At 45.6% G+C, this 72,089-nt stretch overlaps 2 protein-coding genes across 2 annotated transcripts; both read left to right on the forward strand.

The window, feature by feature from the left end:
* Positions 1-34,602: 34,602 nt before the first annotated feature.
* On the forward strand, positions 34,603-35,526 carry LOC309560640 (olfactory receptor 6F1-like; the record flags this gene model as incomplete). The annotated part of the gene is made up of 1 exon (XM_082264261.1): positions 34,603-35,526. The coding sequence occupies one exon, from the start codon at positions 34,603-34,605 to the stop codon at positions 35,524-35,526; it is 924 nt and encodes a 307-aa protein (XP_082120387.1).
* Positions 35,527-44,228: 8,702 nt separating this feature from the next.
* Positions 44,229-52,898, forward strand: LOC309560262 (glutamine amidotransferase-like class 1 domain-containing protein 3, mitochondrial). Its single transcript, XM_082263843.1, has 5 exons — positions 44,229-44,399; positions 48,147-48,318; positions 48,705-48,906; positions 49,528-49,749; positions 52,884-52,898. Exons 1-4 carry the CDS (start codon positions 44,292-44,294, stop codon positions 49,718-49,720), a joined length of 675 nt encoding a protein of 224 aa, XP_082119969.1. The 5' UTR covers positions 44,229-44,291; the 3' UTR covers positions 49,721-49,749; positions 52,884-52,898.
* Positions 52,899-72,089: the final 19,191 nt, after the last annotated feature.

Here is a 72,089-nt window from a genome sequence, read left to right on the forward strand (position 1 = left end):
ACACTTTTCTTTGGGGGCCACAGAAAACTTCCTTCTCGTGATCATGGCTTTTGACCGTTACGTGGCCATTTGCCGGCCGTTACATTACGTCTTTATTATGAGGCCTGGGACTTGTGTACGATGTGCCTTGGGGGTGTGGATTGGGGGCTTCGCAAGCATTATAGTCCTTTGTGTCCAACTTTCTAAGGTGACATTTTGTGGCCCAAACGTGGTTGACCATTATTATTGTGACTTAGCACCTTTAATACATCTCGGATGTTCTGATACCTCCAGTCTGGAGACTCTTTTTATGGTCACTTGTGGCCTTGTGATACTAATATGTTTCCTGATAATTCTCATATCTTACATCTACATTCTGAGAACCATTCTGGTGCTGCCGACATCTTCAGACCGATCCAAAGCCTTCTACACCTGTGCCTCCCACCTGACCGTAGTCCTCATATTTTATGGAACAACCACCTTCATGTTTGTACGACCAACGAGAAAAAGTGACCTTCACACCAACAAGATTGTCTCTGTATTCCCATCAGTGGTGACCCCGGTACTAAACCCTATTATCTACACACTGCGCAACCATGAGGTGAAGTCTGCAATATGGAGGACCATCCGTTGTGCTTGATTCTTCTCTATAAGCGTCACACCAATGCTTTAAGGTCCACATACAACTTTATTCCAATAAAAGTCAGAGTGACGATTCAAAGAGTAACCAATGTGTTTTGGGGGTCCAAAAACACGCCCTCCATCAGGGATTGATTGACAACAATGTGAATGGACTGGAAGTGAACTGGACCTTTAACCACTTGCCGACCAGCGGCCGTATAACTGAAGATTCCCGTGAATCGCTGTACCTGTACGGCTGTCCGTGGGAGCAATCCAGGGGACGTGCATGTGCGCCCATTCACCAGCGGGGAAGCTAATCCATGGGGCTACCATTACTAGTAAAATAAAAGTTTGTAGACGCGATAACTTTTGCGCAAAGCAATCAAAATACGCTTATTGTGATTTTCTTTACCAAATAGGTAGCAGAAAACAAATTGGCCTAAAAGGATTTCCCAAACACAACCTCTGGATATGACGCTGAGCACGGCACTCAACTTCTTTGGTGGACCATGGTGAGGCCTGTTCTGAGTGGAACCTGTCCGGTTATACCACTGTATGGTCTTGGCCACCGTGCTGCAGCTCAGTTTCAGGGTCTTGGCAATCTTCTTATATCCTAGGCCATCTTTATGTAGAGCAACAATTATTTTTTTCAGATCCTCAGAGAGTTCTTTGCCATGAGGTGCCATGTTGAACTTCCAGTGACCAGTATGAGAGAGTGAGAGCGATAACACCAAATTTAACACACCTGCTCCCCATTCACACCTGAGACCTTGTAACACTAACGAGTCACATGACACCGGGGAGGGAAAATGGCTAATTGGGCCCAATTTGGAGATTGTCACTTAGGGGTGTACTGACTTTTGTTGCCAGCGGTTTAGACATTAATGGCTGTGTGTTGAGTTATTTTGAGGGGACAGTAAATTTACACTGTTATACAAGCTGTACACTCACTACTTTACATTGTAGCAAAGTCTCATTTCTTCAGTGTTGTCACATGGGAGGGGTGTACTTACTTTTGTCAGATACTGTAAATCCTGTATAAAAATAATATTTAAATCCTGTATAACAAGTATATATCAATTCTGTAAATTAATAATAATAATAATAAAAATAATGACTCACAATTAAAGGGTCTGCACACCAAAGTAACAAAATGTTAATAAATTTGTAAGAGAAATTTTACATTCTTATTCTTTGCTGTGAAAACATTTTCCAAACTTTGTACCATCAGTGTACTGAATATTGTACCAATACAGACCCCCCATGGATTGCACAATATGTCCCTGGACCCCCTTCCCTAGACTGTCCTCATCATCCTCATCTCCAGTCCTATTGGGTCCCAGTATGACTTCACCAGACATCCAAGACTTGGCTTTAGGTTCTATATGGATCATAGCCAGCAACCACCTGAGATCTCTTCATATTTCTTTATATTCACCCTCCAGATATAACCAGGGAATTTTATTCTGCTGTTTTTGTACAAGGAGACCCGGAATGGAGGTCCGGATACAGGCAAAGTGACTTCATGCCATCTGACACATCACATTAAAACTGTGACCCCCCACCTTCAATAATAGAGGGAATCCATTCAATTGTCTCTAAATTATTCAGAGATCCCCCATACCATCCCCAATCATTTGGATCCACCCCCCAAGACATATGGATCAATGCGTGTGTCCAGACCAAATTTCATTTTTAGTTTTGGATGTAGTTGGGGAGGATTAGAACCCCTACCAGATTGTTACTACTACGAGGTGCTGGATATTCATATCTAATATTGGGAATGACTCACTTCGATGACTCGGCGACTCACATACAGATAATTGCCCCAACAAGAGGCGGGTAATCAGAGAAGTCCCGATTTGTAGAAAGTACCAATGGCACCACACAATGTTCATAGAGTCCAGTAAAGTTTTTACCAATAAACATAGAGCTGAGGCGTTTCTTTTTCCTTGTAGCCCTGATGAAGGGAGGTGTCTGAACTGCGAAATGTGTTGGCTTTCCTTGTCTACCAATCATTTAATTAAAAGCCTTCCTGGACACCATGAACACTGATGTCAAGATCGGGGGTCAGGCTCGGAGGCCAGGAGCTATAGCAGTGGACGCTCACACAGGAACCTGCAGGATAGGAACACAGGCAGGTCACCAAGGCAGATGACGCAGGCTCACCTGAGGTGCGGAATCTAAGTACTAACCGGTGTTCACCAGAGCTCCTGATGGTGGATATGGATTTTGCTGCGTGTTAGCACCAGGTCGGGGTCCTCAGGATTGCCCCCACCAGAAGGTGAGCAAGCCAGGGTCCAATAGCGGATATAGCAGGTAGGGATCAATCAGAAGTGTAGTCAAGGAATAGCCAAGGTCAGTAAAGAGTAGTTACAGGGTGGGATTAAGCAGAAGCGAAGTCAAGGAACAAGCCAAGTGTCAATAACGAATGGCAGTGAAGATACGGACGGCAGCAGGAGAGACAAGCGAGATATTGGCTGGGGAAGGCACAATATTCTGGCAACCAGGAAGTGTAGAGACATGGCTTAAATCAGGAAGTTCATGGGAGGAGCAAAGGGTTCAAGGTTCAAGGTAATTAGGCTTCACGGCAGGATCATTCAAGTATTTGTCCAGGGAACTGTCCAGCAAACTGTCCAGCAAACTGTCCAGCATTCCAGATGGCTCAGTAAGCAGAGTCATTGTCAGACACAGCAGAGGGCCCAGGTTCAAGTCCAGGTCCTGACAATTGATGTGACACCATTACTGCCTTCTAAAATTAAAGAAGCTGACAGTCTATTTGAGCAAAAAAAAAAAAACACATTTTGGGTGGACATTGGAAGAAGTCCTGGTTGAAGCTTTCTCACTCTTGAATCATTATGTGGGCAAATATAAAATGAATTGGTCCTCGGATTCCCACACCTGCCCCGGCCTCTCTGACCTATGTACCCCAATGAGAAGACTAGGAGGTGTGTCAGGGATCTGAGAAGAAGCCAGGTTGGTTGGAACCAGCAGGAGGCTTGTGATTAGGAGAAAGAAGGACAGAAGGTACTCCAAGGAGACAACTCCACCATAGTGGATATCTAGCCTAATAAAGTTTACTATGCTTCAGTTATGAATGAACACAGTGAGGAGTGTGTTCTGTGTTCATTTAGAAAAGGAACAGCCGGTAAATTATATATTTACTAGCCCCTTCCCCCGCTCTCCATCCTGAAACAGAAAGAGGAGAGGAGGGAAGCGGGGCATGGGGGCCAATAAGGGAGGGGGAGCCTGGGCACCAGGGGGAATCGACACCACACATAGGGATTAGGGTGTGGCCAGGCACACCCCCCGCACACCTAAAGACCGAATGCTGTTATAATTCTATGGAATGAGATAAGTCAGATTCATACATTAATCCTGCAATCTTCCCTCCCTCCCGGATGACCGGTCCCACAAAGCCGCTCTTCTTGCTGGTTTGCAACCAGTCCGGCCGGTGCTCCTCTGATAGACATCATCATGTACAATGCAGGACCAGCTTCCGTGTCCCCTCCTGATGACATTGGTCCTGCACTGTATGTGATGACATAAGAGGACCGCTCACATTCTAGCAATAGAGAGGAACGGAGTCCTGACTGATGGGGGACTGCAGGGATGTATTACTCCCATAGACAAAACCAGCAATAGATCCTGTATTCAGGATGTGACGGGGTTAAGTCAGCGTTGTGTAATTGTAAAGCGGACAAATCCCCAATGGCGGCTCCTCCGGGATCCGGGAACCTGGGATCTGATTACACATTATATTGTGCTGTCATCCCGTGTGAGGACACAGAACAATGATAGAGACTCCTCCAATCACAGGGAGCCCCAAAAATGGCTGAGGGCACCCTGCAGTGAGTGCATCCGTCTGACATGTTGTATCTTCTTATCTGTAACATTGTATCTTCTTCTCTGTAACATTCTATCTTCTTCTCTGTAACATTGTATCTTCTTCTCTGTAACATTGTAGCTTCTTATCTGTAACATTTTTTTACAGTATCTGACAATAGTAAGTACACCCCTCACATTCTATCTTTTCATGTGAAAACACTGAAGAAATGAGACTTTGCTACAATGTAAAGTAGTGAGTGTACAGCTTGTATAACAGTGTAAATTTACTGTCCCCTCAAAATAACTCAACACACAGCCATTAATGTCTAAACCGCTGGTTCCCTCAATGATCTGTAGCTCCCCAGTGCCGGCAGCACTCATGCAGCCCCAGACCATGACACTCCCACCACCATGCCTGACTGTAGGAAGACACACTTGTCTTTGTACTCCTCACCTGGTTGCCCCCACACACGCCTGACACCATCTGACACCAAATAAGTTTATCTTGGTCTCATCAGAGCACAGGAGATGGTTCCAGTAATCCATGTCCTTAGTCTGCTTGTCTTCAGCAAACTGTTTGTGGGCTTTCTTGTGCATCATCTTTAGAAGAGGCTTCCTTCTGGGATGACAGCCATGCAGATCAATTTGATGCAGTGTGCAGCGTATGGTCTGAGCACTGACAGGCTGACCCCTCCCCCACCCCTTCAACCTCTGCAGTAATGCTGGCAGCACTCATACGTCTATTTCCCAAAGACAACCTCTGGATATGACGCTGAGCACGGCACTCAACTTCTTTGGTGGACCATGGTGAGGCCTGTTCTGAGTGGAACCTGTCCTGTTACACCACTGTATGGTCTTGGCCACCGTGCTGCAGCTCAGTTTCAGGGTCTTGGCAATCATCTTATAGCCTAGGCCATCTTTATGTAGTGTAACAATTCTTTTTTTCAGCTCCTCAGAGAGTTCTCTGCCATGAGGTGCCATGTTGAACTTCCAGTGACCAGTATGAGAGAGTGAGAGCGATAACACCAAATTTAACACACCTCCCCCCATTCACACCTGAGACCTTGTAACACTAACGAGTCACATGACACCGGGGGAGGGAAAATGGCTAATTGGGCCCAATTTGGAGATTGTCACTTAGGGGTGTACTGACTTTTGTTGCCAGCGGTTTAGACGTTAATGGCTGTGTGTTGAGTTATTTTGAGGGGACAGTAAATTTACACTGTTATACAAGCTGTACACTCACTACTTTACATTGTAGCAAAGTCTCATTTCTTCACTGTTGTCACATGGGAGGGGTGTACTTACTTGTGAGATACTGTATATTCCTTCATCACAAAAACTATTTCTGTCCAGGATATTTTTTTTAATTTGCACTAACATCCAAATTTGGGGGAGAAGTTTTTTGGGTGTTCCCCGTTCTTCAAGGTGCAAGCAGTAGAAATACACAAAGTTATAGCAGAATGTTAATAAGACACAAACACACCCAGCAATCAATAGTAATAAATCTTGGATAGTTAGTGATAGAAGTCAGGGAGAGAGCGATGAAATGGGGGGGCCACAGAGGTCAGAATATTGTTGGATAATGATACAGAAAACGGAGGTTCACATTGAGTTGATTATCTTTTGTGTGAAATAGAATTATCATTCTTAATTCAAAAGTTTTCCTTTCCTGTGTAGCTTTGAAGTTCCCTTAGGGTTAGGAAATCATCTTCCTTGTGTTCTTTGACAGCAGTGCCAGGACAAGATCATCCAGTGCCCAGGGCAAAGATGTCAGATTGCACCCCCCCCCCTTCATTAGGTGTGAGCTTATGAGGAGACGGGGGAGAAAGAGCACAGCCTGCACCTCCTCCCGGCTGTCCCCTCTTGATGCTGCTGTCACTACTCCTGTCAGCTTTATAGTAGAAGGAACTTGTGGCACCCCCCCCACCCCCCAATCCCTAGAATATTCGCTGGACCCTTCTTAGTGTTGATGTCTGTGTAGCACCCTCCTAGGTAGGTGCTAGGAAAAGCATATTTGTGGCCCTGTCTGCTTATCAGGAGGGCCGGATCTATTAGTTTAGCCTGTCACATGTTTCCAGGTGTGATTCACTGGGTCTGAGGCAGTGGTGTATTTTAGTTTTGTGCTGCCCTAGGCAAGACTAAAATTGGGCGCCCCCCTCCCCCTCCTATGTAAATGTGCCCCATGACTTTCTTTTTAATGGATGTGACTCCATCCAAAATTGAAGGACTACAAGTCCCAGCACGAACCCCTGAGATCTCATGAGAGGGGGGGTGAGAGGGGGTGGGGGAGAGAGAGGGGGGTGGGTGAGGGAGTGAGAGAGAGGGGGGGGGGGTGAGAGAAAGAGGGAGTGAAAGAGAGGGGGATGAGAAAGAGAGGGGGGTGAGAGAGGGGATTAGAGACAGAGAGAGGGTGGGGGATGAGAGAGAGGGGGGTGAGAGAGAGAGCAGGGGGATTAGAGAGAGCGGGGGGATGAGAGAGAGGGGGATGAGAGAGCAAGAGAGAGGGGGATGTGAGGGAGAGAGGGGGGAGAGAAGGGGGATGAGAGGGGGAGTGAGAGAGAGAGGGGGGATGAGAGAGAGCGAGGGAGGATGAGAGAGGGGGAGATAGAGAGAAAGGGGGGCTGAGAGAAAAAGAGAAAGGTTAGGTGAGAGAGAGGGGGGTGAGAGAGGCAGCTCTAGCAACCAGTGGCCAATAGAGTCTAAGGTGGAGGGGGGCTTTTTTGACGCCCCCCAGCAAAGTGCCGCCCTAGGCCCGGGCCTTGTCGGCCTACGCCAAAATACAGCACTGGTCTGAGGGAGTGTCCCCACTGCAGCCAATGAGGGAGCTCATTGGACAGTGGAGGAAACCCAGCCAGTAGCACACTCTGTTTTATGTCAGTTCCAGTTGGAAGGCATTCCTGCAATGCATCCTGGGATTGCACATAAATAGGAAGGGAGCATGTGACAAGGTGTCTTTTGGCGGGAGCATCAGTCCCAGGAGGAGGTGACGGCGGTCTCTCTTCCTGCTGAAGTGTGAAGGGGGTCCGGGCAGTCGTCCTAGGGGCCAGCAGAGCTGGGCTACAGAGAATTCAGAGTGTGCAGACCGAGTGGAGCTGCTGGGCAGAGATCTTCTGGAAAAACAGTGGTTGTGAGTACTCAAGATCTGCCCAGGGATCTGCCTAAGAGAGGGGAGCACTCCAGTGAGGTCAAGGGGGATCCAGGAGCCAGCTAACCAGGAGAGTACAGTAAAGGGGATGCCAAGTACTAAAGCCCTGAAGTTTGGGGAGTAAAGGGGGTGCCAGGAGGGCCCTGAAGTGTTCAGTGATACAGATTGCACTACAAGTCAGTTACCCTAGGAAGGAGTATCTCAGGGGGCTCAAGGGACTTTTCCACAGTCAGAGGTGAAGTCATAGTAAGCGGCCTAGCCGTGACCAGCGTCAGTCAGCGCTAATCAGCGTCAGTAAGCGTTAACCAGCGTTAAGCAGCATATTTGTAGAGTCCCTGCCTATTGGGCATAGTTTAGTTGTTGGAGTATCCCACTCATCCCTTCTCCTATCCAAATTCTCAAATAAACCTCAAAACCCAAAGAAACTGGACTGGTTCTTGTCTGAGGTATTCACACTTGGGAAACATGCTTAACCACTTCAGCCCCGGAAGATTTTACCCCCTTCCTGACCAGGCCCTATTTTGCAATTCGGCACTGCGTGACTTTAACGGACAATTGCGCGGTCGTGCGACGCTGTACCCAAATGAAATTGATGTCCTTTTTTTCCCACAAACAGAGCTTTCTTTTGGTGGTATTTGATCACCTCTGCGATTTTTACTTTTTGCGCTATAAACAAAAAAAGAGCGACAATTCTGAAAAAATAACAATATTTTTCACATATTTTTATATGAAATTCCCCAAAAAAAATGTAAAAATCAAAGTTTTTTTAACATTTTAGGCCAATTTGTTTTATGCTACCTATGTTTGGTAAAAAAATCACAATAAGCGTATTTTGATTGGTTTGTGCAAAAGTTATCGCGTTTACTACGGGAAAGATTTTTGTCATTTTTATGTTTTTTATTTTAACTAGTAATGGCGGCAATCTGCGATTTTCTTTTGGGACTGCGACATTGCGGCGGACAGATCGGACCCTTGACTGACATTTTTGACACTTTTGGGGGTACCAGTGACATTTCTACAGTAATCAGTGCTATACATATGCACTGTCACTGTACTAATGACACTGGCAGGGAAGGGGTTAACTTTATTAGTGATCAAGGGGTTAAGTGTATCCCTAGGGGCGTGATTCTAACTGTAAAGGGGCGTGGCTAGTGATGTAACCACAGAGACATGCGATCCTACATAGCAGGACTGTATGATCTCTGCAGTTACACCAGGGAGAATGACAGATTGCTTTGTTTACATCATCCGCCTGCCTTTCTCCCCCTGTAACGGACGATCGCGAGTGACCGGCGGACATTGGAGCCACTGGTCACACGCGCGGACATGTCAGGGAAGGAGCGGGAGCGTGCCTCCGGCGGCACACGCTCGCTCCCTAGAGGCTCGTAGGTGAGCGATGTAGTTCTACGTCACTTTGCCTGTACGGGGCTGACGCCGCAGTAAGTAGTCGTGCGGCGGTTGGCAAGTGGTAAAACCAATAAAAGAATTTAAAAAAAGAAAAGAATCCAAGAATGGATCTTTAAGATGTAAGATTTGGCATTAAATATTTCATTACCCTCCATCATGACATTTCTTCTCTTCTCTGCAGATTTCGACATCTCACAACCACAAGAATAATTATTGGTGAAATGCGTCTTCGACACACTCTGCATTCCCGGTGTTATGTGTTTAATGACTTCTCATCGATTGGACACCGAGATTGACACATCTAGAGGAGAATATTTGTGGAATCATGGACTACAATGTCACCATTGTCAGAGAATTTGTTCTTCTGGGCTTCACAGTCCCACCATCCCCGGGAATTCTCCTCTTCATACTGATATTAATAGTCTACTCATTAAGCATTGTAATTAATAGTGTTATCATTGTCCTTGTGGGAAGTGACCGCCATCTCCATAAACCCATGTACTTCTTTATCGGGGTCTTCTCTTTCTTGGAGCTTTGGTATCCCACTGTGACAGTCTCGGGGTTATTACATGGGTTACTCTCAGGGGGGAAGACCATTTGTTTTGGGTGTTGTGTTGCTCAGTTTTATCTGCATTTCAGTTTAGGGGCCACAGAAAACCTCCTTCTTGTGGTGATGGGCTTTGACCGCTATGTAGCAATTTGTAGACCTTTACATTATACGGTCACCATGAGCCCCAGGGTCTGTGTACAGCTTGCAGTAGGATCGTGGATCGGTGGATTTTCAGTCCTAATTGTCCAAACTTTAGAACTGTCCAAGGTGAGGTTCTGTGGTCCAAATCGGGTGGATCATTATTACTGCGATTTAGCTCCTTTAATCAGACTTGCGTGTTCCGACACCACAAATGTGCAGACGCTCTTCTTTGTGATATCCTGTTTTGGTATTTTAATTTGTTTTTTGCTTATTTTAGTGTCGTATACATTTATAATAAACACAATTCTGAGACTTCCAACCTCCACCGGCCGCCATAAAACCTTCTATACTTGTGCCTCCCATCTGACGGTTGTCCTCATCTTCTATGGAACAACCCTCTTCATGTTTGCAAGGCCCGTGGATGGAAGTGACCTTCATACTAATAAGATAGTCTCAGTTTTTCCATCGGTGGTGACTCCACTTCTCAATCCTATTATTTACAGTCTGAGGAACCAAGAAGTGAAGATTGCACTGTTGAGGGCTATCCATGGAACATAATGGAGTGGCCCTTAGATATCAGACTTGATGATGACCCAGTTTAAATCATATAAATGGTGGACTCCACGCTTATGGTAATATACTTGGACAGGGCAGGTGCTTCCACTAGGCAAACTAGGCAGCTGCCTCAGGCGCATTGCAACCTAGGGGCGCAGCCATAAGTTGGCACTCTCTGTCCATCATGAATGATCCTTGTGAGCTGAGGGGAGGGGGCGGCAGTGGGGGAGGAAGAATGGACAGAGGAAGATGCCAGGTGTCTGGGGCAATGGCTGAACTACCAGGCCCTGGCTTTCCACCACTGTTGGGGGGGGGGGCCCTAGAAGGCAGGAAGGGAGCCCACAGGAGTGCTGCCTGCATGATGATGCTCTTTGGCTGGAGCTGAAGGGTGTAAACCCTGGGCAGAAAGTGACTCTCTGCACTGAGCTAGTGGGCAGCCGTTCATTTCCCTGGGTCGGTATTAAGCAGGGAGCGGAGGAGAGCTGAGCCGGAGCTCGGCACTGGAGGGTGGCACCTTTACTGGAGCAGAAGCGACGAGGCACCAGAATGATCTGAGGAGGTTTGGGATTAGGGACGTGCGGAGTTCTCGGACTGCTGCTTCTCCCTTCACCAGGAGCCGGTTGGGGCTGTGGTGAGCACTGTGGTCCAGGAGAGGAGCGTCCTGGGAGAAGGAATCAGCAGGATCACAGTGAAGGAGGGCAGAGTGCAGGCCACTCTCTTCATACCGCCCAGTGAGTGTCCCCAGAACAGGGGATCAGGGTCCCTGGGTGTGACATGGAGGTTCCCTGGTGTGAAAGGGATTCAGGGTCACCACGTGTGCCATGGGGGATAGGGGTCAACGGGTGTAACAGGGTTTCGGGGTCACCAGGTGTGCAATGAAAAATTGGGGTCCCTGGGTGTGCCATGGAGGACTGAGGTCCCCATGTGTGACATGGAGGAACATCAGGGTCTCCGGGTATGACATGGAGGAACATCAGGTGCCCCTTGTGTGACATGGAGGATCATCGGGGTCCCTTGGTGTGGCATAGAGGGACATCAGGGTCCCCAGGTGTGACATGGAGGAATATGGGGGTCACTGGGTATGACAGCATAACATAGAGGAGCCATCAGATCAGGGTCACTGGGTATGACATAGAGGAGTTTTTAACCCCTTCCCTTTTTATTTCTTTTTGGGGGGGGGGGGCGCAAGTAGCTGGTCTTGCCTAGGGCGTAAAATAGTCTAGCACCGGCCCTGTACTTGGATAGGAATACAATTTGATAAATGATAGGCTGCTGCCTCCCTGGACTATAGTCAAGGACTATATAACAATGGAGGGAAATAAGGGCGGCGCCATTCCCTTATTTCCCTCCAGTTTAAATCATGTCTCAATGGTTCTGATCAACACAGGGATGTTCTGGTCCTAGGCCATAAAGAGTCGGCTGTAAGAGAAACAAAATATCCACCAGTATTATTACAACACTTTGCTGTTTTCTTTTTATTTCTCTCTTTATGATGTAGGTCGCTCCTCAATGAAAGTTGAAGTAATGAGCTGAGCCAAATGCCATTGTTCCCATATACATGGTTGGGGGCAGTTAAATTTCATAGTTACATAGTTGGTAAGGTTTAATCAGGGCTTTTTTTCTCCGAGAATAGGTACAAGATCTCTCCCCTGCGGAGTCACCACTTGTCTCCACCCCCTACCCACCTCTGAGCACTGTCCCTGGGTTCCACCCCCCTATCCACCTCCCAGTACTGCCCCTTTTAGAGAATACAGAACCAAGTATCATTTTGTGGCGCTAAATAATTTGTATGGAATTTGTTAATAACGAGAAAAGCAGAAAATACTAATATAAATTATATAAAAAAATATATTATGAAAATATAAAATAGATCCCCTGCAGCCAGCAAAAATAGACCCCCCAGCAACAATAGATCCCCAACAGCTACAATGCTCTCTACCCCCAGCAACAATGGACCCCACACAACAATAGACCCAACCCCAGCAACAATAGACTCCCCCCCCACACAACAATAGACCCCCCACACAGCAACAATGGACCTCCCGCAACAAATTACCACACCCATCAACAAAAGATCCACCCCAGCAACATTAGACACCCCAACAGCTCTCCCAGCAGCCAGCAACAATAGACCTCTAGCTCAATAGTAGATCCCTTACCAGAAGCATAAGACTGTTCAGCAACAATAGATCCCCACAAGCAACAATAGACCCTCATACAAAACAGATCCCCACCAGTGACAATAGATCCACCAGCAGCCAGAATCAATAGACCGTCTGGCACACCCCACACTCTTTGCTATTAAATACATTCAGTGCTGGAGGTGCCGGAACTGCGTTCCCCCGCGTTCCCACTGAAAAAAAGCCATGGGTTTAATAATATAAACACTATACGGCTGTCTTGAGATTCTGGTCAAAATTTGGACCAACTATGTGTAACATGGCTTCCTCAAATGACCCCAATCCCCCCTTGCGAAAACTCTGACACCAGGAGAACATTGTGAAAGCTAGTAAAACCTTGCTCCAATAAGGTGGGCCAAGGATGATCTTCTGCTTCTAGTGCTCATGTGAATCCAACCCTATGCTGACCACACACAGCAATTTCCAGGCAATATCAAACAGCTCTTGGTTGCATGGAAATGATGTGTAGGTGCTGGGTTCCCTTGATCACATTGGCTGCTTCTGAAATTGAATGAAACTGAATGTAACAATCCTACAGGCTCACCTGAGTCAGAGGACAGCTGGCTGGAGGTAGGAGTGGAGCCCAGTGGCAGGGACCGCAGGCAGGTAGTAGGTGCAGGAAGTCTGGCAGAGGCGTGGTCAGACAATCCGGATCGGCTATGGTGGAGGCAGTGCTGGATACCGGATGGACACTAGGTAGTACTCTGACGAGGACACGGGTTCACCTGAGGTGTGGAAACTAAGTGCTAGCTGGTTTTCATTAGAGCCCCTGATGGTGGGGATAGACTGCGCTGCAAGCTAACACCAGGTCGCAGTCCTCAGGATCACCCAGCGCGGCAGAGTGCAGGTTCAGTCCGGAGGCAGAGGAGCAGACAAGGAATAACCAGAGAGAAGTCAGATGAGCCAAAGGTCAGGGCGGGCAGCAGTAAGCATGGTCAGACAATCTGGATTGGATACGGTGGTAGCAATTCAGTAGATAGGGACAAAGCAGAAGAGTAGTCGGTAGTCAATTCCTGGTCAGCGTTGGATTTGTGGTAGTAGATAAGAGCAGCAGGTGAGGAGACGCTTGATCAAGGCTCAGGAGCTCAATAATCAGCAAGCTGGAGTGCAAGTGCTGGACTTATATAGGGAAGTACCAGGTGTGGGGAATCAAGGGTGATGAGCAAGGCTTGAAAAGACTAAGGTTGAATAATAGGCTTCAGAGAGGAATGCTTCAGAGAGGAATGCTTCAGAGAGGAATGCTTCAGAGAGGAATGCTTCAGAGAGGACGGTAGCCTAGTAAGCAGGGCTACCACCTGGGGTGTGGCTGGTCACGGGTTCGAATCCCGACACTGAAATGCTAGACGCTTGCCCTTAGAGACATGGCCTGTTTTGGGGAGCTTTTTAAAATATATATAGGTCCATCATATGTGCTGATTTACTGCCTCTGGGTCTTGCCTGTCATGGGTACCAATATGGGACTTGGCACATGTTTTCAACACCTTCCAAGCACTCTATGGCCTGCTTTGTCTGAAAAAGTTCACCAAGCCAAAAATCTCATTAGATCCCTCAACCTTTTACCTTGCCTTGCTACCCCTGGTACCTCACTGCTGGAAGAATATATTCAGCAAGACCAAACGGGTCTTTCCAAAAACAAGATAAGTCCCCATTATTACCATCCTCTTATCTCGTCACATGCCTGAAAGCCCTTGGAGAAATAGTAAGTGAACCTGACTTAAACTAGTCAGCTCCTCTGAGAGTTATCCTATACTATCTCCAAGTGAGACCCTACATGTGTGGGAGTTTGTAGAGAAATGAGAATTTACTGTCTAGGTAGAATGTTTAGGAATAATAGAATCTATGGAACACATTCTGATGGGATCTCCCTTCAATGTAGAAGTCCGTTAGGAAGTGACTTGTGTTGGGTTTTAGTCTCTCCCTCTTTGGAATGAATTCCTAGAGGTGGCTGTATGGAGCATTCACATGGTTAGTGTGAGCACTTTATCTTAGTTCAGTAGTTAGATATCATGTTTGGTTGGCACAGAGTCATAGAATAGAACGTTCCCTCCATTAGATGGTATCTCCCGGTATTCCGGTGGAAGTGGGAAATTCTGAGTTCTAGGAAGTCACAAGATGGAGGAGCGGACTTGGAAGGATCTTCAGGGATGCTTTAGGGATGAGTTGGACTTGGGTGGTTTTTAGTTCAATAAAACCGGATGTTTTTGAATTGATCCTTTCTGTAGTTTTTGTATCAAGATGTTAAATTTGATTTATGCAATGTAAAAGATGTATAAATATGTATTTTGAAGAAATTATGAGTGCCTGGCTGATTTTCTTAATCCAAATTATTTAGCAGCTTCCAGCTAGAGATGTGCAAACCATATAATATCCTCCATGATTTGTGTGGCTACTATTATTATTAACAACAATGGTAATAAAATCACAGCAACAATGAGACAGACAAAATAATATTCATTATTAATAAAATAATAATCATAATAATAGTAGTGATAACAATAATAATAATAATAAATTGCAAATTTAATGATTAGAGAGAATAATCACCTTCCCAGAGAAATTCACAAAGTTATGGTGAGGATTACATTGAATTTCTGAATGAAGTTTCTCTGTTCGGAAGCTCCATTTTACCCAACAGTACATGGAGCCACCAATGTATTACAGAGAAAACTCTGATGTTCAGGGGAGGGGCAGGGTGGGCAAAATATTTGTTTTATATTGACCTAAAGAGGTGATAACCAGGGTGTCCCCTGCATATACCACTGATATAGTTTGCTTTTTTTTGTAGCTAATACTTTTCAAGTTGTATAAAGCTGGTAACATTTTCTGTACATTTATTGAGGATTCTTCCAATATTTTTTTCTATCAAATCTATGATTTTGCTGATACTAATATTTAATCTATTATGTATTATGTTTCTCCTTTTCCTGTTATTGAAGTTTATAAAATTGGAGAAATCATCTGTACATTCTTTGAGAATAGAGAATTAATATTCTTTCAATATTTTGGTATTTATGATTTTTCTGATACTAGTATTAAATCTATGATATTTATTTTTCTACTCCTTGACCTCTTCTTTTTTCTCCTTCGCCATAACCTTCTTCTCCATCACCTCCTTCTTTTCCTTCTCTGTCTGCTTCTTATTATTCTTCTTCTTCTTCTCCATCACCTTCTTCTCCATCACCTCCTTCTTTTCCTTCTCTGTCTGCTTCTTATTATTCTTCTTCTTCTTCTTCTTCTCCATCACCTTCTTCTCCATTACCTCCTTCTTCTCCTTCTCTGTCTTCTTCTTCTTCTCCATCTCTTCCTTCTTCTTCTCCATCACCTTCTTCTCCTTCTCCATTACGTCCTTCTTCTTCTCCTTCTCCATCACCTCCTTCTTTTCCTTCTCCGTCTGCTTCTTCTTCTGCTTCTCCTCCATCAACTCCTTCTTTTTCTCCATCACCTTCTTCTCCTTCTCCTTCTCTGTCTTCTTCTTCTTCTCCATCACTTCCTTCTTCTCCATCACCTTCTTCTCCTTCTCCATTATGTCCTTCTTCTTCTTCTCCTTCTCCATCACCTTCTTCTTCTTCTCCATCACCTTCTTCTCTATCTCCTCCTTCTCCATCACCTTCTTGTTCTGTTCCATCACCTCCTTCTTCTCCATCACCCCCTTCTTCTTCTCCCTCTTCATCACCTTCTTCTCCATCACCTCCTTCTTCTCCTTCTCCATCAACTTCTTCTCCTTCTCCATTACCTCCTTCCTCTTCTCCTTCTCCATCACCTTCTTCTCCTTCTCCATCACCCCCTTCTTCTTCTCCTTCTCCATCACCTTCTTCTCCTTCTCCATCTCCCCCTTCTTCTTCTCCCTCTTCATCACCTTCTTCTCCATCACCTCCTTCTTCTCCTTCTCCATCACCTTCTTCTCCTTCTCCATCTCCCCCTTCTTCTTCTCCCTCTTCATCACCTTCTTCTCCATCACCTCCTTCTTCTCCTTCTCCATCACCTTCTTCTCCTTCTCCATTACCTCCTTCCTTCTTCTCCTTCTCCATCACCTTCTTCTCATTCTCCATCACCTTTTTCTTCTGTTCCATCACCTTCTTCTCCTTTTCCATCACCTTCTTCCCCTTCTCCTTGACCTCCTTCTTCTTCACCTTCTCCATCACCTTCTTCTCTTTCTCCTGTTTTTCATGTTATTTTTAAATTGGAAACATTTTCTGTACATTATTTGAGGATGTAGATTTAATATTCCTCCAATGTTCTGATATCTATGATTTTCCTGATACTAATATTAAATCTATGATATTTTTTGTCCTTCTCATTCTCCTTCTTCATTATTATCATCATCGTTATTATTATTCATATTTTACTTTTTTTTTTTTTCTATTTTAATTTTAAACAGCAAATCCTGGTTCAGTAAAGCAAAAAATCTCTCTCACTTTTCTTTATTTATTTTTTTACATTTTATATATATTTTTTGACAATTCTTGCTTACTTGCTGTTGTCAATATGTAATAAGTTTTAGTTATATAAACCAAATATATCTTCCTATTCAGAAACAACCTTCTAATTTGTGGGAAATATATGGATAATATTTGGATAATATATGGATAATATATGGATAATATTTGGATAATATTTGGATAATATATATGATATGTGTGATCTTATCACTGCTGCTGTTAAAAATTGAGAAAAAATCATTCCACTCACATTTAAAAGTCTCACAATTGACACAAAAAAAAACAGGCATATAGTTATAACCGGGTGGGCTCTGGGATCCATAACTGCAAGCAACAGTCCAGCTTAGCGTGATGACGACATCTGCAGTCCCTTTCCTACCAGTGCAAACCAGTATCACCTATCAGTGCCCATAAGTTCTGCTAAGCAGTGCCCAGTGCTACCTATCAATACCCACCAGTGCCACCTATCAGTGCCCATGAGTGCTGTCAATCAGTGCCCATCAGTGCCTCATCACCTGTGCCACCTATCAGAGCTGCCTATCAGTGTCACTTACAAGCGCCCATCAGTGCCTCCTATCAGTGCCCTTCAGTGCTGCCTATCAGTGCCCTTCAGTTCCACCTATCAGTGTCCATCAGTGCTACCTATCAGTTCAGCCTCATCAGTGCCGCCTCATCAGTGCCACCTATCAGAGCACATCAGTGCCCATCATTCCTACCTTATGAGGTCCTATCAGTGCCTATCAGTGCTAATCAGTGCCATCTATCAGTACCCATCAGTACCAGCTATCAGTGCTGCCTATTAGTGCCCATCAGTGCCACTTATCAGTGCACATCAGTGCCACCTAGCAGTGCAGCCTCATCAGTGCCTCCTGATCAGTGCACACCAGTTCCGCCTCTTCAGTGCCCATAAGTTCTGTTAATCAGTGCCCAGCAGTACCACCTAACATTACCCACCAGTGCCACCTATCAGTGCCCATGAGTGCTGTCAATCAGTGACCATCAGTGCCTCATCACCTGTGCCACCTATCAGAGCTGCCTATCAGTGTCACCTACAAGCGCCCATCAGTGCCACCTATCAACCTATCAGTGCCTTTCAGTGCTGGCTATCAGTGCCTATCAATCCCATCTATCAGAACCCATCAGTGCCAGGTTTCAGTGCTGCCTATTAGTGCCCATCAGTGCCACTTATCAGTGCCCATCAGTGCCACCTATCAGTGCAGCCTCATCAGTGCCTCCTGATCAGTGCCCAGCAGTACCACCTCTTCAGTGCCACTTATCAGTGCCCATCAGTGCCATCTATCAGTGCCCACCAGTCCTGCCTTATCAGGTCCTTTTAGTGCCTATCAGTGCAGCCTATCAGTACCCATCAGTGCCATCTATCAGTGCAGCCTCATCAACACACATCAGTTAAGGAGAAAAATTATTTGTTTGCAAAATTTTATAACAAACTATAAAAAATGAAAGAGAAATTATTTTTTTTAAATGATATTTGAAACAAAGGGAAAATTTAGGCTAAAGTCACATCTGAAATAAAAAGTACAAAAAGATCGGGGACCAGTGAAGCCAGAACCCATGTAAATAGCGGGACTTTCAGGGCTCAGCATGGGATACATAACAAATGTATGAAAAATACATTGAAATCTTTATTATTCATGTTTAAAAGACAAGTTGATAAAATAAATGGCATAAAAGCCGATAAATAATCCATAAGATAATGTTCCAATAAAACTTTACTAAGGTCCCTGAAAACTAGAATCGAGTCTAGAAGTATAGATAATATGTGACAGCAAAATGGAGACCGTATGTTTCCGGAATCCAATCTGCCAGGTCAACGTTTCGCCAATAAAACGGCTTCCTCAGGACCCACTATGGCAACATAGAGCAACGCTACATATATGTAAAAAGAGGAAGATAACAGCGCTAAACTGTACTAAAAGACGGTTCTGGAGCAGCAAATATAAAGTGAGATCACACCAAATCAAACCAATAAATCAATAATAGTTGCGCTAATTTGTGAAAAATATAAAACTGACATTCACGAAATATACAAATGAATAGTGCAATGTGATAAAAAGTCAGGAATCAAATGCCAGCGACTGTCCAACATATAATAGGAATGCGGATCTTCAAATGTAAAAATGAAACACAAAAAATGATATCCGTGAGTTGATGAAGAATCCACCACCGAAAAGAATATCCACCACACCTAGGTTACTCTTCTTACCAGAACAACCTGACCAATGGCGCCTGTAACAATCAAAACCAAGGCATGCGGCTCCAAAAAGGGATCACAGGGCGCTCATCCTTGGACCTCCATCCAGAGCTCACTTGGCAACAGGACATCGATACCCCATACAATGCAATAGAAGAGGCGCCATAGTGTAAAACCGTAATAATATTGTGAAATACCATAAAATATTCCACTTACATGAGCAGTAGATATAAAGCACAAAAAAGCCGGCCGGCTACAGCTGCACACTCCTCCTTCTGGGATCGTATGAGTGCGGTGACGTCAGCACGTCGCTGACCCGACGCGTTTCATCGCGCTTATATGATCCCAGAAGGAGGAGTGCGCAGCTGTAGCCGGACGGCTTTTTTATGCTTTATGTCTACTGCTCATGTAAGTGGGATATTTTATGATATTTTACAATAAAATTACAGTGCCTCTTCTATTGCATTGTATGGGGTATCGATGTCCTGTTGCCAAGTGAGCTCTGGATGGAGGTCCAAGGATGAGCGCCTCTTAAAACAAAAGAACTTAGAACAAATTTCTAGAGATGTGCACAACGGAAAAACGTAATAAATTTTGCTTTGTCATATTTTTTATTTTGGAATGATTTGTTTTCGGAATTTTTATAATCGGATTCGTTTCATATATTTGTTATTTTCTAATCAAATTAATTTGAAAATGACTTTGAATTTGATTTAAAAAAATGGATTTGAAAATTAATTCAAATTTGAAAGGAAACATATTGCAATAAATACAGTAAGGTATAAAAGTGAAATGAGAGGATAATTCCTACTTAGGCTGATTTATAGAATATAATATAATAAAACATAAAGGAATAGAATCAATCAGAATAAAACAGAATAGAATGGAATAGAATATATTCTATTCTTTTACTTTTCTTTTCTATTTTATTATTTTATTTTCTATTCTATTATGTTTTATTTCTATTCCTTTATTTTTTATTCTATTCTTTGCTTTTCTATTGTATTATATTCTATTCTGATTATATTCTTTTATATTTTTTCTACTATAGTCAGTTTTATTATTTAGGTTTATATTTTTTTCTGATTTATTACATTCTTTTATATTTTTTTTCTACTATAGTCAGTTCTAATATTTAAGTTCTCTACTACATTCAGGTTTTATTCTGTTCTTTTCTTTTTGATTCTATTTTATAAAGCAGCCTAAGTAGGAATCATCATCATCCTATTTCACTTTTTTACCACACTGTATTTATTGGAATATGTTTCCATTTCAAACTTAAATTCGTTTTGGAATTTATTCTCAAACAAAAAATTGGTTTTGATTTCAAATTTGGATAATTAGTTTAGTTACAATTTAATTTGAATTTGTTGAAATTTGTTACTATTGTAATATGGAAACTTGGCTACATTCGAATCTCGAACATTTTGTCCAATTATTGATTCGTAATTAAATTAAAGACACATTTCCACAAATTCCTACAAGTGTATGTCTGGCTTTAAGCTGGTTATACACCATTAGGACTTTATTCAAAAATTTTCGGTTTTGGATGTTTTTGAAGGAGCGGGATGGAAAATTTGCCCCAAACAAACGAAATTCGATTTATGAATGCTGTATTCATTTGGGAAAAATTGTAATAAACCACATTTACTACCAATTTGTTTATTAAAAAAAATAAAAAATTCTGTTGCGCTCTTTTGAGTTTTCTCCTCGCTCAAGTAAAAAAATAAACGTCCATTTGACTCCACTTATGATTAGAAAATTGAACAAAAAATTTGCATTTGTTTCATGTTTGTTCGTTAGGTAAAAAATTTTACTTCATCAAATTCATTATTTTAGATTGATTCCTTTGAGTTTGTATATTGAAATGAGTTTTGTATACAAGTTATTTTCTAATCAAATTTGAATTTGAAAAATAATTCTAATTCAAACATTAGTTTGAATTCTAATTGGAAAATGAATTTGAAAATGAATTCAAATTTGAAAAGGAAACATTTTGCATACAATACAGTAAGGTATAAAATTGAAATAAGATGATGATTCTTACTTAGTCTGCTGAATAGAATAGAATATTTTTTTTTATTTTAATTTTCTATACTTTTCTGTTCTATTTTTTTTTTTAAATCAGAAATTTCTGTTCTATACTTGTATTTTTTATTCTATTCCTTTATATTCTATTCTATTCCATTTTTTAATTTCTATTCTGTTTTATTCTATTCTTTTCATTGCTTTTTTTTTTATTATTCTATTATATTCAACTCTACTCTAAAAAACAGCCTAAGTAGGAATCATCATCTTATTTCACTTTTATACCTTACTGTATTTGTTGCAGTATGTTTCCATTTCAAATTCAAATTAATTTTGGAATGCAATTTCATTTTCAAATTCAAATGTATTTTTTAATTTAATTTGGATAATTCATTTAGTTACAATTTAATTTGTATTAGTTGAAATTTGTGGAAAATGTTTCTCAAAGGAACGAAATTTGAATTATGAATGCAGTATTTGTTTGGTAAAAATCATACATGTTGTAATGAAACCCAATTAATATGTCTGGGATTCCCTTCAGGCAGCAGATCTGAACAGATTTTATTGGGATTTTAGAAGAAAATTAGTTGACTAATGAATCAGAACATTTCTCTGTTTGCTTATAACATTCGATTTCGGAGTGAATGTTTTTTTCCAGGACAAATAACACCTATTCTGTTAGAAATTCATTTATTCTGGAAAAAAATTCAGCCTCCTTTTTTTTTTTTTTTTTAATTTATATCTTTTTTATTTTTTTTTCAATAAATAAAAATTCACAGACAAAAATAGTACCATACATATAATAATCTTTTAATCCCTCCCCCTCCACCCCCCATCCCCTCCCACACTTTCCACCACCCTATAAAAAATGTCAGCCTCCTTGTTTAAATTTTCCCATCACTGTGGATGAAGATGAACGTCGATTTGTCGCCACTGACTATTAGAAAATCAAATAAATAATCTTAAAACATTTTGTAAGAAATTCTACCTGTGTGCGTCCAGCTTTATTCCGGAAGGTTCTTTTATTCTTCAGTGAATTTCACCAACATTCGGCATTCCAATCATTCGATGTTTTCTGATAAATGAAAGATAAAAGTTACAGAAAGAGGAAATCGTTACTTTGTAATTGTTGTAATTGTGAGAATTCATCCGGGACCTCGTTATATCTCTGCACTGATTGCTTATTAGGATTATAAAACCATTTCTATATCCCAGCGAGTGACGCTTCTTCCACATTCTAATCCATACAGACCGAGCGCACTTATCTCTGTGACATCATCAATTCATCAGGTAACCTCAACATTATTGGCAATTTCTTATCATTCTTTATTTACTGCAAGAGATGAATGAATTCTCCATTCCCACCATAGAATAGAATTCTATAGAATTCTTCCACCATAGAGAAGAAAATTACCAATTCTGTTTTTTTCTTCATATAGAGGAGTTTTTTTTCTTTGTTTAGTTTATTTTATTTAGTGATCTTTGTGTGTTTTTTTTTTTTTTTTTTTTGTGTATTTGATTGTTATTTCTCATATTAATCCTTTTAATACCGGGCACTTTTACCGCCTTTCTACCCGAGACAATTTTCAGCATTCAGTGATGTCGCATTTTGTTTACTACAAGAGATTAATTAATTCTCCATTCCCACCATAGAGAAGAAAATTACCAATTCCGTTTTTTTTTCATATAGAGGATTTTTTTTTTTTGTTTGCTTTATTTATTTATTTATCTTTGTTTAGTTTAATAAATTTTAGTTTGTTTCATTTAGTGTGTTTTTTTTACATTTTTTTGTGTATTTGATTATTTGTCACTTGAATCAGTTCTGAACCGGAAGATTTACCCCCCCCCCGCCCCCCTAAATGACCAGGCCATTTTTTTGCGATTCGGCACTGTGTTACTTTAACTGACAATTGCGCGGTCGTGCGACGCTGTACCCAAATAAAATTGATGTCCTTTCTTTCCCCCACTAATAGAAATTTCTTTTGGTGGTATTTGATCCCCTGTGTGATTTTTATTTTTTGCGCTATGAAAAAAAAAAGAGCGACAATTCTGAAAAAAAAAAAAAAAAAACAACAATATTTTTCACATTCTGTTATGTAACATTCCCCATAAAAAAATTTTTAAAATCGCATTTTTTCATCATTTTAGGCCAATTTGTATTCTGCCACAAATTTTAGATAAAAACAAATCCCAATAAATGTATATTGATTGGTTTGCGCAAAAGTTATCGCGTTTACAAACTAGGGTTAAGATTTATGTCATTTTATTTAAATTTTATTTATTTTTTTACTAGTAATGTTATTGGTCCCCCCAAAAGTGTCAAAAATGTTGGGTGTCCAATCTGTCCACCGCAATGTCGCAGTCCTGCTAAAACACAATAAACAGAGAGGTAGATGGCGCTGCCTGAACAAACAACTATGTGTGATAAGTGTGGTATAAAAGGCAATAATCCTAATGAGCAAGGTAAATATGGTCTCATACAATCTATAAATTGTTAAAAGTAATACAATTCATAAGAACACATACATTATAATCACGTGAATAAAGTGAATTGGTGCTAGGAATTAGTGATGGGGTTCATCACTATTTTATCCAAAACATCGAATAAATTAAAGTGCTCAAGTGACTGTGCAAGGAGGAGGAGAAATAACCCTCAACTCCCACAGAAATAAAGAGAGTGAAAAAATAACCATACAAATCAAATGTGCAGTAAAAAATTGGTAGAAATAATGATGGGATTGTCAAAAATACAATCAGGCTGCATTCATGTCAGCGTTTGGATCGCGGGCAGAATCGCCGCGATTCCGCCCGCGATCCGGAGATTATTGCAAATCGCGGGACGCCTGTGCGTTGCCCGTGATTTGCAATAGCCCCCCAAACGCTGAGCGATGTTGCCGCGATTTCCGCCTGCCGAATCGCGGTAACATCGCGCAAAAAAAATTGCGGGACGCAATACGCTCCAAAAAGAAGCTCTTGTACTTTTTTGGGCGTATTGCGTCCCGCCATTTTTTTTGCGCAATGTTACCGCGATTCGGCAGGCGGAAATCGCGGCAACATCGCTCAGCGTTTGGGGGGCTATTGCAAATCACGGGCAACGCACAGGCGTCCCGCGATTTGCAATAATCTCCGGATCGCGGGCGGAATCGCGGCGATTCTGCCCGCGATCCAAAAGCTGACATGTGAATGCAGCCTTATGCCCCGTACACACGTACCGATGGTCGGCCGAACGATCGGCCGTCTTTTGTCTGAGGGCTGTCGTGTCTGTTGAAAAGTGCAAAAGACTGCACACAAATTTTGTCGGCCAACAACAGCCGACTGCAGAAGTGATGTCATGTGATGGATAACTTGCCCTGTGTTTTTTCTTCTCTGAGCATGCCCAGTCTTGCAAATCTGCTGTCTGTCGGCCGAATTCTGTACTGACTGACGAACAATCGGCCGTTCTGGTGTTGGCCAACAAAAATTTTAATGCTTGCATGACAGATTCTGTTCGGCCGAAAGTGCGCTGTCGGCTGTCGGAAGCATCATACTAACAAGCCGAAAATCGGCCGATCTTTCGGCGGCCGAACAGTTTCGGCCAACAATCGGTACGTGTGTACGGGCCATCAGGCTCTGTTCACATCTAGGCGTTTTGGGGCATTTTTGGGGAGTTTTTCTGCTCTAGGATCAGCTCTCAAAACGCCCAACAAGACAAATCCTATTCATTTCAATGGCCCCTGTTCACATCTGAGCGTTTTGACGCTGTGAGCAAAACGCCCAACGCTCAAAAAAGTACATGAGCTTCTTTTTGGGCAGATTACATTAGTCTCTAGTCAATCTAAAAACGCCTGCACAAAAAACGCCTGTAAAAACGCCTGTAAATCGCGGTAAAAAAACGCGCGAAAACGCCTGTAAAAACGCCTGTAAATCGCGGTAAAAAAAATGCGCGTAAACGCTATGCTCAGGTGTGAATGTAGCCTTATGAAAAATGCGATTGAAAAACGCACTACCAAAAAAACAAATTAAAATCACATATAAGGTGCTGTAAAGGTGATTCTGACTATCAAGTAAGCCCAAACAGGGCGTGCAAAAGTGCGATGTAATAAAATATATACTATGCGATTCACCAAAGTCACATCAAAAAATATTGCAAAGCTGCACAACTGAGGTGCTGTATAGCATGACAAAAATAGATAATAAGGTGCAACAATAAATGTGCAAGGTACTAAAAAGGAATAGATTTAAAAGTGCTTGAAAAAACCGGCAAAGTGGTTTGGTAGCTAAAAAAATATACATGAAGATAAAAATAGTAACTATGCGATTAAAAGTACAAAAAACGCATAGATACTGTAGCAAATGAGGATATAAAGATCCTAAGTCCCACAACACAAATTGCTCAAAGAAAATGTCCAAAGTTCATGAATAACTAGATTTGAGCAGATACTGATGTCCTCGAAATATTCCCAAAACCGAAAAGTTCCTTCAGTGCAGAGAATTAGCGTGTATCACAACCAGAGTGACTTCGGTGCAGGTGCCAAAAAATTCCTCAAGTGTGATTGGTGTGGTGGGTCAACCGGTGCTCCCCGCACCCCCAGGACCGCACTTACCAGAGGTAACTACCCCTACAGGGTAACAAGCCTGTGGGTAGTAATCGGCTCCTCAGATCCAAGCCCTCGGTCTCCCTGGGTGGTCTGGTCAGTCTGAGTGATATCCCTATGGATGGAAGCTGTAACCTGCCAGGGTTCTATTTCTCTAAATATCACAACCCCTCAGGGTCCGGAGATGTTCCAATTGTATGGGGAAAGAAGGGCTGATATAGTGTAATGTCCAAAAGTTTATTGAAAATATACTCACATAAAACGATATTAAAAGGCAGTAATAGGTGCAATAGCGCTGGTAGCGATGGCGCACTTCCGGGGTGCAGAAGATTTGGGATTTTTAGGAGGACTGCGACATTGCGGCGGAAAGATTGGACACCCAACATTTTTGACACTTTTGGGGGGACCAATAACAGTAATCAGTGTTAAAAATATGAATTGTCACTGTGCTAATGACACTGGCAGGGAAGGGGTTAACACCAGGGGTGATCAAAGGGTTAAATATGTCCCTAGGGGGTGCTTTCTAACTGTGTGGGGGATGGGCTTGCTGCATGAACACAGAGATTTGTGTTCCTATATAGGAGGATCCCTGCGTTCATTACTGACAGAACAGCCACCTGCTGGGTTTACATTGGCAGACCGCCGTTCTGTCTCCACCGGACCCGCAGATCAACTCCTCCAGTGGTGAATGGGTGCACGCGCCTCCACTCGCCGTCCCTCGAAGTGACGCACAGTTACGCCGTTTTGTGGCACAGAGTTGACCTGCCGCACTATATAGTGGTCAGCAAGTGGTTAAATGTTTAATTTACCTTCTTTTTTACTTTCTGATTTTTTTTCCTTCTTTCTGTAAAAAAAAAAACATTTATGAAAATTGGAGCGCACAGAATGTGGTGCAGCTGTGCACGGCAGCCAATCAGCTTCTATCTTCATCTTGTTCAATGAGCCCCTTCCCCCAAATGTAACACACTGGGCGGGGCATATATGCGTATCTCCCTTTGTACTGGGAGCGTTCCGCACACCCCGCTCCCAGTACAGAGATGGGGTCTCCCCTGGATCCCCTACCAATGATCTCCCGATTCCAGGTCACCTGATCGCTGTAGCAGCCTCTAATTGACTACCACAGTCAGGGCTGCTGTTAGAATTCACGGGGCCCCATACAGCCAACCTGGCAGGGCCCCCCCCCCCCCCCCAATTTAGCAAGACAATATTTTCACTAAAAATACACTAAAATCATTATTAGCGGATACAAACATAACAGAGAATTGAAAGTTAAAAAACAATTATAATTATTTTTTTTTTAAATATTAACAATTTTTACAATTATTTTATTTTACATTTCTTTAAATTTATTTAGTACAATGTTTAATAATTATTTTTTTACAATTTTTTTTTTTACAGGACAAGGAAACCTGCAGCACTTCACGGGGGGGATTACAGTGAAAAGGGGGCACACAGGGAGAGGGGGGGGGAGGGGGGGATCACAGTGAAAAGGGGGCACACAGGGAGAGGGGGGGGATTACAGTGAAAAGGGGGCACACAGGGGGGGAGGGGGGGATCACAGTGAAAAGGGGGCACACAGGGAGAGAGGGGGGGGGAGGGGGGGATCACAGTGAAAAGGGGGCACACAGGGAGAGGGGGGGGATTACAGTGAAAAGGGGGCACACAGGGAGAGAGGGGGGATCACAGTGAAAAGGGGGCACACGGGGAGAGGGGGGGATTACAGTGAAAAGGGGGCACACAGGGAGAGAGGGGGGATCACAGTGAAAAGGGGGCACACGGGGAGAGGGGGGGGGATTACAGTGAAAAGGGGGCACACGGGGAGAGGGGGGGATCACAGTGAAAAGGGGGCACACGGGGAGAGGGGGGGGATTACAGTGAAAAGGGGCACACGGGGAGAGGGGGGGATCACAGTGAAAAGGGGGCACACGGGGAGAGGGGGGGGATCAGAAGCAGGCAGAACAGGGAGGGGGATGGTGTCGGAGAAGCAATTACAGGAACGATGCTCTGTGTCTGCGTCTGATCAAAACTTTAAAGTCCGGCCTCCCCGGGGGGGGGTCTCTTTTTTCTGTAAAAAAAAACAAAAATAAACAGCTGGCGCACATCGGGGAATAAAGTATCACCAGGGACCATACAATATCACTAGGCACAAATGACCAGAGTAATTGATTGACAGTAAGAAGGACAATATTAAAGTCCATGTGTGGCAAGGTCCATACAAAAGTCCATAAAAATCCCAAGGTGCACTCCAAAATTCCAGTTACTGCACTTAGTGGCGCCTGTGTTTCCTTCTAGTTCTCTTTTTTCTGTGCCTGTGTCTCTCCCTGCAGCAGCTGAAAGCTGGCAGGAGGTGGAGAAACTGGCTTTCAGCTGCTGCAGAGAGCCACAGAGGGCTTTGTTCTGTAATTGCCCCAATTCCCCGTGCTGTTGGGGCCCCCCCTCTGTGTCGGGGCCCCCTACAGGAGGACTGGTGGTCCCCCCCTATCAGCGGCCCTGACCACAGTGATCAGTTACTGTAAAGCCCGCCCCCTGTGTTTCTCTCTCAGCGAATGGAAAGATACATTGTATCTTTCTCTTACCTTGCAGAGAGGGGAAAAAATTGTGTGGAAAAATTAAAATAAATAAATAAGAAAAAATAAAATAAATAAATAAATACATAGATTAGGGTTTGATCTAGGTTAGTACCGGGATTTGTGTTTGGGTCGATTATGGGTCAAAAAAAATAAAAAAATAAAAAATCCTGCTCAAAATATGCTGACCCTGACAATATATTTTGGGCAGGATTTTTTTTTTATATTTTTTTAAATTAGCACCAGTGTCAGAGTCAGTGTCGGTGTCAGTGTCAGTGTCAGTGTCAGAGTCAGTGTCAGTGTCAGTGTCAGAGTCAGTGTCAGTGTCAGTGTCAGAGTCAGTGTCAGTGTCAGTGTCAGTGTCAGTGTCAGAGTCAGTGTCGGTGTCAGTGTCAGAGTCAGTGTCGGTGTCGGTGTCAGAGTCAGTGTCGGTGTCGGTGTGTTTTAGGTAGGACAATAAATAAAAGGAAAATATACATTATTGCTTCTGGGCTGTACTGCGAGTACAAACCGCAAATAACATTCACATGTGTGATATCACTGCGATCACCAGGAGCAGGAGGATTTATTTTGTGATGTTCTTTGGTGCCAGTGGTTTAGACATTAATGGCTGTGTGTTGAGTTATTTTGAGGGGACAGTAAATTTACACTGTTAGCCCCCGTTCACACTAAGGCGACCTGTGAGGCGACCTGGTCGCCTCACAGGTCGCCGTAGGTCGCCTCCCATAGGGAAGCTGTGGACCCATTCTAATAGGAGCGACACAAGTCACTCAGACTTAGAAAAAGGGTCCGGAGCTTCTTCGGGGCGACCAGGAGGCGACCGCCATAGACTTCAATGTTATGAAGTCCGTGGCGGCCGCTCCGAGGTCACTGCGCGCTGCTCGCACCGCGACCTCGGAGGTCGCCACCCGAAGTCGGATCGCTTGCATGTGAACGGGGGCTTATACAAGCTGTACACTCACTACTTTACATTGTAGCAAAGTCTCATTTCTTCAGTGTTATCACATGGGAGGGGTGTACTTACTTTTCAGATACTGTATATATTCCATAATAAAATGTATCATCATATACATTATATAATACATTGTATCCTCATATATATTCCATAATACATTGTATCATCACATACATTATATAATATACATTGTATCTCTTTCTTTCCTTGCAGAGAGAGAGATAAACAAACAGCTGTGTGTAAAAAATAAAAAAAATTAAAAATAAATAAAGAGAAAAATAAAAGAAAATATACTTGGATCAAGGTCTGATCTAGGTCAGTGCCAGGGTTAGTGCTTGGGTCAAGTAAAGGTTAAAGGTCATAGTCAGTATATTTTAGACAGTATTTAAAAAAAAAAAACTTTTTTTTTTTTTTAATTAGTGTCACTGTCAGTGTATTGTAGGTAGGATAAAAAAAGCGAAATGCGCACTATTGTTTCTGGGCTGTACTCCGGGTACAAACACCAACTAACATACACATAGGTGGTATTGCTGTGATTGTTGGAAGGAGAATTTATTTTGGGTTGATCTTTGGTGGCATATTATAGTAGAAAAAAAAAAACATATACAGCTACATTTAAAAAAATTATTTTATTTACTATTTTTGTTTTTCTTTGATGTTAAAAATAGAAATCAGGAGATAACAATCACCATTTAGTTTAATCTCAATTTATTGTATCAAAAAAATATAGTAACAAACCAAAGACCAATACAAACATATATATATATATATATAACGTATAAGGTGATCAATTACATCAAAAGAAAAATAACCCTATTCATCAACCCATGGAGATTGGAGTGAACTGTGACAGTTATTAGTTACCATGGTAATGATTAGGATGGTATCAGGGTATAATGGAACTCAGAGTAATGAAGAACTTTTATATACAAATAATAATAATAATAATTTATAATAATTTGATAAACATGATCATAAAGTGGAAAAGTGAGTGTGAAATAAATGTCCAAGAAATAAATGAATAAAACAGGAATATAAAGTGCATAATTCATATATGAACATGTGAAATAAATAACTTAAAAGTCCAAGTTCATATATAAAAGATCAAAAAAAAAGTCCATAAATATTTGAGTTGATTGATAGCATATCATGGCCGAAAATTGCGCGAAATATAGTGATTGAAACAGAGACAAATTAAGCGTTAAAAAAGCCCCGCGAATCCCAACGTGCGTGAGAGAAAAGATGATCACCAATCCATCCACCTTCATAGGTGCAACCGCCAACACTCAAATGGAAAAAGGATGGCCGCTTACCAGAAACTGGTGGCCTCCAAATTAATGGAAAGGCCCACAGCGCTTGATCAGAGAAGTGTCCACAGTATGGAAAACATCGGCAATGTTAGTGGGCACCTAGCTTTAGCATGTTGTAATTCAGGCAGAATTGGCCAATCAGACGCTGAGACATTGGTCACATGGTTGCACAAAAGATGGTTTTTAGAATGAAGAACCTTTAACCTGAATAAATTCAATATCCATATAGAAGTTGTAGGAAGCACTAAGATGTAAAGCACATTTTTTTACACTTATTTTTTTTTTTTTTAAATAAGGAATCAGGAAAATGAATATCAGGGAGGACAAGAATACAAAGTAGAATCAAGAGTTCAGAGAGAGAGGTTCTGTACACTCCATCTAGCTCCAGAAGAAGTATGTATGGAATCACCTGAAGCCCAGGTGAAAAACTCGGATGAGTAGCGGAACGTAGACCACCAGGTCCAGGTTAGTGAAAATTGTTCTTTTCTATTAGCCTCCTGCGCCAACAGCCTTTCAATATCTCTGATTGAGTCCATGGACCACTCCCTAAGAGGAGGTATGTCGGTCGTCTTCCAATGGCGAGGTATGACCATTCTAGCTGCGGATAAGAAATGTTATCCATAACTATTTACCACCAAATGGAAGCCCAACTTGTCCTGAAAAAAAACACGGAATAATCCACCTGGTGATTTCCATGGTCAGTTGAGGTCTCGTATTGTAGAGGTAATGATGATGACGGCCAATAATGAGTCATAAATAAAGGATCTCCATACCAAAGTAATAAAATGTTCATAAATTAGTAAGTGAAGTTTTACATTCTTATACTTTATTGTGTTCTTTGCCATGCTGCTGGTCAGAGAAGATCCTGGTCTGAGCCCATGGTGGACGAGAGTGCGTATTTCTTCTCTATGGAGCTGCTCCTCACACATTACACTTGAATTTGAATGCTGTCTGTCCTAGCAAAGGGTTAAAGATGGACAAGCTGGTCCTCTCCATTGTAGAGTAAGGAGGAGGAGCCCAGCCTGTCCCCGAGCCTTTCCATTGTAGAGTAAGGAGGAGGAGCTCAGTCTGTCCCCGAGCCTTTCCATTGTAGAGTAAGGAGGAAGAGCTCAGCCTGTCCCGAGCCTTTCCATTGTAGAGTAAGGAGGAGGAGCTCAGCCTGTCCCCGAGCCTTTCCATTATAGAGTAAGGAGGAAGAGCTCAGCCTGTCCCCGAGCCTTTCCATTGTAGAGTAAGGAGGAGGAGCCCAGCCTGTCCCTGAGCCTTTCCATTGTAGAGTAAGAAGGAGGAGGACCTCAGCCTGTCCCCGAGCCTTTCCATTGTAGAATAAGGAGGAGGAGCTCAGCCTGTCCCCGAGCCTTTCCATTGTAGAGTAAGGAGGAGGAGCTCAGCCTGTCCCCGAGCCTTTCCATTGTAGAGTAAGGAGGAGGAGCTCAGCCTGTCCCCAAGCCTTTCCATTGTAGCGTAAGAAAGAAGAGCTCAGCCTGCCCCGAGCCTTTCCATTGTAGAGTAAGGAGGAGGAGCTCAGCCTGTCCCCAAGCCTTTCCATTGTAGCGTAAGAAAGAAGAGCTCAGCCTGCCCCCGAGCCTTTCCATTGTAGAGTAAGAAAGAAGAGCTCAGCCTGCCCCGAGCCTTTCCATTGTAGAGTAAGGAGGAGGAGCTCAGCCTGTCCCCGAGCCTTTCCATTGTAGAGTAAGGAGGAGGAGCTCAGTCTGTCCCCGAGCCTTTCCATTGTAGAGTAAGGAGGAGGAGCTCAGCCTGTCCCCGAGCCTTTCCATTGTAGAGTAAGAAAGAAGAGCTCAGCCTGCCCCCGAGCCTTTTCATTGTAGAGTAAGGAGGAGGAGCCCAGCCTGTCCCCGAGCCTTTCCATTGTAGAGTAAGGAGGAGGAGCTCAGCCTGTCCCGAGCCTTTCCATTGTAGAGTAAGGAGGAAGAGCTCAGCCTATCCCCGAGCCTTTCCATTGTAGAGTAAGGAGGAGGAGCTTAGCCTGTCCACGAGCCTTTCCATTGTAGAGTAAGGAGGAGGAGCCCAGCCTGTCCCTGAGCCTTTCCATTGTAGAGTAAGGAAGAAGAGCTCAGCCTGTACCCGAGCCTTTCCATTGAAGAGTAAGTAGTAGGAGCTCAGCCTGTACCTGAGCCTTTCCATTGTAGAGTAAGGAGGAGGAGCTCAGCCTGTCCCCGAGCCTTTCCATTGTAGAGTAAGGAGGAGGAGCTCAGCCTGTACCTGAGCCTTTCCATTGTAGAGTAAGGAGGAGGAGCTCAGCCTATCTCCGAGCCTTTCCATTGTAGAGTAATGAGGAGAGAGCTCAGCCTGTCCCCAAGCCTTACCATTGTAGAGTAAGAATGAAGAGCTCAGCCTATCCCCGAGCCTTTCCATTGTAGAGTAAGGAGGAGGAGCTCAGCCTGTCCCCGAGCCTTTCCATTGTAGAGTAAGGAGGAGGAGCTCAGCCTATCCCCGAGCCTTTCCATTGTAGAGTAATGAGGAGGAGCTCAGCCTGTCCCCGAGCCTTTCCATTGTAGAGTAAGGAGGAGGAGCTCAGCCTATCCCCGAGCCTTTCCATTGTAGAGTAAGGAAGAAGAGCTCAGCCTGTCCCCGAGCCTTTCCATTGAAGAGTAAGGAGGAGGAGCTCAGCCTGTCCCCGAGCCTTTCCATTGTAGAGTAAGGAGGAAGAGCTCACCCTGTTTCCGAGCCTTTCCATTGGGACAGATAACAATGAATTGCAGAGAAATGCTTGCAGTCTTCCATAACGCCTTCTCCTAAGAAACATCTAAAAGGACAGGCCCACCCCCCCCCCCCCAATCCTGGCCGCAAGTGACTGAGGACATAGTTTTATCATTCCCTTTCTCTGCTTCACATTTGAATGAATTTGGAAATGCTCAGAGGCTTCCTGCTCATTCGAAAACTGAAGCATAGAAAACAAAGTTTGATGAATTGGACACAAGAGTAATCGGTACTGATTGCTCACTGTTTTCATTTTGAAAAGGAAGGGACCGGTAAAAGACATATTTACTGGCCCCTTCCCCCTTTCTCCATCCTGAAAATGAAACATCCCCCTGTGTATCCATAGCAGTTGCCAGCAGAAGAGGAGAGGAGGGAAGCCGGAAGCACTGCGGGGAAAGGGGCACACAGGGTGGCCAGACAGCAGATGGAAGGGGCCCATGTGTTAGAACCAAACCCCATACAGTGCAGCTGGTGAGAGAGGAGAGGAGGGAAGACGACAGTGCTGCGGGGGAAAGGGACCCATGTGCTAGGACCAATTCCCTTGCAGAGCAGCCGGAGGGAAAGAGAGGAGGAGAAGCTATCAGCGCTGCGGGGGAAAGGGGCACACAGGGGGTCCGGACAGCAGATAAGGGGCACATGTGCTAGAACCAATCCCCTTGCAGAGCAGCCAGAGGGAAAAAGAAGAGGAGAAGCCTGCAGTGCTGTGGGGGAAAGAGGCACACAGGGGGGCCCAGATAGCAGATGGAAGGGGCACATGTGTTATAAGCAATCCCCCTACAGTGCAGCTGGCGAGAGAGGAGAGGAGGAAAGCCAGAAGCGCTGCAGGGGAAACGGGCACACAGGGGGCCCGGACAGCAGATGGAAGAGGCACATGTGCTAGAACCAATCCCCCTGAAGTGCAGTCGAAAGGAGGGAGAGGCGCTGCAGGGGAAGGCAGAAGGATCGGTGTCTGCAATAAGACAGTACAGCTGGCCCTCCTACTCAGCAGGTGTCCAGGCCCCCCTTTTGAACTGATGGGGCCCGGGCCCAGTGCAGGAGGGCTGACTGTACTGCCTTTATAAGTGGCCCTGGGAACAAACAACTATCAAATGATCAAATTTGACTGTAAAAGCAGAAATATACTTAGAGGTTGATTTACTAAAACTGAAGAGTGCAGAACCTGGTGCAGCTGTGCATGGCAGCCAATCAGCTTCTAACTTCAGTTTCTTCAATGAAGCTTTAACAATAAAACCTGGAGGCTGATTGGTTCCCGTGCACAGCTGCACCAGATTTTGAACTTTCCAGTTTTAGTAAATCTGTCAGATGATATAAAACATTCTAATCTTTTATTTTTTTCTGGGGTCCACAAATTCTTCATGAAAGGTTCCAGCCATTGGATGATCCCAGGATGCAGTGTAATGGAACATCGGTCACAGAGTTTTACCTCCTGGGGTTCATGGTTACTCCGGCTCTGGAAAATCTCCTATTTTTGGTTATCTTGGTGATCTATGTAGCAGGGATTGTGATCAATAGTTCTATCATTGCCATTATAAGGACTAACCAGAGCCTCCATAAGCCCATGTACTTCTTTATCAGCGTATTCTCCTTCTTGGAGGTCTGGTATCCCACAATTACGGTTCCCGGGTTATTACGCGGTTTGCTGCTCAGACTTAAAGGGATATCTGTTGGGTTGTGCATTGCTCAATTCTATTTACACTTTTCTTTGGGGGCCACAGAAAACTTCCTTCTCGTGGTCATGGCTTTTGACCGCTACGTGGCCATTTGCCGGCCGTTACATTACGTCTTCATTATGAGGCCGGGGACTTGTGTACGATGTGCCTTGGGGGTGTGGATTGGGGGCTTCGCAAGCATTATAGTCCTTTGTGTCCAACTTTCTAAGGTGACATTTTGTGGCCCAAACGTGGTTGACCATTATTATTGTGACTTAGCACCTTTAATACATCTCGGATGTTCTGATACCTCCAGTCTGGAGACTCTTTTTATGGTCACTTGTGGCCTTGTAATAATAATATGTTTCCTGATAATTCTCATATCTTACATCTACATTCTGAGAACCATTCTGGTGCTGCCGACATCTTCAGACCGATCCAAAGCCTTCTACACCTGTGCCTCCCACCTGACCGTAGTCCTCATATTTTATGGAACAACCACCTTCATGTTTGTACGACCAACGAGAGAAAGCGACCTTCACACCAACAAGATTGTCTCTGTATTCCCATCAGTGGTGACCCCGGTACTAAATCCTATTATCTACACACTGCGCAACCACGAGGTGAAGTCTGCAATATGGAAGACCATCCGTTGTGCCTAATTCTTCTCTATAAGCATCACACCACTGCTTTAAGGTCCATATACAACTTTATTCCAATAAAAGTCAGAGTGACGATCCAAAGAGTAACCAATGTGTTTTGGGGGTCCAAAAACACCCCCTCCATCAGGGATTGATTGAGAACAATGTGAATGGACTGGAAGTGAACTGGACCTTTAACCACTTGCCGACCAGCCGATGTAGTTATATGTATATGTGGTGTGGGGTGCGCTAAACAACAAATAAATAATGAATATATAACATATATCTATGTGTGAACCAAATCAACAAAAGTAAATATATATAACATATATAAATCTGTGAAGCCAATTAATAATGCAAATCCATTGGTGCATAAACATAAAAGTTCATAAGTGTCCATAAATATTTTGCAGGTGAGTAGAATTGTATTCTATCCGAATAATACGTGTATCCACCACCGAGTGAAATTCATCCTTACCAAACGGAAATAAATAAGGTGCAACTATATTTTCTTGTGCTGAAAAAATATCCAATCTCCTTGTGAACAAACACCACGTGTAAATCACCAAGAATTAGCCTCTTACCAGATGGTAATAGGTATGCACTTGTTCAGTGAAACCACCGCCTTGCTTCCTCTTTAAAATCCTGAAGTGGGATGTAGAACCGCTCTACCTTTCTTTCTCCACTAGATGGCAACGAGTACCAGCAAGAAACACAGCCTCATCCTTCTTTACAAGCTCACAAAACCACCGTGTATTAAAGGAAAAAAGAGGGCTAATAGTGTATTACCCTTGAGATTTATTCAAAAAACAGTTGATAATGCACTTACAATTAGATGTCTTGTATTCAGCATAAACATAGGCATACGAATTCCTGCAAAGGCTTGCGGCCGGCTGCAGCACGGACCGCAAGTTGTGTGTGACGTGTGCGCCTCCTAATCTGACCGGTTTCTTCCCATAGGACTTCTACTGAGACAGGAGTCTCAGTAGACAGGAGTCTCAGTAGAAGTCCTATGGGAAGAAACCGGTCAGATTAGGAGGCGCACACGTCACACACAACTTGCGGTCCGTGCTGCAGCCGGCCGCAAGCCTTTGCAGGAATTCGTATGCCTATGTTTATGCTGAATACAAGACATCTAATTGTAAGTGCATTATCAACTGTTTTTTGAATAAATCTCAAGGGTAATACACTATTAGCCCTCTTTTTTCCTTTAATACACGGTGGTTTTGTGAGCTTGTAAAGAAGGATGAGGCTGTGTTTCTTGCTGGTACTCGTTGCCATCTAGTGGAGAAAGAAAGGTAGAGCGGTTCTACATCCCACTTCAGGATTTTAAAGAGGAAGCAAGGCGGTGGTTTCACTGAACAAGTGCATACCTATTACCATCTGGTAAGAGGCTAATTCTTGGTGATTTACACGTGGTGTTTGTTCACAAGGAGATTGGATATTTTTTCAGCACAAGAAAATATAGTTGCACCTTATTTATTTCCGTTTGGTAAGGATGAATTTCACTCGGTGGTGGATACACGTATTATTCGGATAGAATACAATTCTACTCACCTGCAAAATATTTATGGACACTTATGAACTTTTATGTTTATGCACCAATGGATTTGCATTATTAATTGGCTTCACAGATTGATATATGTTATATATATTTACTTTTGTTGATTTGGTTCACACATAGATATATGTTATATATTCATTATTTATTTGTTGTTTAGCGCACCCCACACCACATATACATTTATCTATATTCAAAAGCACTGAATACCGGGAGCAGCTTCAACGCACTATCAGCGCACCCATCCCCCCTTACAACGATGTAGTTATATGGCAGCAGGTCCCCGCGAATCGCCATACCTGTATGGCTGTCCGTGGGCGCAATCCTGGGGGCGTGCACACGTGCCCATTCACCAGCGGGGAAGCCAATCCGTGGGGCCGGCAGCCACGATTGCCGCCGGGCACCCGCAATCACTCCCCGTAAAGAGAGAATGGCGGTCTGCTGTTGTAAACACACCAGACTGTTGTTCTCTCTGGAATCAATGCAGAGCTCCTCCTATTTAGGAACACAGGTCTCCGTATAGATTTCACAAGCCCCTCCCCCAGTTAGAAAACACTCCCTAGGCTCATAGTTAACCCCTTGATCCCTCCTGATGTTAACCCCCCTTCCCTGCCAGTGTCATTATTACAGTGACAGTGCATATTTATAGCACTGATTACTGTAATAATGTCACTGGTCCCCGCAAAAGTGTCAGTTAGGGGTTCGATCTGTCCACCGCAATGTTGCAGTCCCGCTAAAAATCGCAGATCGCCGCCATTACGAGTAAAATAAAATAAATAAAAATGACATAAATCTTTACCCTAGTTTGTAGACGCGATAACTTTTGCGCAAACCAATCAAAATACGCTTATCGGGATTCAGGCTCCTCCAATGCAATGTGGCGAGATTGGTCTCATCACACCTTTCTTAATTTCTTTTTTTTATTTTATGTTTTATACATTTTAATTGTATTTATTTATTAAGTATTTTGTAATTTAATAATGTATTTAAGTAATAATAATTATTATTATTTATTTATTTTATTTATATTTTTTACATATTTATTGTATTTTTGTTATATTATTTATTATTATTTTCTTAATGTATTTCTTGAAATAGTACCTTTTTCTGCACAGTACAGAATGAGTCAATGAAAAAAGGTTTAATGTTTAAATAAAAAATATGAGGCCGCAGGGCACAGCGGGTTTAACCTTCAGTGAATTGAGCGATTTCCATGGGCGGACGGTTGATATCTCATATTGCAATTAATGTTGATGACGGATTCCTCCTGTATTGAATTGTATTGTAACTGTACTGTCTGACCTCATGTTGTAAAGCGTTGCGCAAACTGTTGGCACTATATAAATCCTGTATAATAATAATAATATATAAATCCTGTATAATAATAATAATAATATATAAATCCTGTGTAATAATAATAATGTAAATCCTGTATGATAATAATAATATATGAATCCTGTATAATAATAATAATATATAAATCCTGTATAATAATAATAATAATATATGAATCCTGTATAATAATAATATATAAATTCTGTATAATAATAGTAATATATGAATCATGTATAATAATAATATATAAATCCTGTATAATAATAATAATATATAAATCCTGTATAATAATAATAATAATAATATATGAATCCTGTATAATAATAATATATAAATTCTGTATAATAATAATAATATATAAATCTTGTATAAAAATAATATATAAATCCTGTATAATAATAATAATATATAAATCCTGTATAATAATAATAATATATAAATCCTGTATACAAATAATATATAAATCCTGTATAATAATAATATATAAATCCTGTATAATAATAATAATATATATCCTGTGTAATAATAATGTAAATCCTGTATGATAATAATAATATATGAATCCTGTATAATAATAATAATAGTAATAATATATGAATCCTGTATAATAATAATATATAAATTCTGTATAATAATAATAATATATGAATCATGTATAATAATAATATATAAATTCTGTATAATAATAATAATATATAAATCTTGTATAATATTAATATATAAATCCTGTATAATAATAATAATATATAAATCCTGTATACAAATAATATATAAATCCTGTATAATAATAATATATAAATCCTGTATAATAATATATAAATCCTGTATAATAATAATAATAATAATAATAATATATAAATCATGTATTATAATAATAATATATAAGTTCTGTATAATAATAATATATAAATTCTGTATAATAATAATATATAAATCCTGTATAATAATAATAATAATATATAAATTCTGTATAATAATAATATATAAATCCTGTATTATAATAATAATATATAAGTTCTGTATAATAATAATATATAAATTCTGTATAATAATAATATATAAATCTTGTATTATAATAATGATAATAATAATGACTGCCAATGATGACTCACAATTAAAGGGTCTCCACAGCAAAGTAACAAACTGTTAATAAATTTGTAGGAGAAATTTTACATTCTTATTCTTTGCTGTGAAAACATTTTCCAAACTTTGTACCATCAGTGTACTGAATATTGTACCAGTACAGACCCCCCATGGATTTCCCAATATGTCCCTGGACCCCCTTCCCTAGACTGTCCTTATCATCCTCATCTCCAGTCCTATTGGGTCCCAGTATGACTTCACCAGACATCCAAGACTTGGCTTTAGGTTCTATATGGATAGCCAGCAACCAACTGGGATCTCTTCATATTTCTTTATATTCACCCTCTAAATACAACCAGGGAATTTTATTCTGCTGTTTTTTTACAAGGAGACCCGGAATGGAGGTCCGGATACAGGCAAAGTGACTTCATGCCATCTGACACATCACATCAAAACTGTGACCCCCCACCTTCAATAATAAAGAGAATCATTTCAATTGTCTATAAATTATTCAGAGATCCCCCATACCATCCCCAATCATTTGGATCCACCCCCCCCCCAAGACATATGGATCAATGCGTGTGTCCAGACCAAATTTCATTTTTAGTTTTGGATGGAGTTGGGGAGGATTAGAACCCCTACCAGATTGTTACTACTACGAGGTGCTGGATATTACATAGTTACATAGTTAGTGAGGTTGAAAAAAGACACAAGTCCATCCAGTTCAACCCATGATGCGTGTGTGTTTGCTTTTAACCGTACATTGTGTACCCCTGTATGTTGTGGTCTTTAAGGTGTACATCCAATAGTATATATTCATATCTAATATTGGGAATGACTCACTTCGATGACTCGGCGACTCACATACAGATAATTGCCCCAACAAGAGGCGGGTAATCAGAGAAGTCCCGATTTGTAGAAAGTACCAATGGCACCACACAATGTTCATAGAGTCCAGTAAAGTTTTTTATTAATAAAAATAGAGCTGAGGCGTTTCTTTTTCCTTGTAGCCCTGATGAAGGGAGGTGTCTGAACTGCGAAATGTGTTGGCTTTCCTTGTCTACCAATCATTTCATTAAAAGCCTTCCTGGACACCATGAACACTGATGTCAAGATCGGGGGTCAGGCTCAGAGGCCAGTAGCTATAGCAGTGGAAGCTCACACAGGAACCCGCGGGATAGGAACACAGGCAGGTCACCAAGGTAGATGACGCAGGCTCACCTGATGTGCGGAGTCTAAGCACTAACCGTTGTTCACCAGAGCTCCTGATGGTGGAGACGGGTTGTGCATCGTGTTAGCACCAGGTCGTGGTCCTCAGGATCGCCCAACCAGGAGAGGAGCAAGCCAGGGTCCAATAGCAGATATAGCAGTTTGGGATCAAGGAGAAGCATAGTCAAGGAATAGCCAAGGTCAGTAACGAGAAGTTACAGGTTGGGATTAAGCAGAAGCAAAGTTGAGGAACAAGCCAAATGTCGATAATGAATGGTAGCGAAGATACGGCAGCAGCAGGAGAGACAAGCGAGATATTGGCTGGGGAAGGCACAAAATTCTGGCAACCAGGAAGTGCAGAGACATGGCTTAAATCAGGAAGTTCATGGGAGGAGCAAAGAGTTCAAGGTTCAAGGCAATTAAGATTCACAGCAGGATCATTCAAGGATTTGTCCAAGGAACTGTTCAGCATTCCAGATGGCTTAGTAAGCAGAGTCATTGCCAGACACAGCAGAGGTCTCAGGTTCAAGTCTGGGTCCTGACAGTACTCCCCTCCTCTAAGGATGTCCGCTGGGCGCCTTAGGACCAGGTTTAAGAAAGAAACCTCTGGTGGAATTTCCTTGTTAATTTAGGGGCGTGAACATTTTCTTCTGGACCATATCCTTCCCATTGAACCAGATACTGTAATTTGTTCCTAAAGATCCTGGAATCAAGAATTCTCTTCACCACAAATTCTTCTCAAGAGGTGGAAGAATTCTTCCAGAAAAAGGATTTTCCTTAAATGGTTTGAGTAGCGATATGTGAAAAACTCGATGAATTTTCATACTGTCTGGAAGTTTTAAATGGAAAGTGATTGGGTTGATCTGAGCAGAAATCTGGAAGGTCCCAAAATCTTTTCTCCCAACTTTGCAGATGGAACATGGACCTTCCAATGTTCAAATGATAACCAAAGTTTGTCACCCACATGAAAGGTTGGAAAGGATCTGCGATGTCTATCAGCAGCCTTCTTGTAACATTCCTGAGCCTCCCTCAAAGTCTCAATCAATTTCTCCCAAATCTCTTGCAACATAGTTCATCTGTGGGTTATTCCTCCCACTGACACCAATGATGGGGCACTATTCCTCCCACTGACACCAATGATGGGGCACTATTCCTCCCACTGACACCAATGATGGGACACTATTCCTCCCACTGACACCAATGATGGGACACTATTCCTCCCACTGATGGGACACTATTCCTCCCACTGACACCAATGATGGGACACTATTCCTCCTACTGACACCAATGATGGAACACTATTCCTCCCACTGACACCAATGATGGGACACTATTCCTCCCACTGATACCAATGATGGGACACTATTCCTCCCACTGACACCAATGATGGGGCACTATTCCTCCCACTGACACCAATTATGGGGTACTATTCCTCCTACTGACACCAATGATGGGACACTATTCCTCCCACTGACACCAATGATGGGACACTATTCCTCCCACTGACACCAATGATGGGGCACTATTCCTCCCACTGATACCAATGATGGGGCACTATTCCTCCCACTGACACCAATGATGGGGCACTATTCCTCCCACTGACACCAATGATGGGGCACTATTCCTCCCACTGACACCAATGATGGGACACTATTCCTCCCACTGATGGGACACTATTCCTCCCACTGACACCAATGATGGGACACTATTCCTCCTACTGACACCAATGATGGAACACTATTCCTCCCACTGACACCAATGATGGGACACTATTCCTCCCACTGATACCAATGATGGGACACTATTCCTCCCACTGACACCAATGATGGGGCACTATTCCTCCCACTGACACCAATGATGGGGTACTATTCCTCCTACTGACACCAATGATGGGACACTATTCCTCCCACTGACACCAATGATGGGACACTATTCCTCCCACTGATATCAATGATGGGGCACTATTCCTCCCACTGACACCAATGATGGGACACTATTCCTCCTACTGACACCAATGATGGGACACTATTCCTCCCACTGACACCAATGATGGGACACTATTCCTCCCACTGACACCAATGATGGGACACTATTCCTCCCACTGACACCAATGATGGGGCACTATTCCTCCCACTGACACCAATGATGGGGCACTATTCCTCCCACTGACACCAATGATGGGACACTATTCCTCCCACTGACACCAATGATGGGACACTATTCCTCCCACTGACACCAATGATGGGACACTATTCCTCCTTCACTGACACCAATGATGGGGCACTATTCCTCCCACTGACACCAATGATGCTGGATGCGGAGGTCCTGGGCTGGTGTGGTTACACGTGTTCTGCGGTTGTGAGGCCGGTTGGATGCACTGCCAAATTCTCTGAAGACGGCTTATGGTAGAGAAATGAACATTCAATTCACGGGGAACAGCTCTGGTGGACATTCCTGCAGTCAGCCAATTGCACGCTCCCTCAAAACTTGTCCTACCTGTGGCATTGTGCTGTGTGATAAAACTGCAGATTTTAGAGTGGCCTTTTATTGTGGGCAGCCTAAGGCACACCTGTGTAATAATCATGCTGTCCAATCAGCATCTTGATATCCCACACCTGTGAGGTGGACGGATTATTTTGGCAAAGGAGAAGCGCTCACTAACACAGATTTACATAGATTTGTGAACAATATTGGGGAGAAATCGGCCTTTTATGTACATAGAAGAAGTCTGAGATCTTTGAGTTCAGCTCATGGAAAATGGCGGGAAAAACAAAAGTGTTGTGTTTATAATTTTGTTCAGTGTATTTTTTTGGCACACACCAAAAAATCGGTGGCAGCTTCTTGATAAGTTATCAGTAAGTTTTATAGGAGGCGCCATTTCATTTTTTATTTTTAACAGAAAAAGTCCAGACGAGTCAGGCCAGCTATTAATTATTAATACATCCGGGAGGGAAATGGCTACTGTGAGAGATTTTCTTCCTTATGATGACTTTGCAGATGGGAAAATCCCACAGATACGGAGGAAGTGCGAACTGTGTTTCCTGCTTGGCAGGCGTATCTCCCAGACACACCTCAGTGCTGAGTATATAAAGGCGTGTCTCACCTGTCTGCATACAGAGCCTCACCTGTCTGCATACAGAGTCTCACCTGTCTGCCTGCACTGTCTCACCTGTCTGCATACAGAGCCTCACCTGTCTGCATACAGAGTCTCACCTGTCTGCCTGCACTGTCTCACCTGTCTGCATACAGAGTCTCACCTGTCTGCCTGCACTGTCTCACCTGTCTGCATACAGAGTCTCACCTGTCTGCCTGCAGAGTCTCACCTGTCTGCCTGCAGAGTCTCACCTGTCTGCCTACAGAGTCTCACCTGTCTGCCTGCAGAGTCTCACCTGTCTGCCTGCAGAGTCTCACCTGTCTGCCTACAGAGTCTCACCTGTCTGCCAGCAGTCCTCTCTGTGTCTCACCTGTCTGCCTGCAGTCCTCTCTGTGTCTCACCTGTCTGCCTGCAGTCCTCTCTGTGTCTCACCTGTCTCTCCGCACAGTCCGCTCGTTGTAGGGTGACCTTTGTCTTGCTCTATATACCGTCCTGCTATTCATCATGTCTAAGAAGGTGGCGGTTATCCTCTCCGGATGTGGGGTGTACGATGGGAGTGAAATCCATGAATCCTCCGCTGTGTTGGTTCACCTGAGCCGAGCCGGAATCCAGGTAAGTGAAGGAAATTCTCATATGTGGTATTGGTGGATCTGGCCAATTTGATTGGATGGAATGAATGAATGGATGTATTTCCTGCACATTATATACTGTATATATATATATAGATAGATAGAGAGCGAGAGAATGCATGAATAGCTTTCTATGAACAATGTATCAGCTGCTCTGCTAATAAGATGACAGTAAAATCTTCCCATTCCCACACATTATCCTCCATCGGAGTCCTTTGGGTGTAAAGTCCCAGCAAGGAAGAGAAGTGACAATGAAAGGCGATCAGCCTGATGTATTATTCTCACCTCATAGGGAGGATTGCCCGCTGGATACAATGGATGTGAATGGAATTTACTAACAAGAGAGATGTGATCGGCCATGGGGTGCCTACAATACAATGGGATTTTCTCGGGGGGTGGGTTCTGTCTAGATGTTAGTAATTAGAGAAATAATTGAGGAAGAAAACTACAATAACTCTCCCCCTATAGTTACAGAAGACCAACGGAGTAATGAATGCAAGTCCAAAGATAAAGGAAAGCAGAGACATAAATATAATATAATATAATATAATATAATATAATATAATATAATATAATATAATATAATATAATATAATATAATATAATATAATATAATATAATATATACAGATATATATGAAAGATGTGAGTGCGGAGTGCTGGTCACAGTTGGGCGCGGTGTCTCCCGGGGGGGGGGGGGGAATGAATCATCCCAGCATTATAAAAATGAAAAGAGGAAACAAACTTTCTCTGACTTTGTTACATAATTACAGATAATCTGGTAAAAAAAAAAATTACAAATCCATCCACATCAACCCACAGAGAAAAAAAACCTCTATATACACCCTCCTATATACACCCTCCTATATACACCGTCCTATATACACCCTCCCATATACACCCTCCTATATACACCCTCCTATATACACCCTCCCATATACACCCTCCCATATACACCGTCCTATATACACCCTCCCATATACACCCTCCTATATACACCGTCCTATATACACCCTCCCATATACACCCTCCTATATACACCCTCCTATATACACCGTCCTATATACACCCTCCCATATACACCCTCCCATATACACCCTCCTATATACACCGTCCTATATACACCCTCCCATATACACCCTCCCATATACACCCTCCCATATACACCGTCCTATATACACCCTCCCATATACACCCTCCTATATACACCCTCCCATATACACCCTCCCATATACACCGTCCTATATACACCCTCCTATATACACCGTCCTATATACACCCTCCTATATACACCCTCCCCTATACACCCTCCCATATACACCCTCCCATATACACCCTCCCATATACACCCTCCCATATACACCCTCCCATATACACCCTCCTATATACACCCTCCTATATACACCCTCCTATATACACCCTCCTATATACACCCTCCTATATACACCCTCCTATATACACCCTCCCATATACACCGTCCTATATACACCCTCCCATATACACCCTCCTATATACACCCTCCCATATACACCCTCCCATATACACCGTCCTATATACACCCTCCTATATACACCGTCCTATATACACCCTCCTATATACACCCTCCCCTATACACCCTCCCATATACACCCTCCCATATACACCCTCCCATATACACCCTCCCATATACACCCTCCCATATACACCCTCCTATATACACCCTCCTATATACACCCTCCTATATACACCCTCCTATATACACCCTCCTATATACACCCTCCTATATACACCCTCCTATATACACCCTCCTATATACACATTCCTATATTAGCAATCTAGTGAGCTGGCCAGAACCACCTCTGGATCTGGAGGGAGTCTATTCCACATTTTACAGCTCTTACTGTAAAGAAGCAACAACTACAAAGCACAGAGAAGGGGAGGGGCTTACTATGGGAGGTTTCAGTCGGATATCCACCCCCCCCCCTCCCCCACTGACCGTCCAGTGTGACTGAGGAAAGTCCTATGGATATAATATATAATAATGGATATAAAATAAAATTTTGGATATAATATGTAATATTAGATACAATATGTAGCAATATATATAATAATGGATATAAAAATGGATATAATTATATAATAATAACGGATATTGGGAATATAATATTAGATATACAGTAATATGCAATAAAGGATATAATATATAATAAAGGATATAATATATAATATTAGATACAATATGCAATAATATATATTATAATGGATATGATAAGGAATTGAATATATCATATTAGATACAACATATAATAATGAATAAAATATATATTATTAAATACAATATGTAATAATAAAGTATATAATATATAATCATGGATATGATAATGAATACAATGTATAATATTAGATATAATATGTAATAATGGATATAAAATATAATAATGGATATGATAATGAATATAATATATAATATTAGATATAAAATATAATAATAGATATAATATTAGATACAATATGTAATAATATATAAAATAATGGATGCAGACACATTGTAGGGGAGGGAAGCGTTCAGCTCAGAGATCTATGGGGCCCCAGATACAAGGAATGATATCCAATAGGGGGGCAGACCTCCAAGCGCCCCATACAGGCATAGATTGGGGATTAGGGGCCCTGGAGAGCCAATCAGATCATGAAGGAATTGGACAATCTGTTTGGGGGAAGCCCCTATAGCACACCCCATGGAGCCCCTATAGAGGACATAGTGGACCAGCTGATTCTGTTTCATTTTTGGAGGCGGTCCTCATAGGAGGTCCTCTGATGTCACACTCCCCACCTTATATGACATCATTACAAAGTGAAATCCCAATATTTGTCCTCTGCAGCCATTGTTTATAAATAAAGTTACACTTGTTTTGTTACATTCCGTTCCCGCCCGTCCTGTCTGTGATACGATTGGTTGGTGTATAATGTGCTGCCGGGCAGAGAAGAAGATGGCGGACAACCCGAAATATCTCCTGAAAATGTAACAAATAAAAGAAAGTTTCACAGAGAGCGAAAATACCGATCCAATCACCTTCCAGCCAAATCCATCCCAAACCAAACATACAACTTATATCACAGATTATGTTCTGGAGAGAGAGCTGGAAACAATGTAACTGATAGGAGTCAGCACAGGAAGGGATCAGATCTCCGGATCTCTGGCATTTCTTCTACTTACTGACCTGATATAAATAACACATTGAATGGGATAGAGAACAGAATGAGGGGGGATGAATAGGGGAGGACAGTGACCGGGATACATCCCCCTATACATTGTGTGTGAGGAGGAGGAGGATTATAATGAGCATGGTGACGATGAGGATGTTGATGGGAAAGATGATAGTGATGAAGATGAGGATGATAATAATGATGATGAGGATGATGAAGATGAGGAGGAGAAGGATGATGATGATAATGATGGGGATTATGATGATAATGAGGATGATAATGATGAGGATGATAATGATGAGGATGATGAGGATGATAATGATGAGGATGATGATGAAGATAATGATGGAGATTATGATGATAATGAAGATTATAATGATGAGGATGAGGATGATGATGATAATGATGGGGATTAGGATGATAATGAGGATGATAATGATGAGGATGATGATTCTGTTCCTATTCTGTGTATTTGGGAGTCATTTCCTGTTATTGGAATGTTCTTCCGGTCTCTATGTACTAACGGTCGGTGGTTTTCTCCCCCGCAGTATGTGATCTTCGCCCCGAATATCGATCAGATGCATGTGGTGGACCATGTGAAGGGACAACCGACCGAGGAGAAGCGCAATGTACTCACAGAGAGCGCCCGCATCGCCCGAGGGAACATCTCCGACCTGAAAGATCTGAAAGTCAGCGAATTTGGCGCACTGATCATACCCGGTATGGCGGCCAATTTTTACATCCAGGAATTCCCACATTACATGATTATCATTGGCAGAGACCGAGAGGGGAAATCCAATATATTACAGTTGTCACCAGAACAGGAAGTGAGGGGGAATCCAATATATTACAGTTGTCACCAGAACAGGAAGTGAGGGGGAATCCAATATATTACAGTTGTCACCAGAACAGGAAGTGAGGGGGAATCCAATATATTACAGTTGTCACCAGAACAGGAAGTGAGGGGGATCTTCCCATGGGGACACCTACAGTAGAAAAACAAACCCTTCTCTACTCCCAACGCTACAAAGGATGAAATCTTTGGTTTTATAATAATAGTATAATGTGATCAGAATGCTGATTGGTGCCTATTTTTTGTCCTTAAGGTGGTTTTGGTGTCGCTAAAAATTTGTCTACATGGGCTGTGCAGGGGAAGGACTGCTCCGTTCTGAAATCCATCGAGGAGACGATTAAAGCTTTCCATACCAGCAAAAAGCCGATCGGTCTGTGCTGCATCTCCCCGGTGCTGGCCGCAAAACTCATCCCAGGATGTGAGGTCACCGTGGGCTGTGACACCGAGTGTGAGAAGTACGTCAACCTTCGTTCTCTATGATCCTTCATCGTTTTCTATCTCTATGATCCTTCATCATTCTCTATCTCTCTGATCCTTCATCGTTCTCTATCTCTCTGATCCTTCATCGTTCTCTATGATCACTCATCGTTCTCTATCTCTATGATCACTCATCGTTCTCTATCTCTATGATCACTCATCGTTCTCTATCTCTATGATCACTCATCGTTCTCTATGATCCTTCATCGTTCTCTATCTCTATGATCCTTCATCGTTCTCTATCTCTATGATCCTTCATCGTTCTCTATCTCTATGATCCTTCATCGTTCTCTATCTCTATGATCCTTCATCGTTCTCTATCTCTATGATCCTTCATCGTTCTCTATCTCTATGATCCTTCATCGTTCTCTATCTCTATGATCCTTCATTGTTCTCTAGCTCTCTGATCCTTCATCGTTCTCTATCTCTATGATCACTCATCATTCTCTATCTCTATGATCCTTCATCGTTCTCTATCTCTATGATCCTTCATCATTCTCTATGATCCTTCATCGTTCTCTATGATCACTCATCATTCTCTATCTCTATGATCCTTCATCGTTCTCTATGATCACTCATCATTCTCTATCTATATGTAGGTGGCCACACGCCGGGACTGCTGGAGCTATTAAAGAACTCGGCTGTAAACACGTCAACAAGCAGGTGAATGAGGTCCATGTGGACACCAAAAATAAACTTGTCACCAACTGCGCCTTCATGAGCAACAGTCCTCTGGACCAGATCTACGATGGCGTCGGGGAAATGATTAAAGCTCTTCTGAAGCTTCTTTAACCTAAAGCAGGAAATCTGGAGCCGAAGGTGTCACGGAGTGTCAGTATTGTGATGAGATTGTCAGTGTGGAGACGTTATTTATTATTATTCAGAAATAAAGTGTGATGTCATTTATACAGAACCCTCTCATGTCTGCTTTCTGAGGCCTCCCTCGGGGTGCTTAGGGTGGAAATGGGACAATAATTCGATATTTGTGGGGAAGAAGACGGAAATTTAAAAAAGTATTTTTATTGATAAAACCAGAAATCCATTGAAAGATGGAGCTTCCCTTCCTGTCCTGAAAGTGAGGGGACATCTCCCAAAGAGAGGGGACATCTCCCAAAGTGAGGGGACATCTCCCAAAGTGAGGAGACATCTCCCAAAGTGAGGGGACATCTCCCAAAGTGGGGGGACATCTCCCAAAGTGAGGAGACACCTCCCAAAGAGAGGAGACACCTCCCAAAGTGAGGGGACACCTCCTAAAATGAGGAGACATCTCCCAAAGTGAGGAGACACCTCCCAAAGAGAGGAGACATCTCCCAAAGTGAGGGGACATCTCCCAAAGTGAGGAGACACCTCCCAAAGAGAGGAGACACCTCCCAAAGTGAGGAGACACCTCCCAAAGAGAGGGGACACCTCCCAAAGAGAGGAGACACCTCCCAAAGAGAGGGGACATCTCCCAAAGTGAGGGGACACCTCCTAAAATGAGGAGACATCTCCCAAAGTGAGGGGACATCTCCCAAAGTGAGGAGACACCTCCCAAAGAGAGGAGACACCTCCCAAAGTGAGGAGACACCTCCCAAAGAGAGGGGACACCTCCCAAAGAGAGGGGACATCTCCCAAAGTGGGGGGACATCTCCCAAAGTGAGGGGACATCTCCCAAAGTGAGGAGACATCTCCCAAAGAGAGGAGACACCTCCCAAAGAGAGGGGACACCTCCCAAAGTGAGGAGACACCTCCCAAAGAGAGGAGACACCTCCCAAAGAGAGGAGACATCTCCCAAAGTGAGGGGACATCTCCTAAAATGAGGGGACATCTCCCAACATGAAGGGACATCTCCCAAAGTGAGGAGACACCTCCCAAAGAGAGGAGACACCTCCCAAAGTGAGGAGACACCTCCCAAAGAGAGGGGACACCTCCCAAAGAGAGGAGACACCTCCCAAAGAGAGGGGACATCTCCCAAAGTGAGGGGACACCTCCTAAAATGAGGAGACATCTCCCAAAGTGAGGGGACATCTCCCAAAGTGAGGAGACACCTCCCAAAGAGAGGAGACACCTCCCAAAGTGAGGAGACACCTCCCAAAGAGAGGGGACACCTCCCAAAGAGAGGGGACATCTCCCAAAGTGGGGGGACATCTCCCAAAGTGAGGGGACATCTCCCAAAGTGAGGAGACATCTCCCAAAGAGAGGAGACACCTCCCAAAGAGAGGGGACACCTCCCAAAGTGAGGAGACACCTCCCAAAGAGAGGAGACATCTCCCAAAGTGAGGGGACATCTCCTAAAATGAGGGGACATCTCCCAACATGAAGGGACATCTCCCAAAGTGAGGGGACACCTCCCAAAGAGAGGGGACATCTCCCAAAGTGAGGGGACATCTCCCAAAGTGAGGGGACATCTCCCAACATGAGGGGACATCTCCTAAAATGAGGGGACATCTCCCAACATGAGGGGACATCTCCCAAAGTGAGGGGACACCTCCCAAAGAGAGGGGACATCTCCCAAAGTGAGGGGACGTCTCCCAAAGTGAGGGGATACCTCCTAAAATGAGGAGACATCTCCCAAAGTGAGGGGACACCTCCCAAAGTGAGGGGACATCTCCCAAAGAGAGGAGACACCTCCCAAAGAGAGGAGACACCTCCCAACATGAGGGGACATCTCCCAAAGTGAGGGGACATCTCCCAACATGAGGGGACATCTCCCAAAGTGAGGGGACACCTCCCAAACTGAGGGGACACCTCCCAAAATGAGGGGACACCTCCCAAAGAGAGGAGACATCTCCCAAAGAGAGGGGACACCTCCCAACATGAGGGGACATCTCCCAAAGTGAGGGGACACCTCCCAAACTGAGGGGACATCTCCCAAAATGAGGGGACACCTCCCAAAGAGAGGAGACACCTCCCAACATGAGGGGACATCTCCCAAAGTGAGGGGACATCTCCCAACATGAGGGGACATCTCCCAAAGAGAGGAGACACCTCCCAAAGTGAGGGGACATCTCCCAAAGAGAGGAGACACCTCCCAAAGAGAGGAGACACCTCCCAACATGAGGGGACATCTCCCAAAGTGAGGGGACATCTCCCAACATGAGGGGACATCTCCCAAAGTGAGGGGACACCTCCCAAACTGAGGGGACACCTCCCAAAATGAGGGGACACCTCCCAAAGAGAGGAGACATCTCCCAAAGAGAGGAGACACCTCCCAAAGAGAGGGGACACCTCCCAACATGAGGGGACATCTCCCAAAGTGAGGGGACACCTCCCAAACTGAGGGGACATCTCCCAAAATGAGGGGACACCTCCCAAAGAGAGGAGACACCTCCCAAAGAGAGGGGACACCTCCCAACATGAGGGGACATCTCCCAAAGTGAGGGGACATCTCCCAACATGAGGGGACATCTCCCAAAGAGAGGGGGCATCTCCCAAAGAGAGGGGACACCTCCCAAAGAAAGGGGACACCTCCCAAAGAAAGGGGACACCTCCTAAAATGAGGAGACATCTCCCAAAGTGAGGGGACATCTCCCAACATGAGGGGACATCTCCTAAAGAGAGGGGACATCTCCCAACATGAGGGGACATCTCCCAAAGTGAGGGGACATCTCCCAACATGAGGGGACATCTCCTAAAGAGAGGGGGCATCTCCCAAAGAGAGGAGACACCTCCCAAAGAAAGGGGACACCTCCCAACATGAGGGGACATCTCCCAAAGTGAGGGGACATCTCCCAACATGAGGGGACATCTCCCAAAGTGAGGGGACTTCTTCTAAAGTGAAAGGACTTCTCCCAAAGTGAAGGGACGTTTCCCAAAGTGAGAAGAACACGTCCACAAGCAGGTAGAGGAGGTCTACGTGGACACCAAAAATAAACTGGTCACCAACTGCGCCTTCAGATCTCTGATGGCGTTGGGGAAATGGTTAAAGCTCTTCTGAAGCTTCTTTAACCTAAAACAGGAAATCTGGAGCCAAAAGTGTCACAGAGTGTCAGTATTGTGATAACGATGTCACCTGCTCAGTGTACTAGGAATCTACTCCACAGGGGTCACAGGGAATCTACTCCACAGGGGTCACAGGGAATCTACTCCACTGGGGTCACAGGGAATCTACTCCACAGGGGTCACAGGGAATCTACTCCACTGGGGTCACAGGGAATCTACTCCACAGGGGTCACAGGGAATCTACTCCACTGGGGTCACAGGGAATCTACTCCACAGGGGTCACAGGGAATCTACTCCACTGGGGTCACAGGGAATCTACTCCACTGGGGTCACAGGGAATCTACTCCACAGGGGTCACAGGGAATCTACTCCACAGGGGTCACAGGGAATCTACTCCACAGGGGTCACAGGGAATCTACTCCACTGGGGTCACAGGGAATCGACACCACAGGGTTCACTAGAAATCTACTCCACAGGGGTCACTAGGAATCTACTCCACTGGGGTCATTAGGAATCTACTCCACTGGGGGTCACAAGAAATCTACTCTACTCCACTGGGGTCACTAGGAATCTACACTGGGGTCACTAGGAATCTACTCCACTGGAGTCACTAGAAATCTACTCCACTGGGGTCACTAGAAATCTACACTGGGGTCACTAGGAATCTTCTTCATTGGAGGACCTGGCACTAGGAACACTCACTGTTGCTCGGACAATACTGAGGCAATGAGCCCGGCTCACATAGAAGGGAGATTGTCCAATTGCCGGGGTGGAGCCCTCCTGACTCCGGGGCCAGACCTCCTGACTGCTGGGGTGGAGCCCTCCTGACTCCTGGGCCAGATCTCCTGTCTGCGGGGGTGGAGCCCAGAACGATGGTCAGGTCATTATTAAAAGCCCAGCACACACCTGACCAATTATTATGCTGGCTATACTGAATAGCTGGACCCAGGATTGGAGATTCCATCCCACCCGGATCACTTAGAAATCTCCAGGCTCCGGGTCCCAAACTGGACATTAGAAAACACAGAGCAAACTGAAAAGCCGGTTTCCTCTTCATGTTACAACTCCCTGGAGCCCCTCAACCTGCCTGGTTGAGAATTCTGGGTCACGCTCACTTTTTAAACCCTGGCAGGGAAACGCTCTGCCACATATCCCCCCCCCCCCCCGTTTCGACCCCGGAGGGGGCATAACACACCAGCCTTTCTTCTTCAACTTGGCACCTCTGTGCCAGATATCACTCACAAGGGTGAAACCCAGTCCTATCAGGTGACTTTCCCTATGTCCCCCTGCTACACTGACTTGGGTCCTACAAAGACACCCCTGTGACTTTTTTCGAGTGCGCTTCCAAAAGCGCCATCTGCCTATTTTCCTTGGGGCCACACTTTTAACCGCTTGCCGACTGCCGCACGACTATTTACTGCGGCGGTCAGTCCCGTACAGGCAAAGTGACGTAGTACTACGTCGCTAGCCTGAGAGCCTCTAGGGGGCGAGTGTGCATGCTCCCCTCCCCGCTCGTTCCCTAACATGTCCGCGCGTGTGACCGGCGGACCCGATGTCCGGTGGTCACTCGCGATCTCCCGGTGGAGAGGGAGAAAGGCAGGCGGCTGCTATATAGGATCGTATGTCTCTATGGTTACATCACTAGCCACACTCCTTTACAGTTAGAAGCACGCCCCTAGGGACACACTTAACCCCTCCTTCCCCAATAAAGTTAACCCCTTCCCTGCCAGTGTCATTTTTACAGTAACAAAGCATATGTATAGCACTGATTACTGTAGTAATGTCACTGGTACCCCCAAAAGTGTCAGAAATGTCAGTCAGGGGTCCGATCTGTCCGCCGCAATGTCGCAGTCCCAAAAAAAAAAAAAAAAATCGCAGATCGCCGCCATTACTCGTTAAAAAAAAAAAAAAAGCATAAATCTTTCCCGTAGTTAGTAAACGCAATAACTTTTGTGAAAACAAATCAAAATACGCTTATTGCGATTTTTTTACCAAACATAGGTAGCAGAAAACAAATTTGCCTAAAAATGTTTTTTGATTTTTACATTTTTTGGGGGGGGGAATTTCATATAAAAAAAAAATTTGAAAAATATTGTTTTTTTTTTTTTCAAAATTGTTGCTCTTTTTTTTTGTTTATAGCGCAAAAAGTAAAAATCGCACAGGTGATCAAATAGCACCAAAAGAAAGCTCTGTTTGTGGGAAAAAAAGGACGTCAATTTCATTTAGGTACAGCGTCGCACGACCGCGCAATTGTCCGTTAAAGTCACGCAGTGCTGAATCGCAAAATAGTGCCTGGTCAGGAAGGGGGTAAAATCTTCCGGGACTTAAGTGGTTAAACACTTCAGTAATAGGCATGGGGTCTTTTATTTTGGAATTAAACTCTTTAAGTGACACCGGGTTAAGCTTTGGGCCTTTGTCCTCTGACCTTTTACTTTTATAACTTGAGAGGTTCCCACACCTCTGGAAATCTTTCCCAGAATTACCCTCCTGAACCTGTAGGGGGCCCAATTCTACTGCATCCATTCCCTCTATGGCTGTTATACCATTATTCATCTTCCTGCAACTACACCACCTTGACCAATCAGGTCCACCCTTGTTTTGGTTGTCACCCATGGTAACCAAAACATTAACCAGTAAATTGCACTTTTCCTTATTGTCAAAACCATCGACACATTTATTATAACTAACTTCAGTGTCTGGAGAGCAATCGCACCGAGCAGAGTGATCGCCTCCCCTGGCAACATCACTATCCACCAACTCCACTGGCACATGATCCTCTTCCACCAACTCCACTGGCACAGGACCTTCTTCCACCAACTCCACTGGCACAGGACCCTCTTCCACCAACTCCACTGGCACATGACCCTCTTCCACCAACTCCACTGGCACATGACCCTCTTCCACCAACTCCACTGGCACAGGACCTTCTTCCACCAACTCCACTGGCACAGGACCCTCTTCCACCAACTCCACCGGCACATGACCCTCTTCCACCAACTCCACCGGCACATGACCCTCTTCCACCAACTCCACCGGCACATGACCCTCTTCCACCAACTCCACCGGCACATGACCCTCTTCCACCAACTCCACCGGCACATGACCCTCTTCCACCAACTCCACCGGCACATGACCCTCTTCCACCAACTCCACCGGCACATGACCCTCTTCCACCAACTCCACCGGCACATGACCCTCTTCCACCAACTCCACCGGCACAGGACCCTCTTCCACCAACTCCACCGGCACATGACCCTCTTCCACCAACTCCACCGGCACATGACCCTCTTCCACCAACTCCACCGGCACATGACCCTCTTCCACCAACTCCACTGGCACATGACCCTCTTCCACCAACTCCACTGGCACATGACCCTCTTCCACCAACTCCACTGGCACATGATCCTCTTCCACCAACTCCACTGGCACATGACCCTCTTCCACCAACTCCACCGGCACATGACCCTCTTCCACCAACTCCACCGGCACATGACCCTCTTCCACCAACTCCACCGTCACATGATCCTCTTCCACCAACTCCACCGGCACATGACCCTCTTCCACCAACTCCACCGGCACAGGACCCTCTTCCACCAACTCCACCGGCACATGACCCTCTTCCACCAACTCCACCGGCACATGACCCTCTTCCACCAACTCCACCGGCACATGACCCTCTTCCACCAACTCCACCGGCACATGACCCTCTTCCACCAACTCCACCGGCACATGACCCTCTTCCACCAACTCCACCGGCACATGACCCTCTTCCACCAACTCCACTGGCACATGACCCTCTTCCACCAACTCCACTGGCACATGATCCTCTTCCACCAACTCCACTGGCACATGACCCTCTTCCACCAACTCCACCGGCACATGACCCTCTTCCACCAACTCCACCGGCACATGACCCTCTTCCACCAACTCCACCGGCACATGACCCTCTTCCACCAACTCCACCGGCACATGACCCTCTTCCACCAACTCCACCGGCACATGACCCTCTTCCACCAACTCCACTGGCACATGACCCTCTTCCACCAACTCCACCGGCACATGACCCTCTTCCACCAACTCCACCGGCACATGACCCTCTTCCACCAACTCCACTGGCACATGACCCTCTTCCACCAACTTTTCTGACAACCGACCATCACTACATAATTTCACTTTTGGGTTGATGACCCCTACCACATCATAGTTACATCACATATACTTGTGTACTCTGCACTTCCTCCCAGACTTCTGTCTTGTCCAACAGTACCCCAGAGTGACTCTCATACCGAACAATATTAGGACACAACCTGGAAATGCACTGAGAGACAATTTTCAACATGACCAACCAGAACTCCCATATTGGCCACCTTTGTCCGGTACAGCCTGTCATACCCAGCTCCAATTAGTGGTACTCTGCAGTACCAGCTCTCCCGAACATGGAAGAGACAGCGAAGTATACACTGGCTGTACCTTCCAGTACTCTAATATTTCTCTCAGCATGTCTGTCCAAACAAAGCACCGTGATTCTACACATAAGACCTTCCTGGGGTCCTTCATGTTCCTGGGGACGTGGAGAGACTCATTTACTGGTGCCTTAGAGGTGGTGCTTCTTATAAGGGGTTCCAATACAACAATCCGGTGCTCTCCCACAACGCAGCCAGGTGCGGATTCACCACAAAACTCTCAGGCTCAGAGTCAATCATCTGTTCCAGGCAGGGCTTTTTTTCTTAGAGAATAGGTGAAGGAACTCCTCCTTCTAAGTTACTTTGTGTCTTCGCCCCCTACCCACCTCTGAGCACTAACCCTTGGTTCCACCCCCTACCCACCTCCGAGCACTGACCCTTGGTTCCACCCCCTACCCACCTCCGAGCACTGACCCTTGGTTCCACCTGCTACCCACCACCAAGCACTGACCCTTGGTTCCACCCCTACCCACCTCTGAGCACTGACCCTTGGTTCCACCCCCTACCCACCTCCGAGCACTAACCCTTGGTTCCACCCCTACCCACCTCTGAGCACTGACCCTTGGTTCCACCCTCTACCCACCTCTGAGCACTGACCCTTGGTTCCACCCCTACCCACCTCCGAGCACTAACCCTTGGTTCCACCCCTACCCTCCTCCAAGCACTAACCCTTGGTTCCACCCCCTACCCACCTCCGAGCACTAACCCTTGGTTCCATTCCCTACCCACCTCTGAGCACTGACCCTTGGTTCCACCCCTACCCACCTCCGAGCACTAACCCTTGGTTCCACCCCCTACCCACCTCCAAGCACTAACCCTTGGTTCCACCCCCTACCCACCTCCGAGCACTAACCCTTGGTTCCACCCCTACCCACCTCTGAGCACTAACCCTTGGTTTCACCCCCTACCCACCTCCCAGCACTAACCCTTGGTTCCACCCCTACCCACCTCTGAGCACTAACCCTTGGTTCCACCCCTACCCACCTCCGAGCACTGAACTTTGGTTCCACCCCCTAGCCAGCTTCCAGTACAGCCCCTTTTAGAGAATATAGAGTCAAGTATAAATTTGTATTGGAATGTATGGAACTTGGTTATGATAACAAGAAAAGCAACAAAATAGATCCCCCACAGCCAGCAGCAATAGACCCCCCCCCCCCCCCCCCCAGCAGCAGAAAAATATCTCCCAGCAGCCAGCATCAATAGACTCTCTAGCAGCCAGCAACAGTAGACCCCTCCCTAAACATTAGATCCCTTCCAGCAACAATTAACCCTCAGTATCAAAATACCCCCACCAGCAACAATAGATTGCCATGCAAAAATAGATCCCCGTCCAGCAACAATAGATCCCCCAGCAGCCAGCATCAGTAAACCTTGCTGCACCCCCTGGAGGTGCCAGAACTGCGTTCCCCCACGTTCCTGCTGAAAAAAAGCCCTGGTTCCAGGTCTTTTCTATGAATATCAGCTTGGTATATGCCCCCATTAACTTCTTTATGGGTTATGGGCAAAATTCCTGCTGTGCATTCATCCTCACTGGTACCTTCTATCCAGAGACACAGGACAGAGCGGCTCAGCAGCAGACACAGGACAGAGCGGCTCAGCAGCAGACACAGGACAGAGCGGCTCAGCAGCAGACACAGGACAGAGCGGTTAACCGGTTGCCGACCGCCGCACGACTATATACTGCGGCGGTCAGCCCCGGCCAGGCAGAGTGACGTATCGGTACGTCACTCGCCTGTCACTGACTTGCGAGCCTATAGCGAGCGGGCGCGCGCCCGCCGAGGCGCGCGCCCGCCGCGGCTCGTTCACAGGCAAGTCAGTGCGTGTGACCGGCGGACTCGATGTCCGCCGGCCACACTACGATCGCTCCTGTGAAGGGAGAAAGACAGAGCAGCTTGTGTAAACAAGCTGCCTGTCAGTTCTCCCTGTGTAAAAGTAAAGATCTGACCGTTCTACTATGTAGAACGGTTGATCTTTGCTTTTACACCAATAGCAATGTCCCTACACAGTAGAAAGCACGCCCCTAGGACACACTTAACCCCTCCCTTCCCAATAAAGTTAACCCCTTCCCTGCCAGTGTCATTTTTGCAGTAACAGTGCATATGTATAGCACTGATTACTGCAGTAATGTCACTGGTAACCCCAAAAGTGTCAAAAATGTCAGTCAAGGGTCCGATCTGTCCGCCGCAATGTCGCAGTACCGAAAAAAAAATCGCAGATCGCCGCCATTACGTGTTAAAAAAAAAAACACCAAAAATGACAAAAATCTTTCTCTTTGTTAGTAAACGCGATAACTTTTGCGCAAACCAATCAAAATACGCTTTTTGCGATTTTTTTTACCAAACATAGGTAGCATAAAACAAATTGGCCGAAAAATGTTAAAAAATTTTGATTTTTACTTTTTTTTTTGGGGAATTTCATATAAAAAAATGTGAAAAATATTGTTATTTTTGCAAAATTTACGCTCTTTTTTTGTTTATAGCGCGTGATCAAAAAATCGCACAGGTGATCAAATACCACCAAAAGAAAGCTCTGTTTGTGGGAAAAAAAGGACGTCAAATTCGTTTAGGTACAGCGTCGCACGACCGCGCAATTGTCCGTTAAAGTCACGCAGTAAAAAATCGCAAAAAAACCCCTGGTCCTTTAGCAGCCAAATCCTCCGGGGCTTAAGTGGTTAAGCAGCAGACACAGGACAGAGCGGCTCAGCAGCAGACACAGGACAGAGCGGCTCAGCAGCAGACACGGGACAGAGCGGCTCAGAGGCAGACACAGGACAGAGCCGCTCAGCAGCAGACATGGGACAGAGCGGTTCAGCAGCAGACACAGGACAGAGAGGCTCAGCAGCAGACACAGGACAGAGCGGCTCAGCAGCAGACACAGGACAGAGCGGCTCAGCAGCAGACACAGGACAGAGCGGCTCAGCAGCAGACACAGGACAGAATGGCTCAGCAGCAGACACAGGACAGAGAGGCTCAGCAGCAGACACAGGACAGAGAGGCTCAGCAGCAGACACAGGACAGAGCGGCTCAGCAGCAGACATGGGACAGAGCGGCTCAGCAGCAGACACAGGACAGAGCGGTTCAGCAGCAGACACGGGACAGAGCGGCTCAGCAGCAGACACAGGACAGAGCGGTTAAGCAGCAGACACGGGACAGAGCGGCTCAGCAGCAGACACAGGACAGAGCCGCTCAGCAGCAGACACAGGACAGAGCCGCTCAGCAGCAGACACGGGACAGAGCGGCTCAGCAGCAGACACAGGACAGAGCGGTTAAGCAGCAGACACAGGACAGAGCGGAGAGCCGCTCAGCAGCAGACACGGGACAGAGCGGCTCAGCAGCAGACACAGGACAGAGCGGTTCAGCAGCAGACACAGGACAGAGCGGCTCAGCAGCAGACACGGGACAGAGCGGTTCAGCAGCAGACACAGGACAGAGCGGCTCAGCAGCAGACACGGGACAGAGCGGTTCAGCAGCAGACACGGGACAGAGCCGCTCAGCAGCAGACACAGGACAGAGCCGCTCAGCAGCAGACACAGGACAGAGCGGCTCAGCAGCAGACACAGGACAGAGCCGCTCAGCAGCAGACACAGGACAGAGCGGCTCAGCAGCAGACACGGGACAGAGCGGCTCAGCAGCAGACACAGGACAGAGCGGCTCAGCAGCAGACACGGGACAGAGCGGCTCAGCAGCAGACACAGGACAGAGCCGCTCAGCAGCAGACACGGGACAGAGCGGCTCAGCAGCAGACACAGGACAGAGCGGCTCAGCAGCAGACATGGGACAGAGCGGCTCAGCAGCAGACATGGGACAGAGCGGCTCAGCAGCAGACACAGGACAGAGCGGCTCAGCAGCAGACACAGGACAGAGCGGTTCAGCAGCAGACACAGGACAGAGCGGCTCAGCAGCAGACACAGGACAGAGCGGCTCAGCAGCAGACACAGGACAGAATGGCTCAGCAGCAGACACAGGACAGAGCGGCTCAGCAGCAGACACAGGACAGAGCGGCTCAGCAGCAGACACAGGACAGAGCGGCTCAGCAGCAGACACAGGACAGAGCGGCTCAGCAGCAGACACAGGACAGAGCCGCTCAGCAGCAGACACAGGACAGAGCGGCTCAGCAGCAGACACGGGACAGAGCGGCTCAGCAGCAGACACAGGACAGAGCGGCTCAGCAGCAGACACGGGACAGAGCGGCTCAGCAGCAGACACAGGACAGAGCGGCTCAGCAGCAGACACGGGACAGAGCGGCTCAGCAGCAGACACAGGACAGAGCGGCTCAGCAGCAGACATGGGACAGAGCGGCTCAGCAGCAGACATGGGACAGAGCGGCTCAGCAGCAGACACAGGACAGAGCGGCTCAGCAGCAGACACAGGACAGAGCGGCTCAGCAGCAGACACAGGACAGAGCGGCTCAGCAGCAGACACAGGACAGAGCGGCTCAGCAGCAGACACAGGACAGAATGGCTCAGCAGCAGACACAGGACAGAGAGGCTCAGCAGCAGACACGGGACAGAGCGGCTCAGCAGCAGACACAGGACAGAGCGGCTCAGCAGCAGACACAGGACAGAGCCGCTCAGCAGCAGACACAGGACAGAGCCGCTCAGCAGCAGACACGGGACAGAGCGGCTCAGCAGCAGACACAGGACAGAGCGGTTAAGCAGCAGACACAGGACAGAGCGGAGAGCCGCTCAGCAGCAGACACGGGACAGAGCGGCTCAGCAGCAGACACAGGACAGAGCGGTTCAGCAGCAGACACAGGACAGAGCGGCTCAGCAGCAGACACGGGACAGAGCGGTTCAGCAGCAGACACAGGACAGAGCGGCTCAGCAGCAGACACGGGACAGAGCGGTTCAGCAGCAGACACGGGACAGAGCCGCTCAGCAGCAGACACAGGACAGAGCCGCTCAGCAGCAGACACAGGACAGAGCGGCTCAGCAGCAGACACAGGACAGAGCCGCTCAGCAGCAGACACAGGACAGAGCGGCTCAGCAGCAGACACGGGACAGAGCGGCTCAGCAGCAGACACAGGACAGAGCGGCTCAGCAGCAGACACGGGACAGAGCGGCTCAGCAGCAGACACAGGACAGAGCCGCTCAGCAGCAGACACGGGACAGAGCGGCTCAGCAGCAGACACAGGACAGAGCGGCTCAGCAGCAGACATGGGACAGAGCGGCTCAGCAGCAGACATGGGACAGAGCGGCTCAGCAGCAGACACAGGACAGAGCGGCTCAGCAGCAGACACAGGACAGAGCGGCTCAGCAGCAGACACAGGACAGAGCGGCTCAGCAGCAGACACAGGACAGAGCGGCTCAGCAGCAGACACGGGACAGAGCGGCTCAGCAGCAGACACAGGACAGAGCGGCTCAGCAGCAGACACAGGACAGAGCGGTTCAGCAGCAGACACAGGACAGAGCGGCTCAGCAGCAGACACAGGACAGAGCGGCTCAGCAGCAGACACAGGACAGAATGGCTCAGCAGCAGACACAGGACAGAGCGGCTCAGCAGCAGACACAGGACAGAGCGGCTCAGCAGCAGACACAGGACAGAGCCGCTCAGCAGCAGACACAGGACAGAGCGGCTCAGCAGCAGACACGGGACAGAGCGGCTCAGCAGCAGACACAGGACAGAGCGGCTCAGCAGCAGACACGGGACAGAGCGGCTCAGCAGCAGACACAGGACAGAGCGGCTCAGCAGCAGACACGGGACAGAGCCGCTCAGCAGCAGACACGGGACAGAGCGGCTCAGCAGCAGACACGGGACAGAGCGGCTCAGCAGCAGACATGGGACAGAGCGGCTCAGCAGCAGACATGGGACAGAGCGGCTCAGCAGCAGACACAGGACAGAGCGGCTCAGCAGCAGACACAGGACAGAGCGGCTCAGCAGCAGACACAGGACAGAGCGGCTCAGCAGCAGACACAGGACAGAGCGGCTCAGCAGCAGACACAGGACAGAATGGCTCAGCAGCAGACACAGGACAGAGCGGCTCAGCAGCAGACACAGGACAGAGAGGCTCAGCAGCAGACACAGGACAGAGCGGCTCAGCAGCAGACACAGGACAGAGCGGCTCAGCAGCAGACACAGGACAGAGCGGCTCAGCAGCAGACACAGGACAGAGCGGCTCAGCAGCAGACACAGGACAGAGCGGCTCAGCAGCAGACACAGGACAGAGCGGTTCAGCAGCAGACACATTGCAAATGTCACTTTTGTTCAAACTAAACTCTGGCAATACATTTTTAAACATACCAGGCTGCAATACCATATTTTTACCACCTTGCTCTGGTGGCGCTTCATTAACCGCTTGCCAACCGCCGCGCGACTATTTACTGTGGCAGTCAGCCCCTCACAGACAAAGTGACGTAGTAGTACGTCGCTAGCCTGTGAGGGTCTCAGGAGCGAGCTCGCGTCCCCGAAGGCACACTCCTGCACGGTCACGGACCCCCCCACGCGTGTGACCGGTGGACGCAATCGTCCGCCGGTCACTCGCAATCATCGGTGGAGAGGGAGAAAGGCAGGCGGCTAATGTAAACAAGCCGCCTGTCATTCTCCCCAGTGTATGAATGGTGATCATACGGTTCTACTATGTAGGACAGTTGATCAGTGTTCCTACAGCTCAAGCCACAGCCAATCACAGTTAGAATCACGCCCCTAGGGACACACACAGCCCCTCCCTCTCAAAAAAGTTAACCCCTTCACTGCCAGTGTAATTTTACAGTAACAGTGCATATGTATAGCACTGATTACTGCAGTAATGTCACTGGTAACCCCAAAAGTGTCAAAAATGTCAGTCAGGGGTCCGATCTGTCCGCCGCAATGTCGCAGTACCGCAAAAAAAAAAAAAACGCAGATCGCCGCCATTACGCGTTAAAAAAAAACAACAAAAATGACAAAAATCTTTCCCTTTGTTAGTAAACGCGATAACTTTTGCGCAAACCAATCAAAATACGCTTTTTTGTGATTTATTTTACCAAAGGTAGCAGAAAACAAATTGGTCGAAAATTTTAAAAAATTTTGATTTTTTAATTTTTTTGGGGGGAATTTCATAGAAAAAAATATGAAAAATATTGTTATTTTTGCAAAATTGACGCTCTTTTTTTGTTTATAGTGCATGATCAAAAAATTGCACAGGTGATCAAATACCACCAAAAGAAAGCTCTGTTTGTGGGAAAAAAAGGACGTCAATTTTGTTTAGGTACAGCGTCGCACGACCGCGCAATTGTCCGTTAAAGTCACTCAGTGCCGAATCGCAAAATAGGCCCTGGTCAGGAAGGGGGTAAAATCTTCCGGGGCTTAAGTGGTTAAACATACCAGGCTGCAATACCATATTTTTACCACCTTGCTCTGGTGGCGCTTCATTAAACTCTTGTTTTCAGCTGTGACAGAGCGCATTAACCCATTACCACCACAAGTAAATTCAGACATTTTAGTTTTACCATTCCCCATAATCAATCAATGTCAAGTACCCTCTTATCCATCAGAGCGGCACCACCGTTGTCCCGGGCAACCTCTGGCACCAACACAGAGAGTTCCCTGGAGGTTTCTAGGGACGCCTCTGCAGCCTTATATACTGTTGCTAAGGGGAATAGCATATCCTGCCTAGCAATCACCCCTAACTCATTAAACTCTCAACCTTTTTCAGCTGACACAGTAGCAATGTTTTTATCTCTAGTGATCTGCAATGGCCCATGAGGAGCTGGACCATCAACTTTAACCAACACAGCTTTACTCATCACATTGTCACATTTAGTGTTAACACTTGCCTCCCCACTGGACAGGGCACTGCAGCAAGGCAAGTCCTTTTCTGCACCAACAGTGGATCTCCCAGTTGGGATCACGTCCAATCCAGTGTGAGCACTCCCACAGTCAGTCTTACCCATCAGTCTAACAAGTCTGGAGTACATGGACTTCCTTTTGCTGCACTTCTACTGGCCAACTCCCTCTGGTGGCCATGGGATGAAACTACAGCAGGCATCTCCGGCTGTTTAGCACCTCCTGCAGGCACAACAGGAATTTCCCCTCTGTTGCCAGGGGTGACTGCAAACATTGGTAAACCGGAGTCTGGGCTTACAGACAACTTTTGCCCAGCAACATCATCGCCAGCAGTATTCCAAAATGTAGCACAAGAACAAATGCCATGCCCAAGTTGACCACATTGCAGGCATGGGATTTGTCAACTTTCTCCTGTTGCTAAGGGAGATTGCACTCTATCAACATGCCGAAACTCACGTGCGTCTCTATGGGAACGGTGGGCCACCTCTTCTCTGTAGCTCCTCCTTCTGATTTGCACATTTTCTCCCGTTGCTATGGGAGATAGCACTCTCTCAGCTGCACTTTGCTGGCTCTCCAGAACATGATGACTTTCTCCATTGTGGACGCGGGACGCATTACGCTCCAAAGAAGCTCTTGTACTTTTTTGGGCGTAATGCATCCCGTGATTTTTTTTTTTGCGCGATGTTACCGCGATTCGGCAGGCGGAAATCGCGGCAACATCGCACAGCGTTTGGGGTGCTATTGCAAATCACAGGCAACGCACATGCGTCCCGCAATTTGCAATGATAATCGGATCGCGGGCGGAATCACTGCGATTCTGCCCGCAATCAATACGCTGACATGTGAATGCAGCCTAAGTGTTGGTTCACACTATGGTGACACAACTTCGGGGCAACTTAATGAAGGCGCCGTGCACCGCGACTTCGACGTGACTTGCACCGACTTCACATAATGGAAGTCAATGGAAGTCGCTCCGACTTTGTCCAAAAGTAGTGCAGGACCCTTTTTCTAAGTCGGAGCGACTATTAGAACGGTTCCAATGCACTGAATGGACCGCGACTTGTCAGCCGGCCAAGTCGCCTGACAAGTCGGAACAGTGTGAACCGGCTTTCTTTGCCAAGGTTTATTAAAAGAAAACTCGGTACAGAAAACAAGCGTTTCCCTCGCAGGGGGTTCAGCATTTGAGTCCTCAGCAAACTAAATGATTATTCAGCCCTCCTGGCTTGAACTTGCAGTGCTGCTGCTCTGGCCTTAACACTTCAGGCCCTTGTCTGTCTCCTACAGACTTCACTCACCCAACTGGGTGCACACGGATCTCAGCCTCGCGCCGCATTGACTCCCAGTTGGAGCCCTCCTGACTCCTGGGCCGGACCTCCTGTCTGCGGGGGTGGAGCCCTCCTGACTCCTGGGACAGACCTCCTGTCTGCGGGGGTGGAGCCCTCCTGACTCCTGGGCCAGACCTCCTGTCTGCCGGGGTGAAGCCCTCCTGACTCCTGGGCTGGACCTCCTGTCTGCTGGGGTGGAGCCCTCCTGACTCCTGGGCCAGACCTCCTGTCTGCCGGGGTGGAGCCCTCCTGACTCCTGGGCCAGACCTCCTGTCTGCCGGGGTGGAGCCCTCCTGACTCCTGGGCCAGACCTCCTGTCTGCTGGGGTGGAGCCCTCCTGACTCCTGGGCCAGACCTCCTGTCTGCTGGGGTGGAGCCCTCCTGACTCCTGGGCTGGACCTCCTGTCTGCTGGGGTGGAGCCCTCCTGACTCCTGGGCTGGACCTCCTGTCTGCTGGGGTGGAGCCCAGAACCATGGTCAGGTCATTATTAAAAGCCCAGCACACACCTGACCAATTATTATGCTGGCTATACTGAATAGCTGGACCCAGGATTGGAGATTCCATCCCACCCGGATCACTTAGAAATCTCCAGGCTCCAGGTCCCAAACTGGACCTTTTAAAACACAGAGGAAACTGAAAAGCCTCTTCATGTCACCATCTCCCTGGAGCCCCTCAACCGGCCTGCTTGAGAATTCTGGGTCACGTGCACTTTCTAGACCCTGGCAGGGCAACGCTCTGCCACAAAAGTTACAATGTACAGTCTGATTACTGGGGGATGGGAGACTGAGGAAATGTCTCCTCCTGCCTGCAGCAGACTGATGACATCATCTCAGCCCAGACAAAGCCCCTGAGTGGAGGTGAAGGATGATGAAAGGCGGAGCTTCTCTGATCCTTTGTCAGGGATCTCCTCATACAGACATATTACTGACGGATCCTCTTGTAGGAAATGTATGGATTTTGTTGGAGAAATGAGAAGTGATCCCGGAATTTTGTTCCTCGTTTCTCCAGAAGTTGTCAGAGACAGACGTTCTCTGTGTCACCCCCATGAGTCATAGAATATCTTTATTTGTCTCCCCATACAGAACGACATTTGTCCCCGATACATGGAACCAGGGCTGTATTCACTGGAAACGTGGGGGTGGGGGTGGAACCAAGGAATGGTGCTCAGGGGTAGGTAGTAGGTGGAACCAAAGAACGATGCTCAGAGGTGGGAAGGGGGTGGAACCAAGGAATGGTGCTCAGAGGTGGGAAGGGGGTGGAACCAAAGAACGATGCTCAGGGGTGGGTAGGGGGTGGAACCAAGGAACGGTGCTCAGATGTAGGTAGGGGGTGAACCAAGGAACGGTGCTTGGAGGTGGGTAGGGGGTGGAAACAAGGAATGTTGCTTGGAGGTGGGTAGAGGCTGAAACCAAGGAACGGTGCTCAAAGGTAAGTAGTGAGTGGAACCAAGGAATAGTGCCCAGAGGTGTGTAGGGAGTGGAACCAAGGAAACATGCTAACAGGTGGGTAGGGGTGAACCAAGGAATGGTGCTATGTAGGTAGTGGGTGGAAAAAGGGAAAGGTGCTAAGAGGTAGAAAGGGGGTTAAACTAAGGATCAGTGCTCAGAGATGGGTAGGGAGTGGAACCAAGGAATGGTGCTCAGAGGTAGATAGGGGGTGAAACCAAGGAACATTGGTCAGAGGTTGATGGGGAGGTGGAACCAAGGAAAGGTGCTTAAAGGTGGATAGGGGGTGAAACCAAGGAACAGTGCTCAGAGGTGGGTAGCGTGTGGAACCATGGAACAGTGCTAAGAGGTGGATAGGGGGTGAAACCAAGGCACGATGCTTGGAGGTAGGTAGAGGGTGAAACCAAGGAATTGTGCTTAGAGGTGGGTAGGGGGTGAACCAAGGAATGGTGCTTGGAGGTGGGTAGGGGGTGGTAACAAGGAATGTTGCTTGGAGGTGGGTAGAGGGTGAAACCAAGGAATAGTGCTCAGAGGTAGGTAGCGGGTGGAACCAAGGAACAATGCTTGGAGGTGGGTAGGGGGTGGAACCAAGGAACAATGCTTGGAGGTGGGTAGGGGGTGGAACCAAGGAACAATGCTTGGAGGTGGGTAGGGGTGGAACCAAGGAACAATGCTTGGAGGTGGGTAGGGGGTGGAACCAAGGAAAGATGCTTGGAGGTGGGTAGAGGGTGGAGACAAGGAACGGTGCGAAGAGGTGGGTAGGTGGTGAACCAAGGAATGGTGCTCGGAGGTGGGTAGAGGGTGAAACCAAGGAACAGCGCTCAAGGGTAGGTAGTGAGTGGAACCAAGGAATAGTGCCCGGAGGTGGGTAGGGGGTGGAACCAAGGAAAGATGCTAAGAGGTGGGTAGGGGGTGGAACCAAGGAACAATGCTTGGAGGTGGGTAGGGGGTGGAACCAAGGAATGGTGCTCGGAGGTGGGTAGGGGGTGGAACCAAGAAACGGTGCTAAGAGGTGGGTAGGGGGTGGAACCAAGGAACGATGCTTGGAGGTGGGTAGGGGGTGGAACCAAGGAATGGTGCTTGGAGGTGGGTAGGGGGTGGAACCAAGGAACAATGCTTGGAGGTGGGTAGGGGGTGGAACCAAGGAACAATGCTTGGAGGTGGGTAGGGGGTGGAACCAAGGAATGATGCTTGGAGGTGGGTAGGGGGGTGAACCAAGGAATACATAGTTACATAGTTAGTGAGGCTGAAAAAAGACACAAGTCCATCCAGTTCAACCTATGTGTGTGTGTTTGCTTTTAACCGTACATTGTATACCCCTGTATGTTGTGGTCTTTAAGGTGTCCATCCAATAGTTTTTTGAAACTATCAATGCTCCCCGCTGATACGACTGCTTGCGGAAGAGAATTCCACATCCTTACCGCTCTTACAGTGAAGAACCCCTTACGCACTTTAAGGTTAAACCGCCTTTCCTCTAGTTTTAGTGAGTGGCCACGTGTCTTATTGTATTCCCTTACTCTAAATAGTTTGTTCCTTATGCTAGGGTCGCCAGTACAGTATTTGTACATTGATATCATATCCCCCCTCAATCGTCTCTTCTCCAGAGAGAATAAGTTCAGTGCTTGTAGTCTTTCCTCATAGCTGATGTCCTCCATTCCCCTAATTATTTTTGTTGCCCTTCTCTGGACTTTCTCCAGTTCCAGCACATCCTTCCTGAGGACCGGTGCCCAGAACTGGACAGAATACTCCAGATGTGGCCGGACCAGAGTCTTGTAGAGTGGAAGAATAATCTCTTTATTTCTGGAGTGAATGCCCTTTTTTATACATCCCAGTATTCTGTTGGCTTTGCTTGCAGCGGCTTGGCATTGCATGCCACTGCCAAGCCTGTTGTCTACCAGTACCCCCAGGTCCCTTTCCATCCTAGACTCACCCAGAGGTTCCCCCCCTAGTGAGTAGCTTGCTTTCTGGTTTCTGGCACCCAGGTGCATTACTTTACATTTTTCTACATTAAATCTCATCTGCCATGTAGTTGCCCACCCCGTTATTTTGTTCAGGTCCGCTTGCAAGATTTCCACATCCTGCATAGAAGATATTGGCATGCCTAATTTAGTATCATCTGCAAATACTGAGATTGTACTAGATATCCCCTCCTCTAGATCATTTATGAATAAATTAAACAGGATTGGTCCCAGGACAGAACCCTGGGGGACCCCACTTTCCACACCCGCCCAATCCGAGTACTCCCCATTAATCACCACCCTCTGTACTCTCCCCTGGAGCCAGTTCTCTATCCAGGTACTCACCTTATGGTCCATACCTACCTTCCTTAGTTTGTACAGTAAGCGTTTGTGGGGAACGGTGTCAAAGGCCTTTGCAAAGTCCAGATACACCACATCCACAGGCCTTCCTTTATCTAAGTGGCAGCTCACTTCATCGTAGAAGGTTAATAGATTGGTTTGGCATGAACGATTTTTCATGAATCCATGCTGATTACTACTTATAATACCGTTTTCATTACTAAAGTCTTGTATGTGGTCCCTTAACATCCCCTCCAAAATTTTGCAGACTACAGATGTTAGGCTGACCGGCCTATAGTTACCCGGGATATATCTCGGCCCCTTTTTAAATATTGGTACCACGTTAGCTTTTTTCCAATCTGCTGGCACCATACCTGTCTGTAAACTATCCTTAAAGATCAAGAATAATGGTCTGGCAATCACCTGACTGAGCTCTTTAAGAACCCTCGGGTGCAAGCCATCCGGTCCCGGGGATTTATTTATGTTAAGTTTCTCTAGTTTAGCTCTAAGTCTATCCTCTGTTAGCCATGGCGGCACTTCCTGAGGTGTATTATTTAGTTCGGCCTTACAAGCGGGGTTCGTGTAGCCCCCCGATTCCTTTGTGAAGACTGAAGAGAAGAAATTATTTAACACTTCCGCCTTTTCTCTGTCCTCAGTGGCCATTTTTCCTTTATCATCTTTTATGGGGCCAATGTGTTCTGGCCTCGCTTTCTTACTGTTTATATACTTAAAGAATTTCTTGGGGTTCTTTTTACTCTCCTCCGCTATATGTCTCTCGTGTTCTATTTTAGCCGCCCTGATTTCATCTTTACATTTCTTATTACACTCTTTGTAATGCTTAAATGCTGCCAATGACCCCTCAGTCTTGTATTTTTTGAAGGCCTTTTCTTTAGCTCTAATATACATTTTTATGTTGGAGTTTAGCCATCCAGGGTTTATTTTTGCTCTTTTAAATTTATTTCCCTGTGGAATGCACTGGCCCACCCCCTTGTTAAGTATGCTCTTGAAGCACTCCCATTTTTCCTCCGTGTTCTTTGTTCCCAGGGTTCTATCCCATTTGATATTTTCTAGCAGCGAGCGCAGTTTAGGGAAATTGGCTCTTTTGAAATTCAGTGTCCTTATATTACCCTTGTGTTTCCTATTACTGTAATTAATACTGAAAGTTATTGACCTATGGTCACTGTTCCCTAAGTTTTCCCGTATTTCTATATCCGTGAGCAGGTCTGTATTGTTGGTAATCAGTAGGTCAAGTACCGCATTGTTTCTTGTCGGTGCATTCACCATCTGACCCATGAAATTGTCCTGCAAAACATTTAGGAACTGCCAAGCCTTGGCTGAATGCGCGGTTCCTTCTGCCCAGTCTATATCAGGATAATTAAAGTCCCCCATTATAATGACATTTCCCATCCTTGCTGCCAATCCTATCTGTAACATGAGGTCCACCTCACCCTCTGGTTTGGGGGCCTATAGCATACGCCCAATATTACCTTCCCCACCGTGCCTTCCCTTTGAAGCTCTACCCATAGGGATTCTGCCTCGTCCATAGGAATGGTGCTCGGAGGTGGGTAGGGGGTGGAGACAAGGAACAATGCTTGGAGGTGGGTAGGGGGTGGAACCAAGGAACAATGCTTGGAGGTGGGTAGGGGGTGGAGACAAGGAACGGTGCTAAGAGGTGGGTAGGGGGTGGAGACAAGGAACGGTGCTAAGAGGTGGGTAGGGGGTGGAGACAAGGAACGGTGCTAAGAGGTGGGTAGGGGGTGGAGACAAGGAATGGTGCTAAGAGGTGGGTAGGGGGTGAACCAAGGAATAGTGCTCGGAGGTGGGTAGGGGGTGGAGACAAGGGGTGATTCAGAGGGAGTACCTGCACTTATTCCCTGAGGATAAAAGCCCTGGATAGAACAATCCATGAATTAGTCATATAAACGTTTTATCGGTCTCCCCATACA

This window comes from Pelophylax lessonae (assembly GCF_965119305.1).
Source record: "Pelophylax lessonae genome assembly, chromosome: 7".
NCBI classification, from domain to species: Eukaryota; Metazoa; Chordata; class Amphibia; order Anura; family Ranidae; genus Pelophylax; species Pelophylax lessonae.

Excerpts from the sequence above, each read along its gene's own strand:
- LOC309560262 (XM_082263843.1), top strand. The coding sequence starts at position 44,292 with ATGTCTAAGAAGGTGGCGGTTATCCTCTCCGGATGTGGGGTGTACGAT. Across the intron at positions 44,400-48,146 it reads TGAGCCGAGCCGGAATCCAG|TATGTGATCTTCGCCCCGAA; the intron begins GTAAGTGAAGGA and ends TCTCCCCCGCAG. Across the intron at positions 48,907-49,527 it reads TGTGACACCGAGTGTGAGAA|GTGGCCACACGCCGGGACTG; the intron begins GTACGTCAACCT and ends ATCTATATGTAG.